This window comes from Stegodyphus dumicola, chromosome 4, assembly GCF_044657685.1.
Source record: "Stegodyphus dumicola isolate Sdum_Otavi_A_Nest chromosome 4, ASM4465768v1".
NCBI lineage: Eukaryota > Metazoa > Arthropoda > Arachnida > Araneae > Eresidae > Stegodyphus > Stegodyphus dumicola.
The window spans coordinates 119774548-119846636 of NC_140771.1; the positions used below are offsets into that span (position 1 = coordinate 119774548).

The following is a 72089-nucleotide window of genomic DNA, read 5'->3' on the forward strand; positions in this document are numbered from 1 at the left end:
GATCAGAATAACATGACTGACCTGTGGTGACCATTGAGGGGTGAACAGACGGAATAATAATAAATAAATAAATATTCTAATGTCAAACTATTGCACGTGTACTTGTAACTACAGCCACATTTTAGAAGATACTTTTTCTTAGGGCTAACATACACGGTTTTGACCTTAAATTTTCTTGCAAAGTCCTGTAAAAGGTGTTAATATTTAGTATTTATTTAAGCTGCTCGAAAGTAATGAGATTTAGAATGGCAGAAACATTAGGGGTTTTGACGCCGGAACGTGAAAAATGTGCAATGCCACCGCTGGGATTCGAACGCCACAGACTACGCGTTGAATGTGCTTCCGGTTACACCACGAAGGCATGCGGGAAGTTCCTAGTTACAAGTTCCGCTCATACCGAGCCTAGCTTGCATTTACGAAGGTGTGGGCCGGTTGCCATGAAGTGGTTCCCCTTAATGGCGATGCAAAGGTGAAATGCATGATAGAAGCTGGGACACTGATGATAATGGAGAAGGGGTACCATTTGTCATGAAAGACGCGAAGACATCAGAAGGCAATGGCAAGCCGAGTGCAGATTTGAACATACAGGAGTAAATATTGCAGGAAATTAGTTAATAAAAATTCAGAGTCATCACATGTAGAACATAGCAAATAGCCTCCTTAACGTGGTAGTAAAGGTAGTTCATGATTTAAAATAATAGTAAATAGACGCGTAGTCATTTCAAAATTGCAATATCATACTGCGACAAGCACGTAGGTCACATGACGTTAGTGTCCGATAGGAAGCTGCTTAAAGCAGAGCGTAAGCAGAGTCTTATGGCAGTTCCTTAAATAAAATACAATAAATTAATGTAAGTAAAAGGTGAATAAGCACAGGAAATAAAAGTGTGTGGGGGGATAAGATGCAAATAGGAATAGACTATTTACACATATATATATATGTGTATGAGCATGTGCAGTAGAGTGAAATCAATGATAGATAAGCGGAGAATTTACAAGTCACGTGATGAGCGTGCACAAAATTGAAATTTTCAACTTTGTTGACTTTGTTGCATTATAAGATAGAATTCGAACTATTAGATATTGGCAATGTACAAATTAAGTTGGGAAGTTTTGATATTCTTGCAGCAGAAAAGCAGTATAAAGCCTTAGATATGTGCATTTACGTCTTCGCTGAGAATATCATAATGAAAATATTGCATGCGATCAACAGTTGGTAGCAGATCTGAAGAATTTTTCACTCGTGTTGTGGAGAAATTTGTCAAGCGGTTAAATTTTTCGATCATCATGTAAAATTTTATTCTTCACATAGCAATGAGATTCGTGATCATACTTAGAAAGCGGTTTTGTACTACTTGTAGTTTCTGTATATCTTTTGTAGTGGCGGCAGTTCAAGCAGGTGCGCATACGTCATAACAGGGCGAATGATGGAAATGTAGATGAGTCTGCTTTTTGCAAGGTTGCAGTGCTTTCCTAAAGACATTTCATAATTTTAACTGCCTTGTCACGAACATTTTCAGTACGATTTTTGCAGGTAAGTTTGCTGTCAATAATCACGCCAAGATAACGAGCGTGTTTCACGATAGGTATATTTTCATTAAAGATAACTAAGTTTTTCTTGAGTTTGACGGAATGCTCCTTCCTTATGATGACTGGCATATAAGTTATTTCTCCCACCTTCTTAGCGAGCCTTCGTGGAGTAGAGGTCTGCACGCTCAGCGCGTAATTGAGAGATCCGCGGTTCGATTCTCGGCGAAGGCATTGCGTATTATTCACCTTTCCTGCTTCCGAAAAGTACCTAATGTCTCTGCAGTGACGCCGAACTAAAAGGGTGGTTAATGATGATTCTCCTCACCCAGGGTTTGGCGAAGGGATCCCCTAAAAACACCGCGGTTCGATTCCCGGCAAAGGCGTTCATATTTTTCATATTTCCTGCTTCCGAAAAATACATAATATCTCTACAAGAAGTTGTGATTTTTGTGCATTAATCGATACATTCCATTTTTTGCACCATTCTTCAATAAGCGAAATATTTTCTTGAAGCTTTCGTATGGCATGATTAACGTTAGCAGATTTTACTGTAAGAGCAGTATCGTCTGCGTAACATGCAAGCATAGAGCTATGATAGCAATGAATTTGCGTGAAGTCCGCCACATAGAACAAGTAAATTACGGGCCTAATAGCTGACTCTTGTGGGATCTCAGCATGAATATTTCTAGTCGAAAAGTACGAGTTTTTCACAAATACCTTAAAAGTCCTGTTAGTGATGAAGGAATGGATAATTTGAATGAGTTCTCTAGTGAAGTTTAAATTAATGAGCTTGTGAATAAGCTCATTAATTTAACCTCGTGCTCTTCACGCCCTCATACCTCTTATATCAGACGAAGTCGAAGGCTTTCGCCATGTGTAGCGTGAGTATCACAACATTCAGTTTTAAGTGACGAGCAGCTCCTGAAGATTCTGTAAGCCTGAACAGCTGTTTTGTAGGTAGAGTTCTCACGGAAACCAATCTGTTCAAGAGGGAGAAGGCAAAGATATTGATTCATTCTTGTGAGGATCAGTCTTTCAAGTAACTGGGTAAGAGGCTGATGGGTCTGAAACTATTAGATTTGGAGTGATCTTTTCCAGATTTTGGAAGCATGATAATTTTTGCAGTTTTCGAGGAAACAGGAAAGTACGAAGGGGAGAGGCATGCGTTCATAATACTAGTAATATTGGAGATGACATTATTGGGCAGATTTTTGATGGAAAAATTAGGGATTCCGTCGATAGCAGGAGCCTTTCTTTCATTAATTTTCTTGATTAATTCAATAATTTCCGAAGGAGAAGCCAGAGGAAGGAGGTTACGTGCATTTAGAGAATTTAATCAATCGCGAACTTTGAGACGTATAAGTAAATCAAAATTGTTATCTGAAGGCCAGAGATTGGGTGAAAATTGTTCTTCCAAGTGTGAAGCAAAAATATTCGCCTTATCGTGTAGCAAAAGTATTTGCCTGGAGAAAGCTGCGACATTATTATGATAAACTGGACGATTAGAAGAATATTAAGATTTTAAATTTTTGATCAGCGTCCAAAATAAATTATCATGTAGCCCAGGTTAAACAGCTTATCCTGCCAGAGGCTTTCTTTGTGGTTTTTGATCCACGATGTTATTGATGTCTTGCTTGATGCGAGGATCCCAAATGAGGTGATGATATTTTCTGAGCCGATTTTGTTGGCGCATGAGATTACGGATGTTTCTAGGAAGCTTGAAGATCTTTCCACGATTTGTAATTACCTCATTGGCATGCTTTAATGCATCGTGAATAGCACTAGAGAGGGAGCTCAAAATTGTCGAACGTATAACTGGGGCTTCTTCGTGAATAGCACTAGAGAGGAGTTAATTCAATACCTGCAGGAGTACTAAGGCTGTTAAGATGAATAACACTATTTTTCATAAGATTTTCGAATAATAAGCAGTCCGTGATTGTTTTGCTGGAAATATTATCTGGCTTAGGAATTCGTAAAAAAACCTTCTAAAGCAAAAGCTATTGTAGTGGTACTAAGTGCCTATCAAGGATGTCAGAATGTTCGATACGACTGGGTCCATGCGTGTATTTGCTGGGAGCATGCAGCACAACAGGATTACTGATGATATAATTATAAAGAATTTAACCATTGGAGTTACTTCTAAAGTTCCATGCAGTATTTTTGCATTAAAATTTCCTGCTGCAATAGCGAAGATGTCAAGACAGAGTACAGCGCCCAATACATTTTCGCTCAGTCTATTTTGGGAAGGATTATATACGGCTTTGAAATGAATGGTATCCAAAGTTGGTAGTTTAACACACACGGTGGCTATTTCACAATTATGCATACTCTATTCATTAATTAGACATGAATTCAGGTTACTTTTGACATAAATCATTACACCACCACCTCTATGCTTACGTCGATCCCATCTGTACGCACAAAAGTTTGGGATGATTAGCCGATGACTTGGCTTCGCATGCGTCTCGGTGATTAAAGCTATGTCTATGTCTATGTCATGATCACTGATAAATTCTTGCAGTTCTGTGGTTATAGAAGGAAACCCGCCGGCGTTCCACACTACTAAACGTACTGTCTTTCACTTTCGGATATATTTATCCATGATTTGGGGTGTCAAGCGAAGTTTCTTGATTGAAATTCTTTATTGCGTCTTGAGAAGACACAATGAGAAAAAAGAAGTGCGATTCCAGTGTAGGGGTTTTCTTAATTTGCATAACAAATTTATTTTAAGTTAACTGTTCTCAACTTTTCAAACTTCCCCTCACATTCTGTCGTCAGGATGTAAATTTTAAGTTAAGTGAAGTGCTATTTAAACGTGTGATTATCTCAGTTTATTCAGAGCATGTTTCGCTAGCCTAGCGCACGTTTCGTTGTTATTTCGCGGTCACTCGAGTAAGCCCTTTGGTCTTATCAGTTTAGTATCACGCCGGTTAGATCTCTGTGAGTCCATCTCGTAGGAGTAATTTTTGAAGTGCGTTCTTGCACTCGTTTAGTTTTAAGATTTTTGATTTGTATTCTAGTCTACGTTTAGTTATCGCCGCAAGAAGATGGTGTTTTTGTAAAGCACGAAGTCCGTGCTGTCTACTATTTTAGTTTGAGTTAATAAAGGGTTATTTTCATTCTTCTTCTGTGCCGGTATTTATTTCACGCCTGTGCGAGAATTCGCCAGATTCATCGTAGGATCCAAGTTAATGCATGTGGACAGTTAGAGATAGGTCTTACAAGTGGCGCCCGAATCTTTCTGAACTCATGGCTAACAACGAAGGTGCTGCTGAATTAGCTCCAGCAACATCGCACACCCCACTGGCTCCTGGAAGTATGAAGGAAGGCTTTGGATATCTGGTGGACACTATGAGGGCCTCCATGAAACCCTCAGTGATATTCGACGGGAGAACGACGGTAACTAGCTTCCTAGAAATTTTAGATAATCATTTTTTACTTTATCCTGTCCCTGATGTACAAAAAATAACTATAGCCACTACCGCCTTGCAAGGACAGGCATTAAGTTGGTTTAAGTGGATAGGAAAATTCCGATTGGGAGAAATAGGAAGCCCCAGTTATACGTTCGACAATTTTAATGTGTGTGTATTTAATTATGGCAAAGCTCACTAGGGCTATCTGCCTAAGGGGAGGGATGCCTTCGTGGAGGACTTTCTAAGGGAAACTGACTCGTATACACGTTACACATGGGGAAAACCACGAAAACACCCATGCAGCCAGCCCATTCGCGGGATTCGAACCTCGGACGGAACTAGGGCTATCTGCCTAAGGGGAGGGATGCCTTCGTGGAGGACTTTCTAAGGGAAACTGACTCGTATACACGTTACACATGGGGAAAACCACGAAAACACCCATGCAGCCAGCCCATTCGCGGGATTCGAACCTCGGACCGAACTACCAGCAGCGACTTTACCGCTCGGCCGCTGGTGAGCCTCGACAATTTTAAAGCCGCGCTAGTAAAAGCTTTTCCCGTGGTGAAAGATAGAGCTAGGCTTGAAGCCGAATTGTACGGCAAAAACCAATTTAAAATGGAAGAATTGTCTAATTTCATTTTACGCAAGGTCCAAGTAGCGAATTTGTTATATGGTAAAATACCCGACGAAGAACTAATCCAAATCATTTTGCCTCGACTATTGCCGCAAGTTCAGGATTATATTGAAGTAAGAAACCCCAGCACTCTAGAACAATTGTTCGAGCTGGCGGTGAAATTCGAGAGTAGGAGGGTAGCAGAAAGTACGCGTACGAAAAGTTTTGGCCAAAAATCAAATGGACAGTTTTCCAGGCCATATGCGGAAAAAGCGAAAACATATTACAGCGAGAATAAATTTCAAGATAAAAAGAAAGGCGATCGCCAAATTAGGACGCAAGATTAAAAAAAGGGGGCAGTTAAGAAGGATTTAAACTAGGACGGGTGGCTGCTGAAAAAGGGGTACAGTCACCCCATTCGAATAGAAATCCCTCAAAAGTTCAATTGAATACGGTGATTATAAAAAATTTATCCTTACCGGTAATTCATATTCGAATAAATGATCACTGATAAATTAAGGTTAAGGTTGATAAATTAAAATAAGGGGCCAACAGAAGCCTTGGTGGATACAGGAGCAGAAGCAAATTTCTTATCAGAACAATTCTTTCGAAGTAATTTTAAAAATTATAGATTATTTCAAGAGCAAAACACCAAATCATTGCAGCGCAGGGCAAACATTATTCCTGTATAGGAAAAGCAACTTTTAATGTAGAGATTAAAAATGAAATTCAGAAGTCTATATTTTTTGTAGTGAGAAATTTGCAAGTTTCAATAATTTGGGGGACAAATTTTTTAAAAACAGCGGGAGCTGAAATTAATTTTCAGAATGAAACGATGCAGCTTAACATGGAGCCGAAGGAAGTACCAGCTGTGGAGCCTCCGGAACTCAACCTGGAACATGTGAAAGCAGAAGATAGAAGAAAACTACAAGAATTGGTAAGCCATTTTCCTGATTTATTTTCTGAAACACCTGCCCTCACTCAGATAGTCCAGCATGAAATTAAGTTAAAAAGTAAGGAGCCCGTGAAGGCCAGGCCATACAGATATGATCGCGTTAAGGAAAAGATCATTGAGGAGCATATTCAACACATGCTTGAAAATAAAATAATAAAGCCAATAAGCAGCCCTTATGTGATTCCCGTCGTGCTATATATATATAAAAAAAAATGATTTGCCTCCTTCACATTTTAAAGCCTGGAGGCTAGCTATCGACTACAGGAAGCTTAACAGCTTAACCAAATACCCCGTTTATTCTCTACCTATAATTGAGGAAGTGATCAGGAACATTAAGTCTACCAAATACATGACCACCATAGATCTTACCTCTGGGTATTTTCAAATAGCGATGAAACCAGAGGATGTGCCTAAAACAGCGTTTATAACGAAATCAGAAACTTATGCTTTCCTGAGAATGCCTTTTGGCTTATGTGGAGCCACGGCGACTTTTCAACGCACCATGGACATTATATTAAGACCTGTCCTCGGGAAGTTAACGTTTATTTATCTCGACGATATAATTGTTACAAGTGAAAATATTGACGAACACGTAAAAGATTTAAACGAAGTTTTTACGTTATTAAGAGACGCAGGCCTGAAAATAAATGCAAGTAAGTGTAAGTTCGCGGCAGAAGAACTAAAATATTTAAGATACTAGAATTCAAAACGCGGAATTGAAACTCAAGACTCGAAAGTAACTGCGATAAAGAATTATCCGCCGTCCAACACTGCCAAAAAACTCTCTTCTTTCTTAGGCATGCGTAGCTATTTATAAAAGACTTCGCACAAATAGCGGAACCGCTCTTGTAATTGAAAAGAAAAAAAACTAGATTTTTGTGGTCAGCTGAGGCGAACACTGCGTTTGAAAGACTAAAAGCCGCGCTAATTCAAGCGCTGGTCTTAAAATTCCCGGAGGAGGATGAAAATCTCGAAATTTCGGCCGATGCTTTGGATTTCGCTGTAGGTGCGGTTTTGGCACAGAATAAGCAGCCCGTGGCGTGTTTTTCAAAAACACTCACGCAAACTCAAAGACATTATACTGCTATGGAAAGAGAAACTTTGGCCGTACTTTTAACCGTACAGAAATTCAGAGTTTATTTTGGTAAGGCACGGATAGTCGTGTATTCAGATCATGCCGCCGTGTTATGACTATATTCCGGCAAAAACTTAAGTCCACGACTCATAAGATGGGCATTGAAGTTGCAAGAATTCAACTTAATAGTGAAACACACACCGGGAAAGGAAAATATCGTGGCAGACGCATTATCTCGAATAAAATTAGACGAAGAAGGAAAACAAATAAAATGCTCCATGAGAAACAATTATCTCAGAGTTAAAAAAGGATCCAGAATATAGGCATATTTATGCATACTTGCAAGAACCGGATAATTTCGAACATCCGGATATCGTGGCTATCAGGAATAGAGCAGCAAACTATGAAATAGTCGATAAACTATTATTTTACACTAAAACAACAAATGAGAAAAGTGAAATAAGGCCAGTCATTCCAGCCGGGTTGCGACTCAGTATTTTAAAGCAATTGCATGACACGGAAACAGCCGGACACCAAGGTATTCGTAAAACTGTACAAAGAGTGCGCAAGGCGGTTTTTTTCCCGAAACTTCAGAGTGGTAACAGAGTGTGTCAGGTCCTGCAATACATGTCAGTTAGTTAACGTTGTAAATTATAGCCCGGTAGGGTATCTAAATAGTATAAGAGCTACTTTTCCTAATTAATTAATTGGAATAGATCTACTGGCCCATTTCCAAAATGTGAAAGTAATAGAAATAGATATTTACTAGTAATAGTAGACCATTTCTCAAAATGGTTAGAAATAGTCTCCCTTAAAAGAGCCTCAGCGAAAATTGTAGCCGATTCTTTTCTAAATAAATACATTATGAAATATGGTGCACCACTTAGGGTAATATCAGACAACGGCCCCCAATTCGTTAGTCAAATTTTCGAGGAGCTATGTGCAGGGCTTGGCATCCGCCACCTTAAGATGGTCCCGTACAGACCGCAGTCAAATATTGCCGAGCGCGTAAACAGAAACAGTAAAAATCATTCGGAGTTATGTGAAAACGTATCACCGACGCTGGGATGACTGTGTAGATCAATTTGCGTATGCCCTCAGAATGGCCAAGCATGATACCACAAGAAAGACCCCTTGTGAACTTTTTCTGGGGAGGAAGATAATTAGCCCTTTAGATAAATTATTTTTTGTCCAGAAAAGGGAAGAAGAATTTAAACAAAAAGATATCCAGAAATTAATTGATGATGCAATCAAAAATTCAGATGTAGCGAGAGAAAAACAATCGTTGTATTATAATAAGAAAACGAGAGATTTTAAATTTAAACCTGGGGATAAAGTACTGAAAAGAAAACATGCATTGTCTTGAGCCCCACTCGAAAACGTGGCAAAACTTTTCCCAAAATTTGAAGGCCCATACATTATAGAACGTATTTGTGAATCAGTATTATATTTAAAAGGAAGTAAAGAGGACAAGATCACTGCCAATGTTGATCAGGTGAAAAAATATCATGATCGTAATGACATGCCTATTTTTAAAGATCTTTTGCAGGACAACTCAAATTTAGAAGGGCCTTCAACAGCACAAGTCATTCTCCCAGGAACCAAAAGGAATGAAGACAAAGTCTTGGAGCCGGATGGAAAGAAGCGGCTACTTCAAGAACCTAGATGTATGAAGAAACGCAAAATAGAAAAGCCCCATATGAAAAGTAAAGTCCTGAGAAAGGAAGGGGAGACTAAACCCCGCACAAGGTCGACAAGCAGGCAAATGGAGAGGAGACAGCATTTGAGACATCAGAGCTTACGACGCCAGCCACTAAGGAAGGAAGTCAACAATAAATTAGCACCTAAAGTTCCACAGAGGAAACGTCCATTAGACGAGAAGCCGTTGAACAGAAGGAAATACCTAAGAAACGGAGGAGATCCCACGGAGGACCAGCGAAAAATTCTCCGGCCAGTCCAAGGAGGATCTTCGGCCATAACCGGAAAGCGTCCATCATACAGAAGTAGAACATAGCCGAAAGAAACCAGCGTGCGACCGAGGCATCGAAAGGAAACGGCCTGCAACGGAGAGCAATGGAAACGGTCAGAGTCTCCAGAAGATCCGCGTAAGACGTCAGAATCAAGTTCTATCGTTGGAATACTTCGTCAAAATGAGAATGACAGAGTACGCCAAACAAAAGATAAGTCAAAAGTATTCTATTTAAATTTATTATAAAATCTAGTACGAAGTTGGTTGAAAATATTTATGTCAGTTTTGCCTCGGGAGAGGACAAGATTTGTTTAATTTAGCAAGAAGCTTACAATTTTTGTATTTAGCAAGAAGCTTACAATTGTGTATTTAGTAAGAGTTTACAATTTTGTATTTAGCAAAAAGCTTATAATTTTGTGTTTTTGCACTATTGCTATTATGCAAGTAATTTAAAATTTGCTCTATTATGCAAGTAGCTTTAAATGTTTATGAAAAGTAAGTAAGCTTACTTCTTCTTCGCCATGTTAGAATGAAATGTTAACTTAGGTTAGGATCTAAGTTAATACATGTGGACAGTTGGAGATAGGTCTTACACCAGATTCTTTAATAGCTGACACTAGCAGTTTGAGATCATTTACTACTTGCTTAGTTTGAGTTAAATTTTTCGGAGCTAAGCCACCGGTTAAGGCTTGTGCATACGATTATTTTATAGCAAATCTGTCAGCGTACGAGTTTTGGAAAGAAACAGTTTTTTGCTTTGGAAATAGGGCACAGCCTCAAAAGTTGACCACATAAGTTTTACAGTTAGCACACCTTAAGTGTATTCTCGGTTTCTGTACACTGGAAAGAATAAGGAAAATCACAACATGGCTTTTGGTGGCAGTTTACTTGGGTGTATTGGAACCCCTGACAGCGATAACACTGCAATCCTTCATAATTTTCTACTATAATTCTCATGCCTAGTAAAAGTTCAAATTGATGTACGCCTTTACTGAATTCTTTTCGATTCAGCGTGATGAGTGTTAAGGCAGAAGTGATCTGGCAACCACGATGGGAGAAAACGACAACGTGGTTAGCTAGCGGCCATTATTATTTGTGCTTGATTGCGTGCTGGGAGGTGCACCTATGCGATGGCAAGAGTGTCCATCCAAACAGAATTTAAAAGAAATAAAGCTACAGTCCATTAAAGCTTGGTATTTGTGTTTCATGAGTACTTATATTCTCGAACATTTTGTGGTCCGTCGAGCCGGAAGAAGATTAGTGCCTATGGATAAAGTGCTGGTTAAAAAGCTTAAAGGTGAAGTGTTAAATTGATAAAAAAAGTGTGATATGTTACTTCGCATTCGACATAAAAATTAGTGTGTGTTTGGATTTACAAATTTCGGGTTCATTTGGATTACCTCAAACGGAGGTAAGTGAATTTGCTCATATATGTTCGGTATTATTAATTTACGTTAATTATGGAAGCATTTTTAATTAAGAAAAGAATTTTAAAGTCAAATATAACGAAAGCGACATCAGACTTCGAAAAATATACTTGTGATGAATTTCAGTTACAACTTTTTGAAAATAAATGTGCAAAATTTAATAATGAGTGTTCAGAGATTTTTGATAAATTATTTGTAGTAGTAGATGAAAAAGAGTTTGACAAATATGTAACTGAACAACAAACTGTTCAAGACAGCATTGATACTTTGTGGGTTAAGGTTAAACGACAAATGTCAAAATTTAGTCCTAATGCAAGTAATGTAAAGATTGAAAATACCAGTGCACATGGTATGAAATTACCTAAATTAAACTTGCCGTCTTTTAGTGGAAATATTCAAGATTGGTTAAGCTTTCGGGATCTTTTCATTTCAAGCATTCATAATAATAATGTATTATCGACTTCCCAAAAGCTCTCGTATTTGAAGTTATCGCTTCATGGCGAAGCAGCTAGGATTATTCAATCAGTCACAATTTGTGACAATAACTATAAAATTGCTTGGGATTTTTTAGAAGAGAGATACTCCAATAAACGTGATCAGGTTTTCGCTCAGATAAAGCGTTTCATGTCAATTTCTCCCATACAAAATGAAAGCCCGTCTTCTATTTTGAAATTAGTAGACACAGTGAATGAAAGTGTAAGGTCTCTGGAAATATTAGACCAAAAAAAAGAGGGATTCGCAGAAACATTTCTTGCATATATTTTGCTGCAAAAATTGGATGTTTCCACTCGTCTTTGGTGGGAAAGAGATTCAAAAACAAGTGAGTTACCTAAATTATCTGAGCTTATTACATTTCTAAAAAATCATGCTAGAACTTTGCAGTCGTCAAAGTCATCTAATGTGTTTAATGCAAAAAAGGGTCAACCTATTCAAAAGGTGACTGCCTTAGTGTCAAATGTTAAAGGTCAAGATTTTAAATGTATTTGTTGTAAAAGTATCAATTTTCACAAGTTGTATAAATGTAATTCTTTCTTGAAAATGACTGTAAGTGAACGTCTTGAATTTGTTAAGAAACATAAATTATGCTTTAATTGCTTGGTTTTTAATCCGACTCATACTGCAAAGAACTGTCGTTCAGAATTCAGCTGTTCAAAATGCATGAAAAAACACCATAGTTTACTGCATTTTCCCAATCAAGACATTTTGCATTCACCTGCTACTATAGCGAGTTGTGTGGGGAAGGAGGAAGCACCGGCTCATAATTCTGACCCTCCTTTAGTAGACAACTCGAATCTAAACCCTGACGCCAGATGTTTTGAAATGTTATCTAATTGCAACCAAATAAACAATTCGGAATTTAGTGGTTCGTCTGTAACTGCTTCACAAGTGATTTTGAAGGAGGTATTACTATCTACTGCTATTATTTATGTTAAAGATTCTTGCGGGAATTTTATTGCTTGTCGAGCTTTACATGACTGCGGAAGTCAGTGTTCGTGTTTCACCTATGATTTCGCTAATAGGCTTGGAATAAAAGGGAGTAAAATTAACATATCGATTTCATGTTTAAATGGAAAAGCTCTATCGGTAAAATCCAAGCTTACTGCTGTGATATCAAACAAGCGTGATTACCACCGTGCTCTCGAATTCTTTGTTGTACCTAAAATTAATGATTTGGTACCAGTGAATTATTTTAAATTTTCATTTTCACAGCTTCCGCAAAAGATCAAACTAGCGGATCCTCATTTTAACAAGCCCCAGAAAATAGATGCCTTGTTAGGTGCAGAATGCTTTTATGAACTATTGAAGGCTGATCAAATTCATCCACGAAATTTTAATTTAACTCTTCAAAATTCCGTATTTGGATACATTGCTACCGGTGTAAATGTTGGTTCAAATTCAGGCAATATGATTCAGTGCGGATTCATGAAAGTCGAAGAAGACTTAAATTCACTACTAATCAAGTCCTTTTGGGAAATTGAGGCTGTTACAGAATCTCTCAAACTAAAAAATAAAGAAGAAGCAGAATGTGAGGAGCATTTTAGAAAAACCCATCAGAGGGATATTGAGGGTAGATATGTAGTGACGCTACCATTAAGGCAAGATGTTCATTTGGGTGATTCTTCGCAATTAGCCACCCAGCGGTTAAATAATTTGTGGAAGAGACTAGACAAAACCCCTGACATGTCTAGGATGTATTGTGAGTTCATGAGTGAATATGAAGCGTTAGGGCATATGCAAAAATTGCAGAGTGTGGCGGAAACTCCTAAATACATAATGCCTCATCATGGTGTTTATAAGGCAGACAGCAGTACAACTAAGTTACGAGTGGTATTCGACGCATCGGCTCCTTCATCGTCTGGTTTTTCATTAAACGACTGTTTGATGAATGGAGGTGTAGTTCAAGATGACCTGTTTGCTATCTTGCTACGATTTAGAAAACACAAGGTGGCTTTCACTGCTGATATATGCAAGATGTATCGGCAGATTCGTATAGATCCTGAGCAACGAAAACTTCAATGCATACTTTGGAAAAATACGTTGAATGATGCATCTAAACTTTATCAATTACTTACGGTAACATATGGAACAAAATCAGTGCCTTTTTTAGCAACAAGAGTTTTGAGGCAGTTAGCCTTAGATGAAAAAGATAAGTATCCATTGGCTTCTAAAACGACATTCAACGATTTTTATGTTGATGACATTTTGTCTGGTGCAGAAGATGTCACCTCTGCTGTAGAATTGCAGCGGCAGCTAATAGACATGCTACAGTCTGCGAAAATGGAATTGCACAAGTGGTGCTCAAACGAAAAAATTCTTTTAGAACAAGTTCCATTCGAAAAACAAGAGTATCGTTTTGGAGAATCTTCACAAAGCACCGTAAAGACTCTGGGTTTAAGATGGAATCCAGAAGAAGACTCTTTTAGGTTTACTGTGTCTTGTTTGTCAAAAATCTGTACAAAACGCACGGTTTTGGCAGATATTGCTAAACTGTTTGATCCTTTAGGTTTCCTAGGGCCTGTAATCATGCGTGCTATGATATTCCTGCAAAGGCTGTGGCTTTTACATCTAGAGTGGGATGATCCACTTCCGTTCAAAGAGCGACAAGAATGGGAGACATTTCAAAAGGCCCTACCAGAGTTGAAACAAATCAAAGTCCCTCGTTGCACTCTAATAGAATCAATTAAAGAAATTGAGCTCCACTGTTTTGCTGATGCTTCAAAGTTTGGATATGGTGGAGTAATTTACTTGCGCTGTGTCTCTAAAACTGGCGAAGTTAAAGTGACTTTACTTTGCAGCAAATCTCGAGTATCGCCTATCAAAGTAATAACCATTCCTCGTCTGGAGTTGTGTGCAGCATTCTCCTTTCCAAACTTGTGTGTAAGGTAATAACATCTTTGAGTTTATATGTTGACAAAGTTATTCTGTACACAGATTCAACAATTGTGTTAGCCTGGATTGCTACATCTCCTCATCTTCTAAAAGTGTTTGTGTCAAATAGAGTAGCTCGTATCCAAGAGCTAACTAAGGATTTCTGCTGGCAACATGTCAGAACAGCAGACAATCCCGCTGACCTAATTTCTCGCAGTCTGAGACCGGAAATTATTGCTGACAACTCTTTGTGGTTTCAAGGACCAAATTTTCTGCATCAACAGTTTATTAATTATAGTGTTAATAATAACTTTGAAAATTCAAATGAGAACTATGTGCGCGAACTGAAACTTATTTCTAATGTAAATTTGACCGTAACTGTTAAAAATTCTCTTTTGGATTATGTTTTTAGTATTACTAATTGTTATGCTAAATTAATAATGTTTTTGCTTATGTTTTAAGATTTATAAGAAATTGTAGATCCAAGGAAAAACAAGTAGGTCATCTGACAGTAGATGAGGTTTCGTTAAGCGAAAATAAATTACTTTCCTTAGTCCAATGTCAAAACTTTCCTGAAGAATTCAAGAACTTAAGTAAGAGAAGGGAAGTATGTAAAAATAGTCAGTTAAAATTTTTATGTCCCTTTCTAGATGAATCTCAAGTTATTGAGAAGTTGGTAGACTGCAGGAAGCTAACTTACCCTTTAACACAAAGCACCCTGCTGTCCTGCCAAAAAATCATAAACTGACTCATTTAATTATGTTACACTACCGCGTATTTCCAAACCCTACCCCACTTTTCGAATTTTTGACGTCATGGACAAATCGACTAGTTTCGCCTGGATGGTAATTCTTGAGCATGCGCTTTAATTATGTTACACTACCGCGTATTCCCAAACCCTACCCCACTTTTCGAATTTTTGACGTCATGGACAAATCGACTAGTTTCACCTGGATGGTAATTCTTGAGCATGCGCTGAAGGGCGAGAAGTAACATAAACAGAACTTTGGCTTGCACTTGTAAACAGTATTAAGTATATTGTATGAAAGTGCATTCGTTTATGTAATTGCATAATTTGACTGTTTCTGTAATAAGAAAACTTCATTCAGATAAAATTTATTTTAATGTTATTATTATCTGGTAATAGGATTATACAAAATGCTGAATACTCTTGGTACTTTCATAATCTTCGCATAACCTTTCACATTGTATTTTGCGTTATCATTGTAAAATATATTGTATTATAAAGATTAAATTACTTTGTTAGAAATGTGAATGTTCTAACTTAATTTTCTTTTTATCACTTATTATTTATTTTCGCTTTGAAAACACATTCATATTTGACAAATAATTATCTCCTCTGAACAATTTTTGATTGTTTAAAAACTATATTTGTCAATAATCTAATAAAAACTCACTAATCTAGTGCTTCATAGATCAATATGACAACGAATTCGAAATGTTTTAAAAACAGTTCTTTAATCTTTAGTTTGTAGTAGATGCAACTAATGTCACAGAGAAAAAATATTTCAATAAAAAAGTTCCCCATGTTAATTCAATAGCAAAATTATTTCTATTTCAGTGAGAAATCCACTTTCAATGCTTATATAATAGAAAAATGTAACATAAGCATTTTAGAAGTTTTAAATATAAGCTAAAGGTTTGTTGTACAATTTTATGTAAGAAACGTAATAATTTACTTTCATTCCTTTTAAATCAGCATATTTGTTTCCAATAGATAACTGAAATTTTTGGCAAGTTACAGACTTAACTTGAACACACAGTATGCCGTCACATAAAATATCAATTAATTGTTCTTTTTCATTTAGAGATACATTGGAATTGAAAATACCAAAGGCAAAATGGGTCACAGATCCAACCTAATTCCTTATTTGAAAATTTTTCAAAAAAATTTCTGTCAGTTTTATCATATATTGTTTCAAACAAGAAATCTATATTATTTTCTTTAGTAAATTCTGAAAAACATGTTTCTGTTGTTTTTGTTCAATTCTCCTTGCCAAAGTATTAGCTTAGTTTTAAAAGCTTCAATATTGGTGCTCATTATTAAAATGCTTAGGTTTTTAGAAAATGTCTATTATGTAACTGAGTTTTCCTAATTAATCATTATTAATGAATGAATTTGCTGATGTATGTTTCTTTTCTTCTGAAAATATGTAAACTGTATTTCTCAAATCGAAAATATGTCTCGCTATTTTTCTGTGTGAAAGCCAACTGACTTTGGTAATAATGTCTCATATACAGAACTTATCTAATTACATTGCATTAAAAAGAGACAGCTGTTTAGGATTTTGCCTTTTAATGTAATTAATTGCAGTAATAACCCTGCAATATCATGTGCAATTCTTCATCAGTTTGCAACAAGAGCTTTTCTATGTGTCATACAGTGATGGAATATTATATGGGGAGCAATTTTCATTATTAACCCTCTTAGTCCTTTATAATTACCTGTTAATGCTGCAACATCATTGGTACAAACTGCGACACAGAGTGTCTAGGTAAGATTATTTGTTTCAAAATGTCTCTCAATAATTTCAAATATTTTCTCTCCAGTTGCTTTTCCGTTCTAAATATCACGACATAAAAAATATTCTACTGTGTTGTCTTCAAAAACGTATCTCAGATAAATGATGAATTGAGACATTTTTGTAATGTCAGTAGCTTCATCAAGTTTTTATAGTAAAGACTGGAATTTGTATTCTATAGTGTCTGATATTACAGAAATTTGGTGAGAAACGGTATCTTTTTTTAATGCTATTGTTTTTAAATCATTACTATATTTTTCTGCATGCATAAATGATGTTATTTTAATTGTTGAAGGAAGAATGAGCGATTCTCCAATTGTATGAGGTTTTAAATTTTTTGCAATTAAATATGAAACTTTTAAGATGCCTGTAAATCTTCTCAGGAACTGTTGTATAATTTTTCAAAAATACATTTTAATTTTTGATGCTCTTAGCTCATTCCTTAAAAAAATTCTTCATATTTATTTACTTAATCTTTATGTTTAGTTTCTGAGGTACTTTCCGTTTCACTGGCGCAAATCTCGCCAAGCAGACTTTGTTGTCGACAACATACAATATACACATAAAAAATTTTAACAAACATTAGTTTTAAACTTTAGTTATGTGAAAATTGATAAACATTGGCTGTCCAATGTGAAAAGTGAATTACGGTTTAATATGTTATGTTCATAGCTTGTGTATTTGTTTATCTAACTGAATACAAAATGATCTGTTTCTTCAAATTTCTGCTGGAATAACTGCTAGAGAAAATCTATCCCATTTCAGATGAACAGAAAGTGTTTTATTCTTATTCAAAAATCACAGTAATTTTATTCCATATTTACATGAATTAGGTTAGTGCAATTAATTTTATTTCGTATTTACATGAATCATGTATCGCACAATGCTGTGTAGGCTGGTGACCTAGCGATGATGACTCAAAATGCATCTCTGCATTCAGGCATACACTCCTTACAAGAATATAACCATGCATTGGAGTCCTAGCTTCAGCAGGTACATTTTTTTTTTTTTTTTTGTGCTATGCCATCTCTGTGGGTCCTAAATTCTAAAAACATTTCCACTCCTAAATTCCAAAAATTTTGCTACTTGATATTTCTGTAAATTCCAAAATTTTGCACACCTGCACTGGCTGTGGCCTCAGTTAAAGTTCTAGCAAAATCAAATATTGAACGTTTTTTCAGACAACTTTCTTAAACTGTAGATCGCAACCCCCATCTACAGCAGGGAGTCGCAAAATATTTTATTAGTTTTGGTATTTCTTAAACTTAATATAATAATTTTACAATTACCCAATATTTTTACACAATGTATCTGAAAATAGATGAAGATAAGACAATACAGACAAAGAGAAAAACAAAAATGTTTCAACTCATTCTTTTTATAATATAAATGTTCATTTTACTTGCTTTTTTGCACATGATGCGGTCATTTCATCTGTTACTTAATTAAAATTTTCACATTGTTTTTTGTCTTAAAATGAGAAATTAAAGATAATGACCTAAAGCTGCCATATTATCTTACAGTACAAGTGAAAAAATTGACAGTTTCACTCACGTGCTTGTCGGATTTTCACAATGCTTATGGGGTCCCACAAAATTTTCGTAAATATTTTGGGGTCGTGAAAAAAATCTATGATAAAAAAAAGGTCACGACTGAAAAAAAGTTTAAGAAGCCCTGTTTTAAACCAATCAGTTTCCTTACGCGAACCCATTTTTTTTGCCTGTTTTGTTTCTCAGCCGAATTATGTTTTTGTGGGAATTTTTCTATATTTTATATTTTTACTGTTTCAGCTGAATGGAAAAACACACTATAATGTTTCAAATGACTATTAGGGAAAGAGGATCAAATACCCCACATTATTATCTCTATTTATCTCCTGTTTCAATTCTGAGTTGAATTACGTTTTTTGATAGAATTTTTCCATATTACATATTTCAGTTCAACAAAAAATCAACTTTTAAAATATTGAGGAAAAGCATATACTAAAATGTTTCAAAATGAAAGTGTGGGATAAATAAATACAGTACAAAGTCTTTAATCCGGATGTCCATAATCTGGAATGATCTATAATCCGGACCTCAAAGCTACAAACTTTCTGCACATGCGTAGCGTTTACGCATGCGTGCGTTTAATGTATAACAGACGGTATAAGCTAGGCTAAAATTATCTAATTATCTCTTTCAGTTAAAGTTGCAGATTGCGTTGTTCCTTAATCTTCTAATTGAATCAGGCATATTATTTTTTGCAGGCTGTTAGAGCAATTTTATAAAAAGTAAGCTTGAACTTTCGATTATGTCAAAAAGACTTTCCGATTCTGGAGGGATCTACAAAGCGAAAGCATGTTTCAATGTCCATCAAACAAAAAGTGGAATTGCTGCAAAAAATGGATAAAGGCATGAAGAAAGTTAGAGAGGTTAGTGAAAACGAAAAAATTTCGATTGACAAGTTAGTCGGTATTCTCGGCACAGCAATTACAGGACTTGAACAGCGGAACTTTGTAACTGAACAAGAAATTATGTCTGTTTATAGAATTAAAGAGAAAGTATTAGCACATAAAACGAAGCAACTTAAACAACTTACATTGAAAGAAATGTTTAATAAAGTAAATAAATAAATATTAAGCTTTTTTTTTTTTGTAAATTTTGATAACCTTTAGATCATAATTGCTCTTTATTTCATAAATTACTGTTTCATATTTTTAATTTTATAATTTCTGCATGCCATCTTACCAGATTTAAATTGATGATCTATAATCCGGAATCGCCGAAGTCCCGACGAGTCCGAATTAAAGACTTTGTACTGTATATAAATTATTTTTTTCTAGGAGTATAGGAGTTCTTATATATATATAAAGAAATTTAGAACCAACTTTTCACAAAGACTTAAAAAATTGAAGTTCAAATGATCTTCATAAAATCCTAAAAATGTAGAATAAGAATACTTTAAAATGTAAAAATTAACACGTTGACTCCAGAGCACATTTTACGTGATTTGCCCATGACGGCAACTTGAAATTTTTATTATGTGATATATATTATGTTGAAATATTATCTGCAGAACATTATGTTATATATAATCGTGCTTAATGCATTTTTCATGCTGGTTGTCACCGGAGACCCCCAAACATCTGTAGACCATTTTTGCGATTTATAATTTAAATTTTTACAATTTATTATTCTTCAAATCATTTTAGTAACAATGGTACTATTTAAAAATTTATCAGTATCGATATTTATTCTAATTATGTATTTTACTATTGGTCGCATCACCCACGGCACTGTAGCCAAGTTGAGTGCTGGTCACCGGTGGCCCCCACGACAGTCAACGAGTTAAAATACACCATCACAAGAAAAACCAAAAAATAGTGTAAAAGAACAAGAAAGGTGAGGAATCCAACCAACTTCAACATAATATCGTCAAGACGAGGTATGTCAAATTTACCGTATTTGACGGCATATAAAACACACCCTCATTTAGAAGGCCACACACATGTAGATGTAGAAAAAGTTATGTGTGTCTAGACCTTTATCCGGGCTAAAAATAGCATTCAGTATTGAAAGTTAACCTGTGTCCTTCACGTATAAGACACAGGTAACTTTTTTTAGACCAAATTTAGGAAAAAAAGTGCGTCTTATATGCCGTCAAATACGGTAATTACATTTCCCCTTGTAAAATAAAATCCTTGCTTTTCTGTATCCAGAATCAGTTGATAAACCATTTCAATATATTTTTTTATCTTAACAGTTCACCCGAAAATTCTAGTCCTCAAAGCAAAGGAAAATCATTAAAAATATCTTCCAATTTAAAAATATTTTTCTAATCTAAAAAGAATCTTAAAAAAAAAAAAAAGGAAACACGCCCTTAAAAATGCAGAAAAAATTAAAATCCTGCAATGGAAAATCTTTGAAAGTTCAAAATAATCTTAACTCAAAACTTTACTAGAACCTCTTATCAAACAGCAGTAGCAAAGAAAAATGGGGGGGGGGCGAGTAAAATCACTAAAATTATCTTATAATTTAAAAAGATTTTACTAGTCTAAATATTTGATATTCGACATTTACAGGATTTTATCAAGTTAATTTGAATTTCAATTTTTGTTCTTTCTGAAAAATTGGTTCTAAATTTCTTTATATATTTACTGATCAATTTTTAACAGCATAATGCACGAAAAATTTTGGAAGGATTATAAATTTTCCTTTTAAAAAATGATTTGTATATATATATAGTCCAAACACATCTGTATATGGTGGAATACGTTTAACGCGAAATCACGTAAACGCCGTCATGGGCAAATCACGTAAAATGCGCTCTGGAGTCAACGTGTTAATTTTTACATTTTAAAGTATTCTTATTCTACATTTTTAGGATTTTATGAAGATCATTTGAACTTCAATTTTTTAAGTCTTTGTGAAAAGTTGGTTCTAAATTTCTTTATATATATATAAGAACTCCTATACTCCTAGAAAAAAATAATTTATATACAGTACAAAGTCTTTAATTCGGACTCGTCGGGACTTCGGCGATTCCGGATTATAGATCATCAATTTAAATCTGGTAAGATGGCATGCAGAAATTATAAAATTAAAAATATGAAACAGTAATTTATGAAATAAAGAGCAATTATGATCTAAAGGTTATCAAAATTTACAAAAAAAAAAGCTTAATATTTATTTACTTTATTAAACATTTCTTTCAATGTAAGTTGTTTAAGTTGCTTCGTTTTATGTGCTAATACTTTCTCTTTAAGGCGAAATATCGGTTAACACAAAATAATGCAACGGTCTCGACAAACTACTATGTATTTTCATGCATTTTGTTTCTCTTAACGTGAAAAGATATCCTTTCTGGAAATGAACAAAATACAGAAAACACTGGCACCGCAGGTGAGATTTAAGCGGGATGTGAAATAAAAGAGTGGTTTCACACATTTCGTAGAAAAGAGGCTAATTTGGTTTTGAAATACCCTCGGAATAGCCTGCGACACGAGCCAGTTTTGTTTATCTACGCTACTTTCGCCTTCCACCTCTACAAACGCCATACAAAAATCTCATCTCTCATCAGTTAGCTTTGGAATTCGGTGACGAGTACATGGCAGTGCGAGTAAAAATTAGTGAGTTTGGCTCATATGTTGCACTGCATGGAACTCAGCAACTTCAAGGATGAATGGAAATTATTTTCATTACACACAATTCTCAAAAGTATCAGATTCTTTGGCGCCAAAAAAAATAGAGAAGTAGGATAGTGAAACTGAGCTGACACTTAATAAAATGTTTGAGAAAGTTTCTGTATTAATGAACTGTTGTACTGTACTATCGGAAGAATTCGTTGCAGTAATTTATGATAATGTGTGTGCAGCCCCAATTATGGCGGACAAAGTTATTTTGGAGTTTGTTCAAAGCTAAAAAAATATCATTGATGCAGATTCTGATGACGAAAATAAAATGAATAATGCAGTTCCTGTTCCCACGTCATCCGAAATGAGGAACATCATAAAAAGTATGGATAGTTATTCAGACGCACATTCCAATGGTGAAATGAATAACAAAATGTTTGACATTGAACAATTTGATGCTAAAAAAAAAAGACAATGCAAAGAAAAATATCAGATTATTTTCCCAAAACTCAATAAATGTTTTGTTTTTCAAAAAACTTGAAAATTTTGTATTAAATTCTATCAAGTTCTTGTGGATGTTTTTGTTTCATTGATTTTTATTAAATACATGCATATACACATATCTATGTAAATAAAATGTACTCTAATAAGCTTAATTTTGTTGACCATATATATATATATATATTAATATTCTTTAACATGAAAAAATATTTCAGTCCCCTCAGTTTTGTGTTAAATGATTTTCACTGTATATCTATTGCACATAAATCCCTTTCTTACATAAAATATAAATGTATGTATAAAATACCTAAATAAATTGTAAAGGAAGTTTAATTAGCAACTATGAAATCTTAAAAAAGTAGTATAAAATTTATAATGGCAAACCTTAAAATAGATGAAAGTAAATAAAATTTAAATTATAGAATGTACTTTATAAAATTAATAACAAGTGGTTAAAAATATATATTTTAATTGCTTAAAATATGGAAGTTATTAGGCAGAGATTGTTGGATATAAAGTTACTACTACAAATTTTCAGATTACTATTCATATTTAAAGTCTCAACTTGCAGTCTTAATCCACATAACAACCATTGTAAAAATCACCCGTTATCATATTCCAAAGATCAGCAGCATACATTTTTTTCAAAATCGTGCATAATATTAAATAGTCAAGTTGATACAAATAAGATGAACTGTTTTTATGAGTTCAGACTAGTAGTTTATTCTTCCATTCACTTATTACAGTATTTCATTTTTTATATGCTTGACTATCCAAAATTTCAAGAGCTTTCCGGATATTTTTTTAGTTGAGTTTTTACTGTACAATCATTTCAGTATTTACATCGTCAAAATTGCATAGACACATACTTGAAGTGAATTTACTTTTACAGCTAAACACAGGAACTGGAAAACGAAAAAGTACTTATTCGGAGATTGTATTTCTTTTTCGTTCATGAAAATCAAAGTTCATTACACAAACATGCAATCACACTGCACAGGCATGTATGGAAATTCTTAACACATTTAGTAATCCTGATAATTGATTACACATTTAGTAAATAAATCAGAAAATATTTTAAAGTATAACGAATAAAGTATTTAAGCTTTTTTAAAACAGAGCATAATACTACAGTTATGAACAAATTTAATGTTATAAAAGTTAGTTAATTTGGTAAATTTCAGTTTTTCACCAAAGCAATGAAATATTTTGATAATTATGAAGTTCCTTGTATATCTTTATAAATGAACTTTATTGCTGTTTTAAACAATTAAACAACTGTCCAAGTTATTTTAATACTTTTGAAATATATACACTAAAAGAAACATTAAAATTTATTAATATGTTTGTCAACCTTGATTTTGGCATAAAAGTCTGCAGAATGCTTCGTAGTTTTTAAGCACACAGAGGCACTGCAATTCTTATTCCTTGATTTGAAGTTTTCTGCAAGTGTTTATTATTATTATTATTAAAATATCTGTGTTGGCACACATACAATTTTTTTATAGTGACTTCAGATGTGGATAAATTTTTCGAACACTGTCGTTTGTTTTACTGGTGTCGCTGAATTTTGCGATGAATGCATCACATTTATTGCCGAGTATCACCTTCCAAATTTTTCATACTGTTAATGTATACATTAGCAGTGAATTATTCTCCTCTTTCCTCAGATATACTACGGCGATAAACAATAACCATTCACTAAAGATTTTGCGTAAATTTCAACTCATAATAATTTAAATTGCGAAAATCTCACAATTACCACCTAAACAATCTATTCGGCATCACAATTCTTTCGGAAGCGCGCCGTAGTTGTCAAAAGTGGGGTACGCCGTCTTGCCAGGTGAAACTAGTCGATATTTCCGTGACGTCAAAAATTCGAAAAGTGGGGTAGGGTTTGGAAATACGCTACACTACCATATTCGAAACTTTCATACTGAGCACAAGCGCTCTTGCATAGTGTTAGACAAAAATTTTGGCCGATAAGTGGGCGTAATCTTACTAGAAAGATAGTAAGAGAATGTGTTACGTGTGCCAAAGTAAAACCAGTATTGCTGGATCAAAAGATGGGAAATTTACCGTTAGAGAGACTAAACCCATCCTTTCCCTTTAACCATACTGGTGTTGACTTTTGTGGCCCTTTTGGTATAAAGTATACAACTCAGAAGAAGAGCGTAGTGCACAAGATTTATGTTGCAATTTTTGTTTGCCTCTTGACTCGTGCAGTCCACCTCGAGATCGTTTCAAATTTGTCTACAGAATCATTTATTGCTGCTTTGAAGCGATTTATTTCTAGAAGGGGTAAATGCGCAACCTTATTTAGCGATAACGCTCGAAATTTTGTTGGGGCTAGCAATGAATTGAAGCGACTCTACAATTTGTTGAAATACCCTGATGAATTCTTAACCAAATATCTGACATCTGAAAGAATTCTTTGGAAGTTTATCCCTCCCAGGGCTCCTCACTTTGGAGGTATCTGGGAGGCAGGTGTTAAGTCGTTTAAGTTTTATCTTAAGCGTGCAGTTGGGAGATTGATTTTTACATTTGAGGAGTTTCTTACAATTTTGAACAAGATTGAAGGAATTTTAAATTCACGTCCAATATCCCCTTTGTCAAATGACACCAATGATTTAGAAGCTCTTACGCCCGCACACTTTCTAGTCGGGTGACCTTTAACATCAATAAGAGAGCCTGATTTTTCTGATAGTTCTTTAAAGCGCTGGCAGCGCACTACTAAAGTAACGCAATATTTGTGCAAAAGATGGCAAAATGATTACATCAGTCATTTACAGCAACGATTTAAGTGGTATTTCTCTAAGGATAACGTTAAAAAGGGCACTATAGTTTTAGTAAAGGAAGACAACATGCCCACTTCGACTTGGCTACTGGGTAAAATAAAAGAGGTAATTTATGGTAAGGATAAAAAGGTTAGAGTTTGTATTGTAAGAACCAAGTCAGGTTTTTTAAAAAGACCAATAACTAAATTAGCTGTACTACCAGTAGATGTTACATAATTTCATGTATATTTCCTGAGTTCAAAAACTTGTTATATATATGCATTGTATTTTAATTTAGGTGTTGTGCATTTCATGTTCTGTGGTTAATTATGTTTATTGCTTTTGTTCATGTGTATCAATTTAAATTTTCTGATATATGATTTGGACTATATGGTGATTTAAAACTGTTTAATTTTGGTCATTGTTAACTATGTAACAAATGCCCAACCCGGGCGGTATGTTAAGGCAGAAGTGATCTAGCAACCACGATGGGAGAAAACGACAACGTGGTTAGCTAGCGGCCATTATTATTTGTGCTTGATTGCGTGCTGGGAGGTGCACCTATGCGATGGCAAGAGTGTCCATCCAAACAGAAGTTAAAAGAAATAAAGCTACAGTCCATTAAAGCTTGGTGTTTGTGTTTCATGAGTACTTATATTCTCGAACAATGAGAAACAAAGGAAGTTTTACGACATCGCCGTTACGGCGTCAACCTTGTTAGTTGGTTGACGCGCGCTACATCACATCCTTTCCTGATAATTCTTCTGCAATCTCCTCAGTTTTAGTATGTACAGGAAGACTGCGAATGACTGCTTTGACGAATTTTTGTTCAGGTAGTTCAAAACAGTGATATGACACGTTCTCATCTGTTAGTACTGTAACTGACGGTAAATAGTTGGAATTTTGGATTGAATCTCAAATCCATCTCTTATTTGCGCATCATAGTAGTCCTTATCGGACGAGATGCATTCTTTTTCAATAATATGCGAATTCGACTCCATTCATAACGAGAGTCTTTGATCATAATTGGAGGTAGCTTACGGGAAGTAGAAACTTTCTCATTGACTGGACAGGACAGGAAAAAGTGCAGGGGGCACCACGACATCGTCATAGACAAAAATGGTATTGCCCCACTGCACTAATCTTTTCTGGCATTTATTAAGACAAAAGATTACATTTCAAGTCATTACATTACGCAGTTGACATAATAAATTACATTAAAGTAACAAGTTATTTACATAGGAAGAACAATTATACAGATAAACTGGGGTACAGGTAATCGAGGTACAGATATATTGGTATACAGGAATCAATTTGGAGATAACATGTTTTTCTCATTGACAGTTTCGTGAGCCATAGAAATAGAATTTATATCCATTGGAGTATCCTCAGTATTTACATTTGTAGTTTCACCATTCGTTTTCCTCAGCGAATCAGAAGCCTTCTCAATTTTAGGGGTAGCCGCTTTGTGTAATGGCTTTTCTGTTTCTTTTTGTAAAATTCCCTCTGCGAACATCATTGGAGTCTGAACTATCATCAAGTGCACGGTATTTCGTGACATCATTATCAGAACCAGGAGGGCTCTCTGCTTTTCTAGCATAAATTTTAGAAAAAGGCGAAAAATCATGAGAAGTAGTACTTTGGGCCATTTCAAGAGCAGATTGGTTTTCTTTACAACTGTTGACGAATTGTTGGTTGGCGAGATTCCGAAATCTTCTAAGGAAGTCCACATCACATTGTTCCGACTTCGTGAAGAATCTTCTTTCGTCCTGGGCAGTTTCAAGATTAGTAATTTCGGAACCTAATAAATTTAGGAACCGCTTCATAAATGCAAATATAGAGAGCAAAAACCAGAGTAACAGCAACAGCGACGTACGTCACTGCGCCATGCACTCTGATCAGTGAAAAATACAAGTCAAAAAATTTAACGTAAAAGTTGAGTGTAAAAGTAGAGCGAGGGGATTAGCACCTTCATGCTAGCAATCTCAGAGCAGACTCCGCATGCGGAAAGGAGGGAGAAAATACCTTATATACTCTCCTCTTTAAAAGGCGATTGGGGATCCAATCGCCAATCCTGTGGTGACGAACCGTCATCCACCACCTTTTTGTTCGGGCGTCATTGTAGAGTCATTTGGTTTTTACTTCTTCGTACGAAGTAAAGGAAGTGTTGTAGTCGCGAAAATTTTCGGGTGTCATATTTCAACGAAAATATCAATTTTGACCGCTATCGTATATTATTTAGCGATAATTTTGTGTGACATCGGTACCTAAGAACAAAATAAAAGAGTCCTTTTTCCAAAACGGGTTGCAAAAAGGATTTAAAATGGATTCAGAATTTTTACAGATTTTTTACATAACTTATGTACATACGTACCCGTACGTATGTATCTTGCATAACTCAAAAACGGGTAGTCTGTAGTCTCAGAACGTTGAAATTTTGTATATAGGATTCCTATAACAAATAGTTGTGCAGATCTCTTTTTAGTTGCAATCGGCGCGCCAAAAGTATATATATATATATATAATTAAAGAAAGGAGAACAAACTAAAAAAAAAGGTCAAGAACTTTGCGCATTGAGCTGCAAAATTTAGAAAATAAGTTAAAAGAAAGTTATTTAAGTTACACGTTAAAAGTTAAAAGAACAAGTTACAAGTTAAAAGAACTTTATTTTACTTATGTTAAAATTTGTCACCGGGATCACAGCATCTAAACTACTTGTTAGCGTAAGCACTAAGAATTTTCTTTTAACTTGTTATATATATAATATTTTGGCAGTCGGGCGCATGAAGGAAGCTTGGCATGAAACGACACAGAATAATTTAAATTTATAGCTCCATATCTTTATTCAATTCCAAAGGCATATTATCATTCTTTACTAAATAAGATTAAATTCACTACGTCATAGTATTCTAACAAAGGGAGGCAGATGAGAGTGGCAACATAGATCCTAACAGCAGTAGAGGTAGAAGCGGTCTCCACGCAAAATGGCGAGAGTTCTCTATTTTTAGAAGCTGTTACGTAATAGGCTCGAATGTTCTCGAAAGTACTGTTCTAGGGGGAAGATCCTGAAATTGCGGAAAGTTAATTAGAGGTTGCTTGTTGGCATAGAGCAAAGCCGTCCTATTTTTTAATATTTTACATATATATATTTGTAAGAATAAAATTTCATAGTCAAGAATACACTTGAAATTCTAACTGTATGTTCTTTTCATTTTAATGGCGACGTTCTCTTATTTGAAAGTACGTGGAATTAAATCCACAGCCCCGTAGTCAAGTTGTTTTTCCCGCCTTTTCTACACGTACAGTTTTAGAATGTTCTGGATATATTTAAAGCGAACTGGATTGGCTGACGAAGCTGACGTCATTTCTTGGAAGCTCCGCCTTTCCAGAGGCTATAAAAAGACTCGCAAAAGGAATATCGGGGCTTTTTCTTAAATGTCACGATGCAGTAAACTTCATGCAAAAAGTTATTAGTAATTCTTTTTATTTACTCCGGATATCTGATTTTTGTAACTGCTATTTCTCCTGAATAATAATAAATGGATTCTGTTTTTTAAACTTATCGTCTGATTATTTAAGCGACGACTAAAGCTGATACATCACAAGGAGTCGACAGGATAGGTCTACCCAAAAGGAAAATAATTCCAATGGAAGACAAAGAACTTCTTTAAGTGCAAGTTGTGTCTGTTTTTTACAACTGAAGAATTGTAATACAGCTTTGTGAATTGTAATACAGCTTTGCCTTCGAATTTTGAGCGCGTCTCATAGTTAAAACCGCATGATTTGGATATTGTCTGCTGGAAAGAAGCGAAGAATTTCAATCATTTATGCTGTTTTTTTTTTTTTTTTTTTTTTTTTAGTCCAAAGGGATTTGAATCCCGAAGGACTATTAGTTTCGTTTTGGCATTTTGCGTCGGATGGATAAATGTCGGTTCACTTTTCAAACTGTTGCCATAAAATGTTAGAGTCCTGCATTATATTTGAAGAAATTAAATAATGAAAATCTGCGTAAATGTATGTATATTTCTCACATTGTCATAAAATAACGGTACATAGAGTCATCGAATTTTGAATAACGTAATTCTCCAACGAATATGAGCATGTGGAAGACCAAATTTGAAATTTGAAATTTGTTTTATGATCGATTTCCTATTTTTTAAAACTTTGACGAATTTTTGATTAACAAACTCAAGGATTTCAAAGCGAGCAATGGCAACGTTGTGCAGAAAAAACATTTTTATCTCCAGCGCGTGAGTCTCTGTATCGGAAATTCTAAAGATATGCTCGTTTTAAAATTATTTTGCGATATTGCTGTTGCACTGGATCTTATGGTTTAAGTGCGAGGAACATGATATTTAATAAAGAAAGGTAACACACAAAATGTTAAAAAACGCCCCTTTGGACGTAATTTAAAATCTGAAACATTTCAGATTTTTTTTTTTTTTTCAATTAAAGAATTGTGAATTGTGATACAGCTTTATTATCGCATTTTGAACGCTTCTCATAGTTAGAACCGCATGATTTGGATATCGTCTGCTGGAAAGAATGTGAAGAATTTCAATCATTTATGCTGTGTTTTTTTTTTTTTAACAGCACACAAACGAGCAGGAATAAATAGTGTACTTAACAGCCAAGTAAGAACAGATTTTAAGAAATTATTTTAAGTAATTATGAGTTTATTTAAATTTTAAGTCTTATTCTAATTAATAGTATTCTAAGTAAGATTTGATATTATCCTGAAATGTGTAGTGATAATCATAAAATTTGAGAATACAAAATTTCTATTTAAGTCTATTATTCTATGAAGTGTTGATAATACTCTGAAGAGTTTTTGGTTTAAAAAAAAATACTTTTAACTATTGTAAAAATATTTTGAGAAAAGTGCACATTTTTATTCTCAAGAAAGTTTTAAAGTTTCAAGTTACAATGTCGACAAATCAGGAACCCGTTAATCTTGACGATTCACTGAACGTGAATCAAGATACAATAGATTTAAATATTATTCCATTTGAAGATTCTAAGGACAGTGACATAATTTCTTGGTTAGGTTATTTTAACAAAGTCTGCCAAAATAAGGACGAAAATTGGAAACTTCAAAATATTTCTCGTTAAGGGAAAAGCCCTCTGGCTTTATATTAAAAATTTCCATGAGCTAAAAACTTACTCAGAATTTGAACAAATATTAAAAGAAAGCTTTATCAATCCCACCTTAATTACTTTCGGCGACTTCGCTAATTTAAAATATAACGCCAGAGAAGACATCACAAATTACTTTCGAAAAAAAATTGAAGTGGGTAAGCGGCTTAATTTGGATAAATGAATTATTTTAGAAGGTTTGACAGATGGTTTGCAAACGAACTTAAAGTCTTTGATGATTGTTCAAAGTCCCGTTGATCCGATAATTTGGCTAGAACAAGCCCACAAACTTCGACAAATTCATGAATTTAAAGATGAAAATTCACAAAATTATAACAGAGATAGGAATAGTCAACAATTCAGACAAGCTAATTTCCGAAATAATTATTGTCAGTTTGTTGATAATCGACCCAATGCATCTAATTACAAACCTCATAGTTTTCAACAAATTGGAAATAAATCTAACAGCAATATCAACAATGGAAAGAAAGGGTTAATCTTTCACTCTAAATCTCGCAGAGTGGGATTTGGAGGGTGACAGCAGCTTTCGCTCCGTTTCGTGTCAAACAACGCAAATTTACTGTCTTGGTAGCAGAACATGTTTCCCACTTGCAATAATAACCTTGGGGAAGGGAGTGAATTGAAGGAGCAAGACGACCCCCTGTCTTGCCATTGTCCACCCAGACTGACCAAACAAGTTTCAAGGATCAAGGAAGTTAATTTACGGAGTGCGCTAGGCTAGGCCTTTAACTCCACATCATCAGAGATAGAATAATTACATCAAAAGAGGGGTTCATCTAATAAGGGAAGATTTTGAAGCCTAATTATAAAAATAAAAGCTTTTCAGATAATGCCTTCCGCATGAGGGGAAAAAAAAAAAGGAAAGAAATTCTTTAAATTAAATTTTGTGTTTAAAAAGGGCCAGGAATAAATTTTGAGAGAGGTGTCAACATTCAAAAAGTTTTGAAAAGAATAAAAAGGTGCAATACATTTCCTTGATTCTTGATATCAACAGCAAAATAAAATCCTTAGGACAATCAACCCGGAGAGTTGGGCAAAAAGGGCTGGGGGCGAAACCCGTTGGGCGGGTTCTAGTAGCAGTTCAGTGTGATACACTGAAGGAGGAGAAGAAAATTATTGGTCGCTATTTAGTGCGACGTTAAAAGGTCCCCTTAGGGGGTCGAAAGCAACCCGTTTAGCAGGTGGAGAAGAAGCTTTTAAGAAGCTATTGAGAAATTAAGTGCAGTCGCGTGCGGCTGCGGAGATAGGTTGTCCCTTGTTAAAGAAACGTTAGAAGGTTCTTCTTAAAGAGTTAAAGAACAGGATTCCTCCGGTCAATGCCCTTACGCATTGTTAACGCGGGGGTGGTTGGGGTTTAGGAACAAGAGGTAAGCATCCACTTGGGCATCTGTATTCCAATACCGACGACGTTTAAAAGGTAGTTGAGCATAATCAGGTTGTAAGATTGCTCTGGGTCGCTTTTTAGAAGAGGCAACCGCAGGATCATATACCGGCAGGGTATGTAATACTGGATTTCCAACAAGATGGATGTTTTTGAAAAATCTTTCCGAAAGTCGCTGTATAAAGCGATTAATGGGCATAATTTTGAGGTCGTTATGAATGTCATCGTTCCTTATGAACCATGGAGCGTTTAATATCTGCCGTAAAAATTTTGATTGAAAAATTTGGACGTGTTTACGGTTAGTCAGAGCAGCTGAGCCCCAGATGGGACTCGCATAAGTGAGAATAGGCCTTATGATAGATTTATAAAGCAAGATCTTGTTATCAAGTGACAGGTCGCTATTTTTAGCGAAAAAGGGGCGCAGGTTGGCTTTGACAGCTTCCGCATTCGCAATAATTTTTTGAATGTGAAGTTGCCAAGTTAATTTTGAGTCTAGTAGAACACCTAGGTATTTGTAAGTAGTAACCCAGGGAATAGGTTCACCGAAGAAAATTAGATTATCTAAACGAGGGATGTTTCTTCGGATGAATAAAGTGGCAGCACATTTAGCGACATTAATTTTGATTTTATACAGTCCGAGCCAGAGTTCTAAGGCTGAAAGGTAACTCTGTAATGTAGAGATTACTGTGGTGATGTTGGTATGTTGAGTTAGGATGGCCGTATCGTCTGCATATAAAGCTAAATCGATACTAGGTGCCTTAGGCACGTCGTTGATATAGATATTGAAGAGCAGAGGTGAGACAAGACTGCCCTGAGGACATCCAGCATGGATCGGGCGGGGAGAGGAGAGTTCGTGGTTAACTCGTACGCGGAAGCTTCGTCCGGCTAAGTACGAGCTAATAATTTTAATGATGTGAGCCGGAAATCCAAGTCGCATGAGCTTGTAAATAAGTCCGTCATGCCAAACCCTGTCAAAGGCTTTAGCTATGTCAAGATAGACAATTCCAGTATTCTCTCGCTTACGAAAGCCTTCATGAATGAATTCCACTACACGTAGTAACTGGTGTAACGTGGAGTGTTTAGGTCGGAAGCCGAATTGTTCCGGGATGATTAAGTTTTGATCTCGACAGAATTCATTCAGGCGATTAAGTAAGACATATTCATATACTTTTGAGAGTGAGGAAAGCAGACTAATTGGTCTGTAGTTGACGGGTAAGTTTAGATTTTGCCCCGGTTTTGGAATGGGGACGACCGTTGCAATTTTCCAGCGGTCGGGGAAGTAGCTTCTCCTTAGCATAAAATTAATAAGGACCGTAATCCAAACAATAAACATTACAGGGAAATTTTTAATCATGCGATTAGAGATAGAATCCATGCCTGGAGCCTTGTTGGGTTTCAGTCTATTGATGTATTCCATCACCTCTTTAGGATCAGTGGGCCTAAGTTCAGGCGTGAAAGGTTGTGTTAAAAACTCTTCAACACGTGAATGTATGCGCCCTTGAGTAACCGGGCGGTTACAGTAGGCGTCGTTATTAGGAGCGAATTGAGTAGCAAGGCTGTCGGCTAAGACTTCTGCCTTTTCAGTGTCTGTGTAAGCCATCCGTGCGTCATCGGCCGTTTGGAGCGGCGGAATGTGTCTGGATTGTTTGCGTATTCGAGCGGCAGCCCGCCAAATCGAATTGTCTTCAGTCGTTAGGGACTCAATGTAGTGTTTCCACTCCGTCTGTTTGAAGAGACGGGTATCAGTCCTTATCTCGTTCTGTATTTTGCGAAATTGGGCGCGGATATTGGGATCACGCGACCTTTGCCAAAGTTTTCGCAAAACGTTCCGCTGCTTAATTTTGGATTTAGTCTCAGGTGGGAGTCTGACACCCGGATAGAAAATTGGTTTTGAAGCCGCAGCTCTCGCTTCTTTGAGAATGGACTCCAAATTTAGTAAACACCTGTCAAAATCCGAATTGCTGGTAATTTTGATAGGGGGGGTAGCAGTACGTTCCAAGATAAATCTAAAATCGTCCCAATTTGTAGAAACTTGCTCCTGTAATTTTGAGTAACGATTTTGGATATCTAAGGTGATCAAAACTGGATAGTGATCAGAGTCAAGGTCTTGAATCACTTTTATTTCATGTCTAAAATTGACATTATAAAAGGCAGCCAGATCAAGAACTGCAGGGGACCCTCTAACAGGGTAGTAAGTCGGGAGGGTAGGAGCTATGATCTGTATATGGTTTCTCTGGCACCATGAATTTAGACTAATGCCATACCTGTTCCTGTTAGGGCAAAACCATGCGGTATGACGTGAATTTAGGTCACCAGCAATAATTAGGTGATTTGATAATGATAAAAGTTTATCAAAATCACTGACAGGAAAAGTACCTCTTCCACGTGCAGTTGATAGTGGAGGCAGGTATGCCGAGATGACTGTTAGTGGGGGAGAATTTTGGAGGAAAATTTTGATAATTGTCGCTTCCAAAATACTTAAATCAGGAGGGGGTATCATGTGATGCTTAATCGAACGCTTCACGTAGATACAGGTGCCACCACTTGCACGCCTGGCTAATGACACCCTGTCAGTCGAGTGTTCTTTGGCTAAGCGCCATTTCAAGCGAGGACAGTCGTAACAATGGATACAGCTCCTTTGCCAAAAGTAAGTTCGCTTTTAAAATATATATACAATTATTTATTAATATAAATATCTTAATTATTATAAATTATAGTTAGATTTATGTGTCAAAATTTAAGTATGTAATAAAAAGTAGTTTTAGTTTGCTCTTTTTTTTTTTTAGGTGTCTGTAAATTTGCTTTAAGAGTGTAATGCTGTAACGTAGTTTTATTTATTATGTATTGCTAACACAATGAAAGCTGTACGTATGGATGGTACTTTTTGTAAATAATTCTTAACATTATTTTTATTTTTGAACAATTTACACAAAGCTATCGAATTTAATTATTTAAATTTAGTTTTGCATGCATTCCTATTTCAAATAGGAAGAACAGCGGTGGGGAAAAAAATGCATACTAAAGTTTTGATTTTTTTTATAACACAAGTGTGTAAATTATTTGGTAGTATTGGAAGAAATAAAAACCGTATACTTTACTGAATTTCCTATTGAAGTCATATAGTTTTCAGCTTCTAGTAGTTTTTAATAGATTTTTAACTTTCATTTTTTATAAATTCTGCTTTTAGTTTGTGACAATAAAATTCACTTACTGTTACAAAGCTGAATTTTTCCAAAATATAAATACTAGCACTACCTGGGTCATATCAGCATTCTAAAACTTATATTTTTGCAAATATGTTGCTTTCTCGAGAGTGTAGGTGTAGCTAAGGCCTCTTGAACATTCAAAAGTTCGGGAGGCCAATAAAGCTGCTAAGACGGCTTTCCGTTTACAATTTTAAAAATATCTTGCATTCTTTAAAAAAGACTGAAAGCTTCAGATTTTAAATTACGTCCAAAGGGGTTTTTTTTAACATTTTGTGCGTTACCTTTATTTATTAAATATCATGTTCTTCGCACTTAAACCATAAAAACATTCAACAGCAATATCGCAAAATAATTTTAAAATGAACATATCTTTAGAATTTCCAATACAGAGTCTCGCGAGCTGGAGAATTTTTTTTTTTTTTTTTTTATTATTTTTTACTCGTACAGTATTGCCATTGCTCGCTTTGAAATCGTTTACTTTGTTAATCAAAAATTCGTTGACGTATTAAAAAATATTAAATAATAAAGCAAATAATGAAACCAATTTCAAATTCAAATTAGGGCTTCCACATGCCCATATTCTATGGAAGATTACCTTATTCAAATTTTGTTGGCTCTAAGTACCGTTGTTTTATTACAATACGAGAAACATACATACATTTCTGCAGATTCTTCATTATTTAATTTCTTTAAATATAATGTTTGGTGGCAGCAATTTGAAATGAAACATATCGGGATGCAAAATGCCAAAACGAAATTAACAGTCCTTCTGGGAGAATTGCCCCTTTGGACTAAAAACAAAACCCAGCTATTTTAAAAAAAAATAGTAAGTTTTGATTTTCTGATGACAAACTGAAAACTATTGTATTAATTAATATTCCAGGTAATTCATGCAAACTATTTAATGAGAATTCATTTTCAGTCAAAGACAAAGCATGCACAATAAAATACTTTTTTTTTTTCAGGAGGGATTACATGATAGTTCAAAATTATCAGATTTTTATAACTGCAAGAAATTCCCGAAGATGCTGTTAATGTCCTAAAAGGTAATTTTATTTTCTACTCTGTTTTAAATTAAAAACTATACCTAGTCCGGATTTTTGAAAATTCCAGATATTCAGTTGACTTTATATGCTATATACATGTATTTATTTTATGCTAAATATGTATTTACTGACAAATATACGTATATGCCAATATATAATATGTACACCAAATGTTTATTTCTTTTGATGCAAATAAGAAAATTAAAAAAACAGTATTTATTTAAAAAAAATGTAAGGCATGTTTTTTTCAAACTTAATTAAATAGTAAAATTCGTACATGTCTAAACATTTTTATTTCAACTGAAACAAAACGACTTTTTTATATGTAAGCCATAAAACCTAAATGTTTGATGCATTTTTATTTTATAATATGAAAATTAAGCAATATTGCCTTATATTTGTGGCAGCGCCTATCATATTTAAAAATTAACTTATTTTATTAACAGATAATAAAATCCACAATTTAAAAAACAGCTTCTCCTCCCTTCTATTGCGGGAGAAAACCTAATTCGACGGGTTATTTTTATTTATTTATTTCCCCCTAAGAAAACTTGTCAGGCATACTTTCAAAATTGTCGAAATATATACTAATTTAAACATGATAATTCTAAAATGATCCATAGATTAATTCATATACATCAATTCAATAGTTAGAAAGTTAAACTAATGACATTTACTTATTACTTTTCAAGATTATTGCCTTTTCATTTCAATTAGTTAGTATATCTTCTCCTAGTGATATTAAAATGAGTGAGAGGATCTGATGAAGTAATGTTCAAAATAATATAATTGTTTACATTAGCAAAAGCTATTGTTGTATCAAACAAGTCTTATAAACCTTTTCTTATGCACAGTCCTTTAAAGTAGGAAAGAAATGTAAGTAACCTGATTTTAATAAACTCATATGAATTCATTTTCTGGTTTAGATAGGATTTAAAGACCCAGGTAACACAGCTTGTTTACATTTTCAATAACTAAGTTATGTGAACACTGTTAGAGGTGTAGCCAGAGTTCTTGCTGCCTCGCTCAGTGCACAATAAAAAGTCTATAAAATGTCAAAATGATATATATAAAAACAAAATATCTGGGTTTATTTTTGAAATAAAACATTAATTCTAATACCGTAAAGTACTATTTTGTTTGTTTTCCTTATACACAAAATCATTAATAGTATTCTAAAAGTTTGATTTACTACTCTATCAGCTGATTTGTAGACAGTATGGTACAATTTCTCAGTCTTTAGGTGTTTTTTAATCCATTTGTGCTTTGCAAAATTCTTCTCGCAACAGTCATGAAAAAAATTTACAGATGTATATCAGTATTTGGAACTGCATTCTGAAATTTTATGAACTGCAGAAGTTCAAAGTTACCATCCTTCCACCTGCCTTCGAAAACACTACCGCAAAGAATCCAGTAAATGTAAACGCTGCAAAAGCACAAAGCTGGTAGAATTCTCTTGCGGCCTCCTCGCTTTCTTTCGCTGCTGTTCAAAATTTATTTGCATGTGTCATTTTTTTTTTTAAATTTATTATTATTTTGTCTGATTTTCGTGCTATGTTTCCTAAAAGTGATTTTACAGTGTTTGCAAAGAAAATTTACAAAACTGGATATTCGAGTACTTGTCTCGGCATGAAATTAAGCATAATGGTTGAGATACAGTCAAGGAAATATTAAATTGCGTTTAAAGAATGTTTCCTTCTAAGATAATTTGTTGCCGAAAATTTTCTTAACGGAACAGTTTTTGGGACAATTTTGAGAAAATGGGGGAAGGCCAAATTGATTTCAGTAACTAATATTTACTTTATGTAAATTTTACTTACGTATGCTTAATATTATATTTCTTGCTGCTCATTCAGAGTCGTAGCTAGGTTTTCAGCGCCCAGGGACAACTGAAGATTTCGCGCGCCCTACTGCTTGCCAAGGATGGAAAACATTTAATTCTAAAATGCCGTAACATCAGTTTGGCTCCCCTTGGATCCTGCGCCCGGGGACAGATGCCCCTTGCCCCCCTCTAGCTACGCCTCTGCGCTCATTTTAATTTATATGCCCTAAATACCATGCTTAACAGGCTGTTTACTTACAAATGCTTAATATCATGCTTTTTCTCCGAACATTAATGCACATTCCCTAAATATTACCCACCAGCGGCAAAGTCGCTGAGCACTGGTAGTTCGGTCCAGAGTTTGAATCGCATGAAGGAGCTGGCTGCATGGACTTTTTTGTGGTTTTCTCCATGTGTAACAAAGTGTAAAAAAATGTCTCCTTACAAAGACCTCCACGGAGGCATCCTTCCCATTAGGCAGATTTTTGATGGCATGTCAGCAACTAAAGGACAAATAAAGGCTTTGAAAAGCTGTCAGAATTTTATCGAACCTGTCGAAATTATGCTTGGCAGTAGATTGGATCAAGCTCTGAATACAAAAACATGTCAATTTGAAACCAAAATTGTAAAAGAAACATTTCAGTATGTTTCAGTCATAAAAACAATTGAAATGGTTTTGTCTAATAGCCATGTAAGAAATTATATCGAAACTGAAACAATTTCTAATAATAGACATTTAAAAAACAGTTTTCATCTTTTTATGTCCCAAGAATTTTGAAATATGTGGAAACAAAACTCCCTGATTTTCTGGTACCAAGTATTGCTGATTTCAGTGGTAAAAATCTTTAAAAATTTAACTAGGATTATAAACGATAGAATTTAATTAGGATTATAAATGATAGAATACTTTAAAACTTTTCTTTGTTTACTTGTTAATTACCTAGAGTAAAGTAATTTTGCATCTATTACTCACATTGGTCTTTATTCTTAAATGGCTTACAGTTTTTTTCTTCTGGCTCGTAAAGGTAAGCTGTAAATGCATGTGCCTCTAGTGCCAAAGGCCTTTTTAATGATATTTTTGTAATCATTATGTAATAAATGTGTATATATATATATATATAATTTATTTCCTAAACAGTATTGATTAATTGATTATATTATCTCCTAAGTTTAATTGAAGTAGAATTATTTTAATAGTGTGCATCCATACTGGTAAGTTATATTTTGAAAGATGTTTTGAAGTAATTTGAAAGCAAAATGTTAATAATGTTTTAACGGGGACTGGAGTTAAATCATCACGAAGAATAATATTTCAATTGTAAAAGGAAAAATTAAAACATGTAATCATTGTCATTGATCGGAAATTAGTTGACTTTTCAAGGGGAACAAACCAACTCCCGTTCAATGAACAATAATTGATAAAAATACGTAAATACGAAAGTGTTTCGTCTTTACTTGAGTTATAAGTTAAAGCCAAACCGGCAATTCTAGTCAGGCCAAATATTTCCGCGAATAGTAGGAATTATGAACCAATGCTGATACTCAAAGAACTTATTCTTATGAAGCATTTTAGTCAATTCAATTTGGAGTAAAAATTAATTACTGTAGAGAAATCCTATAAAACTCGAGTAACCGTCCCTGACACTTTCATGTTTATGCATTTGAGTACTATATAATTTGTAGAAATTAAACATTGGAAATTGTCATTATGAAATCGAATTCAAAGTAAAGTTGAAATAAACATAGAAGATTATAAAAAAGATAAATAATGCAAACTTTGTAAAAACAAATCAAAGAAAATATAAAAATAATATAAAAATAATATAGAAAATAATATAAATAAGATCAGTGAATGTACATGAAGATATAAAGGCTAGAAAAGGTATTAAGTAACTTACATTCTTTCTAGTGGGGGAGTTGGCAAAGTGTTCTCTTCGTGTCTGACTCAGAAGTGTAGGGTGTCCGAAAATTCTTAGCGGCAGTAGGGGCTTTGAAGTAATTTATGGTAGTGGGTGGGACTTGGAATTCTTGAGGGATGTATTTTGTGGAGTTCTTATCTGAGAGAGACCGTCTGTTAAGATTTTTTTGAAAATACTAGTGAATGGAAATTAATTAATTTCTGGCTAATTGTCGTGTCGCAATGATTAAGAATTTAAGAAAGGAAAAAGCCATTTTCACTGTCCAAGAGCTAATAGACAGTCTAAAGGCATGAAATAGGCCCGTTTTTTTAGTAACAGTATATGTCTGAAGACAATTAGCTTTTTACAATATATACAATTGAGTAATTACACTATATACAAATCTTCCAACTGACAGTCATCCAACTTATACCGCCTTCTCAGGTTTAGGAATAAATTATCATATCCCTATCAGTTAAATGATTTAGAGTGAGTATTTAACGCCTGCTCTTTTAAGGCAATGGTTGATAAATTGAAAGGGAATTAGATTATTTTTGAGAATTTTGATAAGGATCAAAATTTCGCGTTGTAAATCTATTGTATCTGTGCATATAGATTTAATTCGTTGTATTTGATTAATTATAGTATTGTTAATTACTTTTTTGGATATGTTGGAGTTCCAATTTATTAATTTGTTAGTATTGAAATTGAAGTTTCTTGTTTTGTCAAAAAGTAAAATTTTTTTGTAGTTAATGATTTGAAGATCTAGAAAGTCTATGCTATTTTGTGAATTATTAGTTTTATTAAGTGTAAGAGAATCGGATAAATCTCGGAGTGTTCAATTTTACCAAAATTATTAATACATATACAGGGTGATTATAATTAAAGTTTAAGTTTAAGAACGCTGTAAAAAAAGAACCACTGATGAAAATGATGTGAAATTTGAAAGGAATGTTATTGAAGAAGGCGGAAAGCGTATGGCAGAAGAAAAAATTTAGTTTCGAAAGTTAGCCACAGATGGCGCTGTAAGCGGCAGAATCACGACGAGAAATGATTCGTAAAACAACGGCTAAGGTGGAAGTTACACATTAAAACGTATTGACAAATTAGAATTGTTGAATAATTTTATTTGCATGACTGTACATATCACATCGAAAGGGACAAATCGGTTTCAAGAGTTTTGCGGCGACGTACCGCATAAGAACCATTCATCAAAGAAGTTCGGAACTGTCACGAGACTGGCGCAAAACATGTTCAATATGGTGTCCACCATTGTGTGCAACAAGTTGAAAGCGACAAACAGCATGTTCCACAACGGATCGCAGTGTCTCCGGGGTGATGTTCAGAATGTGTTGAATGTGTTGTGAAATGCGTGCCTTTAACTCCGCTAATTTGCAATTGGAGCACGGAACACAACATCCTTCAGATATCCCCACAGCCAGAAATCACACGGAGTAAGATCAGGTGATCGGGACGGCCAGGCTGTATGGAAATGACGGCTGATAATTCGAGCATTTCCGAAATGGCGCCTCAGCAGCTGCTTCACGGGATGTGCAATGTGCGGAGGAGCGCCATCTTGCATAAAAATGATTTCATCCACACATCTATGCTGTTGCAGAGCTGGAATCACGTGGTTGCGCAAAAGAGACGCATACCTCTGACCAGTGACGGTTGCGGTAACAGGACCGGAAGCACCCGTCTGCTCGAAAAAATATGGTTGTAGAATGAATGATGCCATAAAGCTACACCATACAGTGACCTTTTCAGGATGAAGTGGTACGGGGTGCGTTGCCAATGGATTTTCTGTTGCCCGTATTCGACAATTCTGGGTATTCACGTATCCTGTCAGATAGAAATGGGCTTCATCTGTCCACAAAATTTTCCACGGCCATTCATTATCCACTTCCATGCGAGCCAGGAATTCTAACGCAAACGTCTCCCTAGCTGTCAGGTCAGACGGAAGCAACTCCTGCACATAGCCAATTTTGTACGGATAGCATTGCAGGATGTTTCGTACAATTTTCAGCACCGTGCTCGTAGGCCTGTCCAATGTTCGGGCAATTCCTCGTGCACTGCACGGTTGCACACCACCGGCCGACCCCTCCTGTAATGCTGGGGCCACTTCTTCAACTACCGTCGAATGCACTCGTTTTCTCCCTCTACCAGATTGCACATCAAACGAACCTGTCGTTTCGAATTTTTGCATCATTTTCTTTAGACCTACGACACTCATTGGACCAATGCCTTCTTTTATACCCTTCAGTGTCCTGAATTTTTGCAGAGCTACTCTTGCACAATCATCATTCTTGTAATACAGCTTTACCAGCAGAGCGCGGTCCTGCAGTGAAACACCCATGGCGAACGTCTGAGACGCAAAATGAGGAACAGCCTGATACCTGACGGCTTTATAACACTGAAATTTAACTAACATTTTAATTTACGTCTTCTTCCGCTTGCAGCGCCATCTGTTGCTAACTTTTGAAACTAAATTTTTTCTTCTGCCATACGCTTTCCGCCTTCTTCAATAACATTCCTTTCAAATTTGACGTCATTTTCATGAGTGGTTCTTTTTTTATAGCGTTTTGAAACTTAAACTTTAATTATAATCACCCTGTATATAGATGACCTAAAAGCATTAGTTTTGCTCACAGAACTTTTTCTCAGCTAAAATTATTGGAAAGAAAGAGGGAAAAAGGTTTTATTCATTATTAATGAGTAAATATTTGGCATAAGTCTATGCATAAAAAATAATTTCATATGCATAGCTATAAAATTCTTTTCATAGGATAATATTTTTAGTTTGCAGTGTATGTATATGTAAATAAGCTATTGATACTATATGTAAGGGAGCTGAGCTGCATATCCTTTAAATTTGCTACATATTCTATCTTGAAAGGTTCATGTGTGATATTTATATAGTTTCAATTAATTATTACATTTCACATGCAATTTTTATCCAGTATATGTCTTTTATATATATTTTTATTTTTGTAGGGTAAAGGCAAAGCAAGTATTTTAGCATCAGGCTGTTATTTGGAAAAAAAAAAAAAAAAAATCCAAATTCTGCACTTCTAATATTTGCTAAATGTAAGTATTGAGGAATTTTGATATGCTTTGTACTAACTTTCATTTTAAGAGGGCAGATTATATTAAAATGAGCCATTTTACAACAGTGAATGTATTTGGCCTCATGTGGCTAAAATTCATCTTCTCAGGCTGCTTTCGACCATTGTACCCACAGATGATGCATGGTCATTTAGCTAATTTCTGTAGAATTGGAATTGCATTGATTTGAATGTCACCTACATACTAGCAAATATTTCGAGAGAATAAGATGGTTTGTAATATGTGTGATGCCTTTATATGATCTAAATCTAAAGCATGACACTAATCATATATATGCATGTATATACAGTGAACATAGATTTTTTTTTTTTTTTTTAAACTTTTGTGAAGTGATGGGAAAATTGCTTCAAGGTGAAATTCAAAAGATACACTTCCAGCCAGACTATAGCGATCATGAAATTAAGAACAAACATCTTTACAATAACAATAGTTTATTATGAACAACAATAGTTTATTATGAAGGGATGATACTTGTTTTCATAAGGAAAAGACAGACTAATTCTCCATATAGTTTGTTCTTTTTACATTTTTATGTACATTATTTGTTACATTTTTCATTAAGAAGCAAAGCACAAATAGACTATCCTATTCTATATTTGCATCAATATAATATTTACATATTCCTATATGTAGTTATACTGCATTTTTACAGAAACTAAAAGCAAAAGACCTCTATGTGAATAAAATTACTAGGAATTACCTATTTTTGAAAGAAGAAAAAATTTTCTGGCGATATTTTTTAATTGGAAAGATAAACTTTCTAGTATGGCTCATTGGTATTTGACTTGTCCTAATAGATAGGTAATGGATGTATTCTTAATAAAGAAATTTAATTTCAGGGAATAGAACACATGGAATCTCTTGGACCAGCTCAGAATAAACAGCTCATTATAGTGTGTATTACAAGTTCATTCTATATTAAAGCAGTAAATTACTTAATAGCATGCCCAAATCATGCCATGAAGGCATTTGACATTCTATTTAAAACTAATTTTGTATTTAGCGTTCAATATGCACATACATCAACAAATTTTTATAATTTTGTAGCAAGCCTTTTGTATAATGTCAGCACTCCTAGAACTTGTGTGGACTCTTTAAATACATGTTTGAGTGTGAATTTATTGCATTTTGTACATGCATTACATTTCATGTTTTTAATGTCATTTTATTGTCATATTTTCCATTTTTATATATGTACATATATTTCCTAATAAAGAGTTTTTCATGCATTGCTTGTTTTCACTTATATTTAAAATACTTCGTTCATTGAAATTATTATAATTCTGCAGTTATGGTAATGATTCCTATTCGGATTTAATCAATAAATGAAATACATAATTTTCAGCAGAATTATGAAAAATGAATTTTTAGCTTACACATGTGAGCTATAATCCATATTATTTCACTTTAAAATTTACTTTATTTTTCCCAAATGAAACTTGGAATTAGCATATATAAAAATAAGTTATAGTCTAAAAGTATATGTAAGCATTTATTCACCTGTAATGATTAATGTATAGGAATTTGTATGTATATAACTTCTCAAAAATAGAAAGCATAACAAGCTAACTGTAGATTTTAGACTTTATTCATAATTTGGGGTAATAATTAATTTTAAGCTCTTCATAATTATGTAATAAGAAATAGAAACATTTCTTTTGCAATATTTTGTGCAATATATGAAGCTAAAAACAATAGCATGAGAGTATTTTATGGTTACTTATTTTCTGAATCTCATACATTGAAAATAAAGCTGAATAGTTTTCATGTAAGGGAAATTAAATTCGCATTTGTTTCTTACTTCAATGTATATTAAAATTTATTATTCGATTTTTTATGCATATTATACTCAAGTAGACAAACTACTAATAACATCAATTCACAAATTGTATTAATATATTCACTTATAAGTAGCATTTTAAGAAGTTAAATCTATCAGATTATGATACAGGTTTACTGACACATATATGATCAGCTGTTCTAACACATTCAAATTTTCATTATAAAATTTGTCAAGAACTATTTTTAATAAATTACTTTTCTAACTAGTATGATTATTTAATGGAAAATTTAGCTTACAATTTACATGATTACGTGCCCAAATCTTGTGAATAAGCATAATTTGCTTTTTTAAATTAAAATATGTATACAAAATTTAGAATGTATATCACTATATATATATATGATTCATCTATAATGATTTTTTTAAATTTCTTTTATGAAACTAAGCATTTTTTGATTTCTCAAATCAAATTTTGAAAATATCTGAAATATTTATTCAAAGTTTTAAGTACCTGAAAAACCTTATTTTTTATTCAAAAACTAAGTTTTTCATTGCGAATATCTTGCTATTTCAGTTTTTATATATAAGTTGCATTGACGTTCTTATTTTTATTGCTTACTACACATTAAGGCAAAAGCCATGTTTCTGTAAAATAAAATATATTCTGTGAGAAAGTGATAGTGTTAAGTATTTCAGAATGTTAACTACACCGAATTTCCAATATTTTAATATGGATGTAATTTTTTTATATGTATATTTCGTTAGATCTGGAAAGAAATCTCATCATCAATAAATGTTTAAGTAAGTACATAGGTAGCAAACCTAAAACAGATGTATATATCAGATAATTAAAATCACAATAGCATGTTAATAAGTAGTGTAATATATTCTTTTCAAGAGATAATATTAACCAGATATCTAAAACAATACATCAGCTATAAAGTTTACATAGCAAATACCAATTTTCAGTTTGCCTATAAAATAATCATATAAAAATCGCACCATCAAGGAGTGAGCAGACTATTATTATAACTCCTTGTAATGTGTGTGGTTTCACCCGAATATCGGGCGATATCTGACTATCGAAGAAGAGCGAACGAAGAAAGAGTCACTCCTGTTTTTGTGTGAAAAGGAACTGCTTTTTACTAGAGTGAAATATCGCTCCTTCGAGGTTGGTGCCATTTTGGCATTAGAGGGAGGTGGGATATCACTCCTTTAGAGTCGGATAGGACTCTTTCGAATTTAGAGTGTTGGATTATGGTAACTTGGCAATTTTTTGGCGAAAATTTGGCGACGAACTCTGCTACAGCAAACCTCTTTTTTTTTTTTTTTTTTTCGCCGCCATTTTGTCTTCACGAAGTAAAGACATGTTTCTTTTCTTTTTATTTACTAAACACTTTTTCCAACAATCTGCTAGCCGAATTACACTTATGCTAGGAATTTTATGGAACAAAACTGCTTAATCATGACAAATATTAACTGCAAAATTGGGAAAAAATGCAGAATCGCAAACTCCTTGCCGCGTTTTTCAGAATCGCACATACACAGTAACCATGTACACGTCGACTTATTTTTACTTAAAAAAAAAATCTCAGAATTGCACAAAAATGGCATTGCGCACACTCTTGACTTTATCCATCTACACTCCTATTTTCTCATAAATTACAAAAATTTGCACAAAATGCATGAAAATTTTGTGAATCTTTAAATTCGGTAAAAAGGGCATTGTAGGGTTTATATTTATTTTAACTAAAATTTATTTTAAGTTTAAACTATCTTTCCTGTCAAGCCTTACTTTCCCCCTGGAACTGCCAATGCAAGAGTATGTAAATTTTAGTAGAACGCGCAAGAATTCAAATTGTCAGCGGAAGTAATCTGAGTTAAATAGAAGGGAAACGAGTTCGAAAGTGTGCTTTTCTTGCTTCACGGGCGTGGAGGTGGCTAGTTAGAAATTGAAGAACCACGCGTTTCGACCTGTGTGCTTGCCTCGGCAGATTGTTAATCTTTCAACGCAATATTCAGAAGTTTGCTGAATTATTCGCTTAAATCGAATTGTCTAAAACTGAGAATTTTCGTTTGATGTTTGTTTGAATTTTATGAAAATATTTTATGAAATTAACTGCATAATTTATTTCTAAACAAACTGTTGCTTTTGAAGTGGCTGAAAGAGCGGCTGATACTATCATCCATATTTTTAAATCACAGTGTATTTTTATAGAAATATAAGATTTAGAATAATCATTTTTATAAAAGTCAAATTATGATATAAACATACAACCCTCTAGAGACTGAATTAATGGAAGTTCAATGGTTATGTTGAAATGATCTGCAGCTACTTAATGGCTGGATAAGTCAGCAGGTTCTGTGGACAATCCTTAAAATTCTAATTTAGAATGTAATATTCAAGAACTGAATCCTGATCATCAGTAGTATAATAAGTAATTATTACGGTTATTAATAAATCCTTCTTATAAAGTAACTGCAAATATTTCAAAAAACTTTCTGTCTGAATGCAAATTTTTTTAATTTTATATTAATCAAGATTGCACACGATATTATTTATTTACATTTCAATTTTTACAGTCAACTCTAGTAGAAGTTACAAATGAATTATATTTAATTAAGGATTGAATTGGATTGGATGGATTATTTAATTATGGCAAAGCACACGAGGGCTATCTGCTTAAAGGGAGGGATGCTTTCGTGGAGGACTTTCTAAGGGAAACTGGCTGGTATACACGTTACACATGAGAAAATCCACGAAAACGCCCGTTTACCGGGATTCGAACCCCGGAGTGAACTACCAGTGTTCAGAGACCTTTACCGCTCGGCCGTTTATGGGCCTTTATGAAATGGAAGGCGATAATTTTATTTAAAATGATTGTAATAAATATCAAGATATTTCGAAAAGTTGGATGCTTTTTAATATACTTGCGGAATGTTTAAAGAAAAATAGCAAGAATAAAGTATAATGCCTGAAGAAAAAGAGAAGAAAAAATAAATGTTTTGGTAAAATTTAGTATTAGTATTTTTTTTTAAATTTAAAACTTTTTAATCTTATGATATTTGATTCTTAAGATTTCAAAAATAAAATATTTGACTAAAATATGAATAACATTTAAGAAACCAAATGTAGGATAAAATTGTGTAAAGCAATGGGCACAATGATAAAACAGTTTAAAGCAGTGTATGCAAGTCATCCTAAGTTAAAATGTCGGTTATACATCTCTCTTATTTATATATATATATATCTTTTCTGAACGGAACATTGAAAGGCGTGTTAAACTGTGCTTTATTGTATTTTCTCTTTTAATATATGCAGTTTTCAAACGCATCGTAGTCTGGGTTACAAAGTATTCTTCCGGAAGAAACGCAATTCAAATAAATAAAATCAAATTCTGAAAAAATATATTAATAAATATATTTAAAATGCTCAGTTCGAAGGAATAAATAGAAAATTTTAAAACAATTATCTGAAGGGACAATGCAACACAAACAATTAAAATAAAAGTATAAGAATTTAAAAAATACCTAAAATAATAACTATGGCAAAAAATATATATAAAGAAAACTATTTGAAAACAAATAAACGCTGCACCTTTATTTACGCAGTTCGAATAGGTAAATAGAAATTTTTAAAATAGTTATTCGAAAAAAACCATGCAACTTAAACAATTAAAATGAAATTCGGAAAAGAATTACTTAAAATAATAAGTTATAATTAAAAATATAATATAAAGAATATTATTTGGAAAAAAGGAACGATGGTGACTTTTTTTCCTCTCACGGGAAAGGAAACTAGGTTGCCATATATTAAGAAGTTCGCCAAGTGAAGTATTCTTGGCGCAAACTGACAAAAAAGTGCCAACATAAATTTGTGAATTTCTCCGTAAATTTCGCTCCAAATTTTAGAAAATTTCATATTTAGGCGTAATTTGAGTCGTAGAATCGAAATATGTAAAAAAAAATTGGTATGTTATTTCAGAAAAAGTCCTATTTTGTGTCAAAATACCTATGTTAGAATAGTGCTATATATAAATCTAATATGTATCCTAATTCGCGCTTTCGAGACATGAAGAACGCAATTTGAATTTTGTCAATCGGCCCAGTAGATCGGGAGATATAGGACTGTCCCTTTTTTTTTTTTTTTTTTTTTTTTTTTTTTTTTTTTTTGAGCAGTGTACCATGGCATTGGGATGATCAATGTCAAACTGCTTTTGACGAACTGAAAAATAATCTTATTTGAAAGCCAGTCTTACAATTGTATGATCCAAATAAACCTTGTCATGTTTTTGTTGATGCATCACAGATTGCTGTGGGAGCTGTTTTGAAGCAGCCAGATAAAAGTAATGTATTACACCCAGTTTCCTACCATTCTAGAGCTTTAAAAGATTACGAAAAAAATTATGCAATTGCAGAACTTGAATGTTTAACTATTGTTGATACATTAGATAAATTTTATTACTATCTTCACGGTCAAAAATTTACAATCCATACCGATCATGCAGCCCTTGTTTGGCTTAAAAATGTTAAGAATTTAAGAGGCATATTATTCCGTTGGTCACTCCGACTCAGTATGTTTGATTACGAAGTTAAATATCAAAAAGGCTCTACAAACGTTGAAGCTGATATGCTTTCTAGACAACCTGTTTAGCACCAGCTCCAACATTCTGTGTATTTACTTAATCGTGATGAAATTATACAACAGCAAAAAAGTGACAATGTGTGTGATAAAAAATATGTAGAACTAAATGATTTGATGGTAATTAAAAAGAAAAAAGGTTATAAAATTGTGGTACCAAAATCCTTAAGATTAAAATTATTAACTGAAACTCATGAAAAATTCGGACACCCAGGTATTCATGCTATGTTAAATTTAATCACCACACAATATTATTGTCCCTACATTAGTAAAGATATTGGAAATTTTGTGAAACATTGCCATGTTTGTCAAATTAATAAAAAGAAAAAAACCAAAAAATTTGGACTTATGCAAGAAGTACCCCCAACTGATAAACCTATTGAATGTCTTTTTATTGATACAGTCGGCGGTTTTAATTATTATAATTCTACAAAAAAATATTTACATCTTGTGATCGATCATGCCACAAGATATGTCTGGGCTTTTCCATCTAAAAGTGCAACTACAGAAACTTATGCTAATATTTTGAAACAAATTTTCCAAATTCAAGTCCCCGAAAAAATCCTTAGTGACCGCAATGCCGCATTCACCTGCACTAGATTCAAAAAATTTCTTAGAAATTATAATGTAAAACAACTTCTAACTACTGCCCATCACCCCCAGACAAATGGTAAAGTGAGTGAACCAAACCCTAGTAACTCGTTTAAGATGTAAAGTAAATTCTACAACATCGAAAATTCCATGGACGAAAATTTTGGATCGAGTTATTAATGAATACAGTCAAAAGTCTTTAATCCGGACTCGTCGGGACTTCGATTCCGGATTATCGATTTTTCCGGATTATAGATCATCAGTTTAAATCTGGTAAGATGGCATGCAGAAATTATAAAATTAAAAATATGAAACCGTAATTTATAAAATAATGAGCAATTATGATCTAAAGGGTATCAAAATTTACCAAAAAAGAAGCCTAATATTTATTTGTTTACTTTATTAAACATTTCTTTCAACGCGCGGATGCGTAAAGCATACCTTACGCATAGCCGAAATTAGAAAATTGCAACCAGAAAACTATTTGATTTGTATTCGTGATATTTATAATGACGAGGAATTTGATTTAAATCATATCAAAGACGGAGTACATCGAAATTAAATACTACATTTAGTAAGGAATTATAAGCACAATAAAATAAAAACATCTGCCCTGAAGATAACGATAGTGTTGACAGATCAACTTCCAGTTCATTGCGCGCCGCGACGTGCCCCCCCCCCCGCGCAGAGCAGCGTGAAATTGATAAACAGATTTCAGAACGGTTAGATAAACAAAGGATATGCTTTTATCCATTTTTTGTAGCAATTCGTTTTTTGTTTGATGGACATCGAAACATACTTTCGTTTTCTAGATCCTTTGGGAGCTCCAGCATCGGAAATTCTATTTGACATAATCGAAAGTTCAAGCTTACTTTTAGAAAATTGCTCTTACAGTCTGCAAAAAATAATAAGCCGGATCCAATTCGAAGATTAAGGAACAACGCAATTATCAACATTAACTGAAATAGATAATTAGATAATTTTAGTTTATACCGTCCGTTATACATTAAACGCGCACGCGAAAACGTATTCTGCACTTGCGCACACGCATATGCGCAGTAGTCAAGGTCTTACGCGCACGCGTAAAACGCCTGTGCGCATGTGCCAACGCGGCGCATGCGCAGAAAGTTTTTAGCTTTGAGATCCGGATTATAGATCATTCCGGATTACGGGTGTCCGAATTAACGACTTTTGACTGTATAATAATTCTCCTCATTCGGTAACTAAATTCACCCCTGCATATTTTTTACTTGGAAAACTTCCTTTCGATTCTCCCCTAGATCAAAATACTTACCCTCCGGTTGACATAGCGAGAAAATTAGCTAAAGAGAGAACTATTGAATATCATAAAAGGAATAAAAGTCGTTATGACACAAAATTTGCAGATGTAGAATTTCAACCTGGTGATCTAGTTTTATTTGACGAATTTGAATTTCCGAATACACGTAAATTGACAGCACCCTATTCTGGACCATACCAAATTGTTAAAAAATTATCTGAGGTTAATTATGAAATTGATAAAAAGAATTACCATACAAAGAAACCTACTGATATTGTCCATGTTTCCAGACTACGACACTACCAAGACCCAGAAAATTTTAAACTACATCACCAATAGGTAGACACACCTTTTGGTAAACGCTCAACTGGGGTTGCTACTAAAGGTAATAAGAACACCTCTAATTATTTAATGTTTAATGTTCTGTGTTGTAAATTTTTGGTGTGTTGTTTTGTATCTTTGTATTTATTTTGTATTTATGTGTCAATTTTTTGGTAACGACATTAATGGTAATGATAAAATACTATTGAAGTTGAAAGTTGTGTTGAACGACAATGCAGTATATGACATAATTGTCCTTGTCGATAGTAAAAGGTAAAATACGAGTAAAATTATTGTGTAAAAGGATTATTATCAAAATAAGTGTTTTATATGAATAAGTAGTCAAAATGAAATACTGTAAACAAACTAAAAGTCAAAAGGAAATGTTAAGAAATTAGTCAAGTATTGCAATTGCCAATGATATGAAGAAAAAAAATAGAGGAATACCTCACCTCAAGTAGAAATTTTTAATATTAAAGCCACGGCGAACTGGAAATGAAAGATTTGTAAAATAAGAACTGCTCTAATGTTTTGCAGCAATCTCTAAAGACCTGGATCCAGAACTGAAACTGTTTTCGAGAAATCTTTTCTCAATACTGCATGCATAATGTTATTTTTCTTTATTTTCTATAAATGTCAATATATTAAGATATATTATTTACGATTTATATATTGATATTATTATTGACTGTGTTATAGTGAGAGTGTCTATTTAAGATTAATATTATTGTAACTCGAATTCTGGATGCGAGTTCTTCAAACAAATTAAACAATTATTTAAAATATTTCTTCTATCTGGAATGTCTTGTGGTCGAGGCACCCGGCTTCAAGTCTTTTCAGATGGGGGGGGGGATATTTGTAATAATAAAATTAAAGAATACACTTAAAATTCTAACTGTATGTTCTTTTCATTTTAATGGCGACGTTCTCTTATTTGAAAGTACGTGAAATTAAATCTACAGCCCCGTAGTCAAGTTGTTTTTGACGCCTTTTCTACGCGTACAGTTTTAGAATGTTCTGGAGATATTTAAAGCGAACTGGATTGGCTGACGTCATTTCTTGGAAGCTCCGCCTTTCCAGAGGCTATAAAAAGACTCGCAAAAGGAATATCGGGGCTTTTTCTTAAATGTCACGATGCAGTAAACTTCATGCAAAAAGTTATTAGTAATTCTTTTTTGTTATATCTGATTTTGTATTATATCTGATTTTTGTAACTGCTATTTCTTCTGAATAATAATAAATGGATCCTGTTTTTTAAACTTATCGTCTGATTATTTAAGCTACGACTAAAGCTGATACATCACACACACACATATATATATACTCACTCTGTTACTCAGCTCCGCCAGCTCGGCTTTTTTTATTCTTATATTATAAGGTATTCTTTCCGCCTTCTTAGCATGCCTTGTGGTCAGCACCCTCGACAAGTATTCGAGAGGTCCGTGGTTCGAGTTCCGGCGAGGGCATTGCTCATTTTTCTCATCTACTGCTCCCCCCCCAAAAAAAATCTAATGTTTCTACAGTGGGTAGGGGATGATGGGAACTAAAGTGCGTTTAGTTCCCATCATCCACCACCCACTGTGGTGGGAACTAAAAGGGTGGTAGATGATGATTCTCCGCCGCCAGGAGTTGGCGATTGGGTCCCCTAATCCCCAGTCGCCGTTTAAAAGGGGGAATATATAGGGTATTTCTCCCACCTTTTCAGCATGCTTTTGTAGTGTAGTGGTCAACACGCTCGGCGCGTATTCAAGAGGCCCGTGGTTCGAATCCCGGCGAAGGCGTTGCTCATTTTTCACCTTCCTGCTTTCAAAAAGTCCTAATGTCTCTACAATATGTTGGTAAATTGTGCGTTTTTGCTTTAAAAATATTTGAATTGTACTGTTATTATCTTCCGGTTAAGGTTTTTAGTTAATCTGCATGTAATAGTTTTAGAGTTATAAGCAATTTAAAAATTGTTTAAGTGCTACTAAGTGTATAATTTTTTACCATAGCTGCCATATTTGTTTACGTTTGAAACTTAGCAGCATAGGGAATTAAGTCAGCTTCTGCTGCTTCAGTGACTTTTTGCTGAGAGGAACCACAAGTAAACTTTCAGTTTTGTGCACCGAAAAATATGCCTTCTTGCCCGCTGGCCGAATAGCTTGTTTTTGCTCAGAAACTCAAATTTTAATTGTAAAATTGTTTTTTTTTTCATTGTTTTAACTGTATATGGTATTATATATTTTTCAAATTTTTATAAAGGTATTTTGAGGTTTTATTTATTTTTGCTTTGCCGCGAAGTGAGAACTGAATTCATTGAATTAGAACTTTATCTCTAATAAAATTCGAGGAAATAAATTTAGATGAAATGCAGTAAAATGTTAGCGATATGAAAAATGGGCAATGTCATTGCTGAGATTCAAATGCCGGACCTCCCGAATAAGCGTCGAGTGTGCTTCCAGCTACACTACGAAGGCATGCGGAAACGTGAGAGAAAATACCTTATAGAGTAGGAAGTTAAAAGGAAGTTTAAAGCAGGAAGTTTAAAAGTTGAACAATATTGGAGCCAAAAAACACCTTATCTGTTCTTTATTCTGTGTCTGACAAATCTAATTTTGTTTTAAAAAATGTTTTCCTGTGCAGTTCTCTGTTTCACCGAAGCTGTTCGCATAATTTCTTTTTCTATATCAAGCGTTTGTCAGAAGGTTATTCGTCCGAAATTTTAACAAAATGAACCTTAAGAAAAATAACCTAGCATATTACTTTTGCTGGAGCAACCCTTTATAAGAATATATATATATTATCAATTATGTATAGTTGCTTTTCGTATTTCGCATGAGCAATATTCCAGATTTTGCAGTACAAATTTGGTGAAAGAATTGGTAAAAATGAACTGTAGTAGAAATTTAGTGGAGATAAAATAAATTTCTGCGTAAAGGTAATATGAAAGTTGTAGAGGTTATTTTTCTCTGCCGGAATAACCTTTTAGTATCGCGTTGCATGTAAATGACGTAGAACGTGTATTTAAAGGAAGGTTTTGTTTACTTCAGCAGAAGAGCTTAGGAGTCCTTAGTGGCGCGTGTTTGCCGTAAGGCTACTTCGTTGCTTAAAGCTAACTACGCTCGGCCGTATTGTACGTACCCTGCCACTATTCACCGGTAAATTTAATTTAACGACCAACTACGTTAGATAATTTTGTACAGCTTAGTTTAGCATTAGATTAGTGTTTCTTATTTTCTTGAGTTAAGAAAACTAAATGGAAGCTTTTTTGTAATCCCGAAAAAGGGGACACCTGTGTTCTTAGTTTGAGGGTAATAAAGAGTGAGTTCAAGCCTTCTCTGGACTTTTCGTTTACCCACTTGGACTCAGCGATAAGTCGCTACATAATTCAACAAAGTTTCTACTACGTTAAGCGTAGACAAAGTAGTTAGAAACATTAAGGAGTGATTATGCAAAGAACCTAAGTGGATGGAAAATATTTTGAAATTAATATTATTTTTTTTTCTTCCATGACAGCTAGAAGGAAGTCTTGAATCACCAATGCAATTGTAATAAGATAAAAATCTCAGAGATTTGCAAGTTTGTATAAGCTTTTGGTTTATTTATTTTAGAAATCGTAATTATCTTCCAGCTTCTAATTAAGAACTGCGTTTTCGAATTATTTAAATTCTGGGTGTCTCGTCTGTAAGGTTTTATGCTGATTAACCTAGCCATTAGTTACAGAGACAGCCTTTGGCCCGCCTTGTTGAATAGTTACCCTGGTACGCTTCCCTGATATTTTATCCATTCATCTGCTTAATTTCGCAAGACACATTAGCTTTATGAATATTTAAGGCGAATCTAAAGCTTATTTAGGCTCGTTTACTTTGTATTTCGTATCTTAATCGGACTCTGAATGTTTGTTCGATATTTCCCATACTAAGCGGATACTGAGTTTCAACCATTGTATTAGTATGTGTAACTGTCACGCTTACGTGTTTTTAAAGAAGTTTATTTTAAACATTTATTTTAGATTGTGTGTACTGTACTTAACAGGTACGACGGGACGATAAGCCATCTAACTTATCGATACTAGGTTAGGTTAGGTTATTTAATTACGGCAAAGCCTCGAGGGCTATCTGCCTAAGAGGAGGGATGCCTTCGTGGAGGACTTTCTAAGGGAAACTGGCTCGTATACACGTTACACATGGGGAAAACCACGAAAACACCCATGCAGCCAGCCCGTTCGCGGGATTCAAACCTCGGACCGAACTACCAGTGCTCAGCGACTTTACCGCTCGGCCGCTGGTGGGCCCTATCGATACTAGGAGTCGGCATTTAAATTATTGTAAAACCGCACAAAAAGAGTTAACATATTCAAAGTGTCCAAGAGATTATAAAGAACTTCCCAAAAAAACGTTTTTGTGATGATATCGCAATTATTAACAAGTAAATTCAACGAAAATCGAAAATTCGTAAGATTTGTGCTCAAAATTTAGTTATAATTCAGAAAAAGAAACAGTAAATGATTAAATATAGATTTCGAAATGCAGAGAATTTCAGAAATTATTCCCATATTTTCTATTTTGTTTGCAATTTCTTTTATTGTTCATCAGTGGCCAAGCACAAAGTCGCGGAACACTGGCAGTTTGACCTCGGAAAATGGTTGGTTGTTTGAAAGTTTCGTTGATTTTCTCGTTAGTAATGGTGAAGAGGAACTAATTTCCCTTAGAAAGCATTCCACGAAGCTATCCAACCTAAGGTTACGGAAATACCCCTACGTGCTTTTCCATAATTATTTTGTTAAAAGAACATAATTCTTTTGTTAAAGAGAAGAAAGAATGTGTAATACAATTTTGTTTTCATTTAAATTGATTCTTATTATAGAATATATATGATGTTTTAAAACGATTCAATGATTAAATATTTCTTCCAGTTTAATAAATTAATCGAATAAGGTAAATATTTAAACTATACTAATTTTGCTTACACGCTAACTTACAATAAAAACATGTAATGTTCCTCAGTACTTTGTGTATATTAAAATGTCGAGGAACCTAGTGAACTAAGTAGCGAATTATCACTGAGTTCAAGTATTTAAGAGAAAATCTCAAGAAGAGTATGGCCCCCTTCTCGGGCTTGCAGGAAAGCCTCCACTCGGGCTTTTAAATCAAAATCAGCCTCTCCCACCATCTGCTCTGTAGCAACATTTTGGCATCGCACCCTCCAGAGGAAAGATCAGCTGGATTGCTTAAGCTTGGTACATAATGCCAGTCGTCCGGACTTGTGCATCTCCTTATTTCAGCTACACGATTGGCCACAAAAACACTCCAGTGGGAGTCTTTTTTGATCCATGTCAGAACTACAGACGAGTCGCTCCAAAAGTACACTTGGCACTTTGTCAATTTAAAAGCGTCAACGACTTGACGGTACAACCGAGTAGCTATAAGTGCTCCAAGCAACTCTAATCTGGGAATAGTTACTTCTTTGGCAGGCACTACTCTTGATTTACATAATACCAATTGTACTGAAGTTTTGCCCTCAAAATACGCACGTAAGAAAATGCATGCTGCATAAGATACCTTACTAGCATCACTAAAACAATGTAGAGAGACAGAGCAGTCATCGAAGGGTCCAATCATAAGTCTTCTTGAAATTTTACAATAATTCAAGAAGTGTAGTCTTTTGAGCCAAGCCTGAAATTCTATTTCTATACCTTGTGGAAGATTTTCATCCCAGGTAAGTTTCATCTTCCATGTTTTTTGCAGAATGAGTTTGGGAATTAACGTGGTTGGACTTGTAAATCCGATGGGATCGAATATCCTCTGTGAGACTGACAAAAAAGATCATTTAGTGTGGGCACTCTCCGAAAATGTTAAAGGGATTAAATTGCAATAGATTTCATCATTCTCGGTGTTCCATGAGAGTCCCAGAATTGGAATGACCTTCTGATAGGAAGTCATGCTTCTATCTTTGAAGGGTGCAGCAGTTCACCCTCTAAGGTCAAAACCTCCTGAAGACATTAGAGTTTGGGTCTTTGAACTTGACTACTTCTTCTTCAGTTTGGAAACTAGCTATACAATTGTCAACATAAAAGGATTTCTTCAATCTAAGTGCCGTTCCTCTTAAATCTTGTAGAGCATTATCCAAATGGTAAGAAATCGTTGCTCCCAACAGACTCGAAGAAATGCCGAACACGACACGACAGTGTCTGTAGGTAATAATCTCGCTTTTGTTTGAATCTTTCCACCACAGGAATTTCAAAGTCTCTGTCTCTGACACACAAACTGATTTGTAAGAAAGCTTTCCTTATATCGGCAGTAACACCAATTGCATGTTGCCGGAATTGTATCAAAAGTTTTGGAAGCATTTCTATTAAATTCGGCCCCTTTTCGTGGCAAGCATTCAAGGAATTCCCATTTTCATCCTTCAATGATGCATCGAATACAGGTCACACTTTCGTAGTAAGACTGGAATCCTTGATTACTGTGTAGGGTTTATATTTATTTTAACTAACATTTATTTTAAGTTTAAACTTTCCTGTCAAGCCTTACTTTCCCCTGGAATTGCTAATCCCAGAGTATGTAAATTCTAGTAGAACGCGCAAGGATTCAAATTGTCAGCGGAAGTAATCTGAGTTAAATAGAAGGGAAACGAGTTCGAAAGTGTGCTTTCTTGCTTCACGAGCGTGGAGGTGGCTAGTTAGAAAATGAAGAACCACGCGTTTCGGCCTGTGTGCTTGCCTCGGCAGATTGTTAATCTTTCAACGTAATATTCAGAAGTTTGCTGAATTATCAGCGGTATTTTAGAACGCGGTGAGGTTAGTTACGTTTAGAGAGCCTCGTATTTAGTCACTTGTTATTATCTCTTTTCAGTTTCTTATTTTTATTTTACCGCCGGGTCGGCGTAGTTTGTGAGCGTCAAGAGCACGCATTTGTAATTTCTAAAGATGAATAAAAAGGGATTTAAACCCTTTTCAAGACTTTGTCTACTTTCCAGTTCTTAGCAGTCACCACTATTGTTGCGTGCAGGTTGGAAGCGCGCAACATTACATTGGCGCCCGAACACTTGTCGAACTGAAATGGCCGAAAATTGGATGGAAACTGCTGGACAACAACAAGAAATGGCAAGCCAATTGGAAGGATTTGGATACCTGGTCCAGACGATGAGAGCGTCAATTAAGCCAAACGTCAATTTCGACGGAAAAAATTCGGTGGCGATATTTCTAGAAGGCCTAGAAAATCATTTCCAGCTCTACCCTGTGCCTGAAAGACAAAAAGTTGCCATCGCCACATCTGCACTAAGAGGACAGGCCGCGCTATGGTGGAAGAATATAGGCAAATTTTTATTAGGGGAATTCGGAGGCGAGACATATGCATTTGAAAATTTCAAAAAATCGTTATTAAAGGCCTTCCCCATAGTGAAAGATCGAGCAAGGCTAGAAGCCAAACTGTATAGTTTTTATCAACGGAATATAGAAGAGTTGACAGACTTTATTCTGCGAAAAATTAAGCTGACGGATATGCTGTATGAAGAGAAACCCGACGCGGAGATTATTGAAATAATCTTACCAAGATTGTTACCTGCTGTTCAAGACTACTTCGAAATTAGAAGCCCAAGCACATTGCAGGAGCTCTTCGAATTGGCGGTCAAGTTTCAAAATCGCAGAATAGCGGAAAAAGCTAGAGGGGCATCGTATTCTCAAAGAATCCGAAGGCAATCTTCAAATGAGCAGACCAGAAATGCAAACCGCTCTTATGGGGGAAAGAGCTATCAAGCTAACTAATCGAACCTCGAAGGTCAAGGCCCCCCCCGAAAAATTCGAAAACAAACGTCCGCGTACCCAGAAGGCAGAAGTTGAAAGGAAAGCTTTAAACGAGTAGAGGGGTCTGTGAAAGCGAGGGTCCAGACCCCGGAAGTTTTAAAAAGACCCTCAAAAAGACACTTAAATACGGTCATCGTACAGAACTCACATCTACCAATTATACAAGTCCTGGTTGGCGATGTACCAGTAGAAGCCCTCATCGATACAGGAGCAGAAGGTAATTTTATGAGCGATACATTCTTCAAAAAGAATTTTTATAGGTTACGATTATTTAAAAACAAAAACACAGAAATTATAGCGGCGCAAGGAAAAACCTGTCACTGCATCGGGAAATTATCATTAAACATACAGGTAAAAGAGGAAAGCCTCAAAGTATTAATTTTTGTAGTAAAACATTTGCAAAATCCTCTTTTTTTAGGTATGGAGTTTTTAAGGGCCGCGAGAGCCAAATTGATTTTTCAGGACAGTTCTATTGTGCTGGAGATGGACCAGAGGGCGGTGGAACCTGTGGAACAACCGCAAGTTGACCTTAGCCATTTGAATGACCATGAAAGTCAAGCCATCCAGCAAGTGGTAAGTACTTTTTCAAACTTGTTTTCAGAAAGGCCTGGTAGCTGTCAAATAGTTATGCATCAGATACAGTTAACTGCCGACAAACCTTGTAGGACTAAACCGTATCGCTATGCTAAACAAAAAGACGTAAACATCGAAGAACATATTCAGGAAATGTTAAAGAACAAAATAATAACGCCCATAAAAAGTGAGTACGCGAGTCCAGTCGTACTATGTAGGAAAAAAACGAGTTTCCTCCTTCGGATAAAAGGACTTGGAGGTTTGCTATCGATTACAGAAAACTTAATGGTATTACTAAATTCCCAGTTTACCCTTTGCCGGTTAGAGAGGAAATTATTAGAAACATTAAATCTACTAGATACATGACTACTTTGGACTTAACGTCTGGCTACTATCAAATAGCTATGAGACCCGAAGACATACATAAAACCGCGTTTATAACAAAATCGGGCACTTATGCATTTTTACGCATGCCCTTTGGGTTGTGTGGGGCCCCGTCAACATTCCAGAGAGCTATGGACATTGTTCTAAAGCCTGTCCTAGGAAAATCGACTTTAATCTATCTAGATGATATAATTATAAAGAGTAGTATCTTGGAACAACATATTAAAGATCTAGAAGAAGTTTTTAAATTATTAAAAGAGGCCGGTCTTACAATTAACGCCTCAAAATGCAAGTTCGCAACTAAAGAACTTAAATATCTGGGTTATAAAATTTCGCAAAAGGGTATAGAAACTCAAGATTCAAAAATAAAAGCAATCAAGAATTTCCCACCTGCCAACACCGCCAAGAAACTTTCTTCTTTCCTTGGGTTATGTTCTTACTATCGGTCATTCATAAAAGATTTCACTAATATTGTTGAACCCCTGTTAGTAATTAAAAGAAAGAAAAGTAAATTCACGTGGACAGCGGAAGCAAATACCGCATTTGAAAGATTAAAAGAAGCGCTCATCAATGTCCCTGTTTTGAAATTCCCGGAGGGGGACGAAAACCTCGAAATTGCAGCAGATGCGTCGGACTATGCTGTGGGTGCGGTTCTTATGCAAAATGGCCATCCTTTGGCATTTTTTAGTAAAACGTTGAATCATACACAAAGGAATTATACAGCTACAGAGAGAGAAACATTAGCCGTATTAATGGCTGTACACAAATTTCGAGTTTATTTCGGCAAAGCGCCAGTAACAGTCTTTTCGGATCATGCGGCTGTTGGTAGACTTTACTCGGGCAAAAACCTAATGCCCAGGTTAATACGATGGGCTTTAAAACTCCAAGAATATAATCTCATAATCAAATATAAAATGGGTAAGGAAAACAATGTAGCTGACGCACTTTCTCGTATAAAACTGGACGATGAAGGCAATGAACTTAAGTGCGCTGTGTTGACTTAAAAAATTTTAGATTCTAGAGATACAATTATTGCTGAATTGAAAGCTGATCCTGAATTTGGAAGTATCTATGCATATTTGAAAGACCCCGAAAGCTTTGAGCACACAGATATCGATGTGATAAGAAATAGACCAGGAAACTATGAAATAATAGATAATTTATAATTTTATACGAAAACAACAAACGAAAATCTCGAGTACAAACCAGTCATCCCAGCCTCGCTTCGATTAAGCATTTTGAAGGAAGATTTTGAAGTGATTCTTGGTAACTTCGAGAAAATATTCTGTGTGAGGTGGGTTAACAGTCTCTATTCCCATTGTATACTAAGATGAAAAATTACATTTCCTTTCTTAATTTTCTGATTCAGCGTGGTAGTGTTATTGAAGTTAAATCTTCCAAACGTGCAAAACGTTATTAAATCAAACAATATAACTATTTAATAAAAATTTATTCCAAAATCTTTACAAGGCAGTGTAAAAGATAAATAAGAAAATATTTGAAAATTCAATGATTTGCAGTGGCCGTAAAGTTAAAAATTGGTAATTTTCAAAGTTTTCAAAAGGTTTATGGAAACACGATAACACTATAGTCATCCGTAAATAAATAATTTCCATCGAAACTGAAAACTTTATGAACAAAATTTACTTGGAATGCAGGAAAGAAAGTCATTAGAGGATTCAAAACGAAGATACTTTCCGGAATGAAATGTATCTCAGGAAGTATCTCATGAAGTATTCACTTAACTTCTAACTTGGTTGTAATGAGCCTATGTGAGACATTAAATGCATTCGGATGCGGAAAAAAAAAAAAAAAAAAAAAATTAACTATCCGGCAATGAATCAAATTTCATTGGAATGTAATGGTATGAAAAGCAGAAAATATATCTGAGTAGAAAACCTTCATGATAATATCTGAATATGCTTGTTTTTTTTAAGGCGAAAAATGCTCACTGCAGTTTCTGTTAGGGCTCAAATGAAGCATTGGAAAAATTTCACTTTAATTTTTTAAGACGAAACATCACCACTGTTATTTCGCCTGTAGTAAAACCCATGTTAATTTTAAAATGTAAGGGGGAAAAGTTACACTTTAATTTAAAAAGTCGAAAAAAATTCATTTAGATTTTTTAGGTCGAAACATTTTTACTTTAATTTTTTTAGGAGGAAAAATCTTCACTTTTATTTTGTCTATGGGAAAACCCATGTTAAATTCGAAATGTGAGGGGGGAAAGTTACACTTTGATTTTAAAAAGTCGAAAAAAATTCATTTAGATTTTTTTTTAGGTCGGAAAAGTTTCACTTTAACTTTTTTAGGGAGAAAAATCTCCACTTTGATTTTGAAAAGTCGAAAAAAATTCATTTAGATTTTTTTAGGTGGAAAAAGTTTCACTTTAATTTTTTTAGGAAGAAAAACATTTTTTATTGGTTACGGTATACTTCATTCTCGCTCTAACCTTTTTTTTTTTCTTTTGAGTTGTAATATTTCTGAACCTGAATCTTCAGAAAATGAAATCATTCTGATTTATCAAATTCCTTCTAAGTGTAGAATATAGTCTTCAAACAGAATATTTTAGTATAAATAAATGCATTATAGACTAAAATATGATTAAAAATACTTCATTAGTTTTCAGGCCTTTTTCCTGAAACTGGTCAAGGTTCTTACCCCTGACTTATCCCATTCGGGACATTTTCAGAAAAAATATTCATTCCTTGTTCATGTTTTCAATATTTAGAAATTTTTTCCCCTTCTTATATGTTATATTTCACTATTGCTCTTTGGCTTGGTAGGAAGTTTTTTTCATGGATATTGCATACCTCTCCTATACGTCTATGACTATTCTAATAAATTACATTACCAACTAGTGTAAATAATATCTCTAGATATATAGGTATTCTCTTGAATGTTTGCATAATATGTAAATTTGTGAAGCATTTCTGTTTGAATACTTGCAGTTGAATTTTTCTTTTTAAGATTAATTCACACTAAAATGTATTAAAGGTTCATTTAAGTTACCAATGTTTAACCATAATATGGAGTTCATGTCAATATGATATGTTTTGTATGGTATTTATGCAAAAATGTCCCTTATATTTGTGAAAAATTAAATATCGGATGTACTTAAAGAGCTTAAGTAAAGTAATGTCAGTTTGAAATGCGTATATTGCGAAAGGTGGTTCTAATTCTAAATGAAGTGAAATACTAAATGAAGTTAAATAATAATTCTAAATGAAGTGAAATACTTCAACAATCTACAAAAATAATCATTTTATTTACAAAGCAACTTTGATTGCATCGAAGGTACTTAAAGAGCTTAAGTAAAGTAATGTCAGTTTGAAATGCGTATATTGCGAAAGGTGGTTCTAATTCTAAATGAAGTGAAATACTAAATGAAGTTAAATAATAATTCTAAATGAAGTGAAATACTTCAACAATCTACAAAAATAATCATTTTATTTACAAAGCAACTTTGATTGCATCGAAGGTTCACTGCTAACTAACTACGTCGCAAACTAAAAACTAACATTCCTTTTCAGAAGCGAAGCGCCCTCTAACGGCGATATATAAATCATTTGGGGGATTTTTCCACACTCCCCACCTGATAATTTTTGCAAAAATTATCACTATTTCAACATACAAATAATAAAATATAAGAAAGCAACTTACATATCAAATACATTCAACTGATGTAAATATAAACTGCAAAAGGAAATTCTATAAAATAAACAAATATAGTTAACTGCATCAACTCAAATGTTACTCAATACGTAAATATTAATTCAAATTACAAACAGTAAATTATTAGTAATAACTAAACTAATTATCTAAAATTAATGTTAGTGAATATGAAATATAAGAAGTAAAATTAAAAGGTTACAAAATTAGTTCATTTTCAGTCTGATAGTTTCAAGGGGGTATATCAATTGCACAGGTCTCTTAAAGTCCCCCTTTTTAGTTTTTACCACACATGATCGTACAAGACCATCACGTCCTTTGAAGACTTGAATTACTCGACCTAAATCCCAGAGGAACTTAGATTTAGTTGTTCCTTCAAGTAAAACTATATAACCAATTTTAAGATTTTTCTTGGCTTCTGGTGTACCAAAGAAGTGAGCATTTCTTAACTCAAGAAGATACTGATTTTTCCATTTTTTCCAGAACTGTTTTATAAGCGTTGTCTGATATTCTTTTCGTTTTATTAGACTCTTTCTTGTTGGAGAGTTATTCAGGATCTCAGCAAAGGTGTATGGATATTCATCCTTATGTCCGATCAATAGAAAATCAGCCGGTGCAAGCGGTTCAGGTTCATGTAAATCGTTGTAAACGTAGGTCAAAGGACGTCTATTCACAATATTTTCGACCTCTGTCAACACAGTCATAAATTCTTCAAAATTCAATTGAGCTCTGCCTAATATCTTTTTCAACGGTTCCTTTATGGTTTTCATAAGGCGTTCATAAAAAGCTCCCCACCATGGAGCAAGCTCGACGATAAATTTCCAAGTCAAGCCTTCATTTGCTAGAAAATTTTGAAACTCTGTACCTTTAATTATGCTGTAAAAATACTGTAAATCTTTGGCAGCATATTTGAAAGTTTTCGCGTTATCTGAATAAAAGGTGCGACAGTTTCCTCTTCTCGAAATGAAACGTCTGAGAGCCAAAATGAATTTGTTTGCAGACATATTGGAAATGAGTTCTAGATGTAACGCTCGTGTAACAGCGCACGTAAACAATACGATGTATGATTTCTGAATTTCGTTTCCAGACCTGATGTAAACTGGACCTGTGAAATCCACGCCTGTAACATAGAAAGGTGGAGTTTCAACAATTCGATCTTTAGGTAACTGAGCTGTCATTTATTTCGCTGGTTTTACTGCGTATTTCCGACAAATTAAACAGTTCCCTAAGACTTTTCTTAGTTTAGCTAAAGTTGCTGCAACTCCCGCATGCAGAACGTTATTATGTTCCCTTTTTACAATTAATTCAGTAAATTTGGAATCTTTAGGAAGAAGAACTGGATGCTTCTCGTCAACTGTATATTCTGTTTCTTCTAATCTTCCCTTAATTCGAAGAATTTTATTTTCATCAAGAAACGGTGCCAAGCTGAATATATCAGAGCTTAGAGAAATTGACTTGTTAGATTGAAGAGCCTTAACTTCAGGTGTGAAGAAATCCATCTGGGATTTACGAACACAAAAAATTTCAGTGTCCTGAATTTCAAAAGCACTTAATGTTCCACTATTAGCAGGCAGTTTTCTTGCCTTAGCAACGAAACGTCTAACCCATGCCATAATTCTGAGATATTTCAGCACATTACTGAATTTTTTTATATCCAATAGTTGATCATCTCTTTTCACAACAACGTCATAAACAGATATCTTACTACGGAGTTCTAGTTGCTTATCGTTTCCCACGTCAAACTTCGGTTGAACTGGCCAGTCTATACGTTTGTTTTGCAACCATTCTGGTCCAAACCACCAAAGTGAACAATTTCTTAAATTAGCAACAGTAGTTCCTCGTGATACGAGGTCGGAGGGGTTATCTTTCCCACGGCAATAATGCCAATTATTGCTTTCAGTTAGTTTCTGAATTTCATAAACTCTGTTTTTGATGAAAGATTTAAATCTTTCGGGAGATCCCTGAATCCAAAAATACGATATTTGAGAATCAGTCCAGTGGAAGGAGATTACTTCGTATTTTAAAGATTTTGCTATTTTATCACTCAATCTAGCGGATAAAAGCGCACCCAAAAGCTCCAATCTAGGAAGTGTAAGGGATTTCAGAGGAGCAACTCTACTTTTGGAAGCAACAAAAACTGTTTGAAAAGTTCCATTGTTCAAAACTATTCTCAGATATACCACGCATCCATAAGCTTTCAAACTAGCATCAGAAAAGCTATGGAGTTCTATTTGTTTCACATCTGCATCCAATATTCCTTCTAAATAGTAGCAGGGAATTCTGAGGTGGTTCAGTTCTTCAATTTCTTCGTACCAGGCTTTCCATTTACAACTAAGATCAGGTGTCAGTTCATCGTCCCAATCAATTTTGGCAGACCAGATTTCCTGAATCAGACACTTTATTCTTATAGTGAAAGGAATTAGTATGCCATTTATGTTGTGACATGCTAGCTTCATTAAAAATGTTCACAATTTCTAAGCTTGTTTTCAGGGCTTGTTCTAAATTTTGGTGACCACCAATAATGTCATCAACATACAGATAGTTGTTTAAGAGTTCTACTGTTTCAGGATATATTTCTGAATATTTTTTAAGGTGATGCTTAATAGTAGCAGCTAGAGGAAAGGGACTAGATTTTACTCCAAACAAAACTCTTGTAAATCTAAAGATTTTCAAACTCTCATTGTTACCATTAGGATCATCTTTCCAAAAGAATCGTGTAACGTCCCTGTCTTCTTCATTTAACTCTATCTGTAAGAATGCTTGTGTAATGTCCGCTGTAAAGGCTATCGAATTTTGTCTAAATTTTATCAATAAATCAAAAATATCATGATATAGGTTCGGACCAGTGTATAAACAGTCATTTAGAGAGAGTGTTTTTGGTTTATGGGCTGAAGCATCATAAACTATTCTTAATTTGCTTGTTGCTCTATCATTCCTGATGACTGCTCTATGAGGTAAATAAAATAGGGTTTTATCATTTTGATTGTCTTCTTGAACTGGTTCAATAATATGTTTTAACTCGTAATCCTTTAAAACTTCTGTGTATTGAACAAACAAAGAGTTATCAATTTTAAATTTGTTACTCAATTTCTTAAATCTTTCAAGTGCTATATCCCTATTATCTTCCATTAAATGTTTTGAATTCGGTTTCGAAGGTAATTTTACTTGGTATCTGCAGTTCTTATACCTGATATCAGATTCGAAAGATTTCATAATTTCTAAATCAACAGTTTTGTCGTTTTGAGTATCACTTTCCAAACCCAAGTTTTCTAGCTTCCAAAACTGTTGTAACTGATCTGATATCAAGTTTTCATTTACAATTACTTTCATAGTTAATAATTCACTATGATCATTATTTACTTTACCCTGCAAACACCACCCAAATAAAGATTCAGTGGCTACTACATTTCTTGAAATTCTTTTAATTTTACCAGTAATTATAGAATAGTAGAAATCTACCCCTATGAGAATATCAATTTTGTCACTTTTCCTACAACAATCTGCTAATTGTAAATTTTGTAAAATTTTATTTTTCTTAGCAAAGTTCAAATCTGGAGGAGATTACAAAGTTATTTGTAGGCAAAATTAAGTTCATAAATTTTGTGCGTAGAGTTTTTACCGTTTTACCAAAGTAAAGATGTTTGTACACGAATTACGCGTGAAAAAAATGCGCGAAACACAGTAAAAAGTGCTTTAATGATATATATTAAATCCTATTTGGAAAAAACTGTGGCTTTCATAATCTCATCACTATACAACGTATCACATTTAATAATTAAAAAGAGTTATGCGATACAAACGCCATAGGTTTCAGTGTTAAAGTAAACCAGATCGTCCCTACTCTTTCTTGCCGACATGTCGGATACGCACGCCCCGCCCACTGGGTTAGTCTATCTCTTATAAGGTCCATGCATACTTGCGACTGACGTCTGTGATGACATCACGAACAGGATGCGACGCGTCCGTAATTGAGCCACAGGGCATAGACCTTATAAGAGATAGACTAACCCAGTGGGCGGATCGCGCGTCACCGACATGTCGGCAAGAAAGAGTAGGGACGATAAGGTTTACTTTAACACTGAAACCTATGGCGTTTGTATCACATAACTCTTTTTAATTATTAAATGTGATACGTTGTATAATGATGAGATTATGAAAGCCACAGTTTTTTCCAAATAGGATTTAATATATCTCATTAAATCACTTTTTACTGCATTTCGCGCATTTTTTTCACGCGTTATCCTTGTAGAAACATCTTTACTTTGGTAAAACGGTAAAAACTCTAAGCACAAAATTTATGAACTTAATTTTGCGTAAAAATAAAGTAAAATTAAATAAGATTGATAGTACGTGATGCTTTGAAATAAATAAGGTAAAATTAAACGAGATCTGATAAATTTTTTTAAAATTTAATTAACATTTTCAGGCAGTGATTTTCCAAACTATAATAACATTACAAAACGATCATATTTATCTGATTATATGATCATTAAATTATTAGCATTAAAGTGGATTAGTTATTTTAATAATTCATAAAATTCGGAGCATAAAATTTTCTGAGCGTAATGACGGGAAAAAAAAAAAAGATAAAATAAAATCTAGAAGCACTCAGATTTTATATTACGCCTAAAAGGAACCTTTTTTTTTTTTAAAGTTTTCCTCGTTACCTATATTTATTGAATATCATGTTCTTCGCCCGTAAACCACATACATTTGAAAACAGCATATCTTTAGAATTTCCGCACTGGAGATAAAACTGTTATTTTCTGTACAGTGCTCGCTCTGAACTCGTTGAGTTTGTTAATCAAAAATTCGTTAAAGTTTTACAAAATATGAAATAGATTAAAACAAATTCGAAATTCGGCGTGCCCATGTTCGGGTGGAGGATTACATAATTCAAAATTTGATGGCTCTAGAAACCGTCGTTTTTGTCACAGTGCAAGAAACTTACATGTATTCATGCAGATTCTACATTACTTAATTTCTTTACATATAATACAGGGTAATAATATTTGGCAACAACAATTTGCAAGGACACTTATAGTAAAACAGCGCAAAATGCCGCTTCGAAACTAGCAGCCTTTTTAGGCTACCGCCGCTTTGGGTTAATAAATTAAATTAACAGTAAATAAAAAAATCTTAAGCAGAACTAAAAATAAATTTTAAAAATAATCACTATAAAATACAAGCAAAATTAATTATTACGGTTAAATACAATTTTAATATTAGAATTAAATGTATAAAAATTAAGATGTCAAACGTCCTTATCACTATGATGTATTACGAAATATAATTGAAATAAAATTCCTTTATAGAAATCGTGCTATAATACTTATCTATAATTTTAAAAAAGCAGAAAAATTTAGAATTTTAAACAAAACCTTCAAAAATTCGTTTTTAAATATTTTAGTATTTTTTACTTATTTACACCAATAAAAAGCATAAAAATTGCAGGAGAAAATTGTTTGTTTTAAATTTTCTGTTAGTTCAGATTTAAAATATTATTTTCTGAAAGAAGTAGTTACAAATTTCCTTACAGCATAGGAAAAGCTAAAAAAATATCCAGCCCTGAAAGCATGCAATAGCTCTATAATTATTTGGAACGTTAATTATGCTTGATAAATATGCTACATTTTTAAAAATCAATCTCACTTTAAAAATCAATTTCACTTCACTTCAAAAATAAAAATATGTAGAAATTCTCATTTGTGAAATGAGGCTCTACAACCAGCTTTTTCTTGACAATTATACACGCTGCAATAGGCAACCAATGTTAAATTTCTGCGAGTCGTCCCTACTCCTCCGGATGTGATCAAGGTGACAGCCGGCAACGCCTCAGACGAGGGAGAAAACCCGTTTGGGTTAGTCTATTTCTTATAAGGTCCATGCCACAGGGTTGATGACGTAGCAACCCCACGTGCTCCTCTGTAAATTCCCCCCCCCCTGTGAGCGCCTCATGGCTCCAAAGTGACATTTTTTACCTACTATAGATATTTTGAGTTTTTATGTATTTTTGCCTTCTCTCGAAGTGAGAACTGAATGAATTGAATGAGAAATACTCAATCGTCTGTGAAAAACTGTTTCTTTTTTGTTTTGTTTGCTTAATTTCTTTTATACATCATTCCACCTTTATTAAAGTATTTGAATAGAATATGTGGCAACGATTAGATAATTCTATTCTTTAAATGATATAAATTTTGTGCATTATGAGTTATAATATGAACGAAATATAATACTGTTAAGTGAATCTAGCGTCAGAGTGTCGCTATGGTAAACACATACTAGAGTAAATTTTAAAGAATGCATTTATTCTATTGTGGTTTATGCGGTGTCGACGAAGTAGATTTAATTCAATCCAATAAGTTTAAATGAAATGCAAGAAAAAATGCGTATAATTTAATATTCCGTACAAGGAAGTCATGTGGTGTACACATCAGATTTTTTAAATCCGATATTAGGTGACAAGGAGAACTTCGGTCACCGGCCCCTAGAGAAACTTCCCAAATTCCTGATAATCTTATATAAGCCCTTGAGAGACACAGTGACACAATCAGGAAATCTAAGTCGGTAATCGAATTATAGTTGTTAGCAACGATATAATCGTAATTAGCCCTTCCTTAATGATGTTTCCTACGCAATATGGAGCAAAAACTGCTAAACGTGCAGATTTAGTGACATCAGTATTTTCGTCAAGACATAGTGGTATGAAAGCGTTTTTTTTTTTTTTTTTTTTTTTTTTTTTTTTTTGTTGATGTGTGTTACATTTCCGTCCAGTTTAAAGATTCTTTCTTTTATTGTGTTTCTAGATAAAGGAGTATCTTTGATGCACTGAATTATTTTATCTTTATTTTGAAATTCACCAAAAAGTGCGGACGAGCATGCTAACCAGTCTTCCTCCCAAAACTCTTCCTCTTGAAAAAGTTTACTATGCCGAGCAGTGAGTGACATTTGCATTCGAGTAACTTGGCGAGCTCGTATGACAACTTTTACCAACATATTTAATCATAGACCTCGGCTGTTTATTTCTGTCTTTTATAAAATTTGCAATTAATTTCTTTTGCTCTGGTTCTTCTTTTTGACTATCGGATTTGCGATTTATTTCAAAATGCCGTTTTACAGGCGATGTGCCACATGCCACTGTTCCCGAACATAAAACACACACCGCTTTGTCGCCTTTATTACTCATGCCATATTTCTTGGTCCACCAAGTTTGAAATTCTCTGTTACACTTACTGTCTTGCACTTTTTGTTTTTCTGCAGATCTAGCCATGTTAAATAACAGTTAAATATTGTTAATATAACAAAAATAAAACACATAAACTTTTAAAATTACGAGACAAGACGTAGTATGCGTAAACCAACTATGCGCCATTAACAACTGTAGTCCACGACGTAACTGCGTTCAGATGACGGTACAAAGGGTATAACTGGTTTAAGGCGAGTTCCGTTGCCAGGTAACCAGTCTGTGCTACATCACAAAATCTGGTTTAGGGCTCTTGGCATAAAGTTCGAAGTTTTCAACTTTATGCCGACTTTAGGTTTATTTGATTTCATTTGTAGCTATGCCGATAGTAGAGAAAGATTTCTTAAATTCAAAATATACATTTGTAAATTGATGTTTATTTAGAAAACGCTTCTCAACGCTAGCAACATTTACAGCAATTGAGAGGAAAGTTATTATTAATTATATTTGAAATTTTGTTCTGGAGACCATATTTTAGAATAAACTGCAAAAATTAAATAAGGATCGCCTTTCCACGTTCGCGTCTCGGTTTTCCTTAGCAGTTACGGAGATAAAACTCTGAAATACTTCTTTACCAATTCTTTCTAATGAATATCAAAAGTGATCATAATGTAGTTCAGTAGTTCTCAAACTTTTCCGAGTCGCAACGCCTTTTTTAATTAAAATTTTTCAGTGGAGCTTTATTATTAAGTATGACTAATCATAAATAAGAGATAAAAATTAATTAAATTCGAGTATTTTCATTATTTAACATTTTTTTTAACTTTATCGATATTACATTAATAATTTGTGTGGGGGATGAACTTGCAAATAAATGCACATTTTCTCAGATCTCGGAATTAAACTGGATATGGCAACCTCATTTACTTCCTTGTACGAAGTAAAAAGGAAGTATTG

General features: G+C 34.2%; 1 long non-coding RNA gene across 2 annotated transcripts; it reads left to right on the forward strand.

Annotated features, from left to right (window-relative positions):
- The first annotated feature begins 10606 nt into the window (after positions 1 to 10606).
- LOC118187751 (uncharacterized) lies at positions 10607 to 44150 on the forward strand. Of its 2 annotated transcripts, none has more exons than XR_015040758.1 (4): positions 10607 to 10966; positions 35995 to 36075; positions 42790 to 42882; positions 43761 to 44150. It is a non-coding gene; the product is annotated as an uncharacterized LOC118187751 (long non-coding RNA). The 2 variants fall into 2 exon arrangements; XR_015040759.1 differs by lacking the exon at positions 10607 to 10966 and adding an exon at positions 29524 to 29919.
- The last annotated feature ends 27939 nt before the right edge of the window (positions 44151 to 72089 follow it).